General features: G+C 35.1%; 4 protein-coding genes across 6 annotated transcripts; 1 reads left to right on the top strand and 3 right to left on the bottom strand.

The window, feature by feature from the left end:
- The first annotated feature begins 17,172 nt into the window (after window positions 1-17,172).
- On the top strand, window positions 17,173-27,394 carry LOC108193148 (uncharacterized). The gene is made up of 12 exons (XM_017359676.2): window positions 17,173-17,405; window positions 18,265-18,418; window positions 18,650-18,745; window positions 19,330-19,406; window positions 20,942-21,021; window positions 21,868-21,928; window positions 22,233-22,300; window positions 22,422-22,503; window positions 23,253-23,333; window positions 24,410-24,487; window positions 25,004-25,123; window positions 27,059-27,394. The coding sequence occupies exons 1-12, from the start codon at window positions 17,238-17,240 to the stop codon at window positions 27,233-27,235; spliced, it is 1,242 nt and encodes a 413-aa protein (XP_017215165.1). The 5' UTR covers window positions 17,173-17,237; the 3' UTR covers window positions 27,236-27,394.
- Window positions 27,395-29,201: 1,807 nt separating this feature from the next.
- Window positions 29,202-34,761, bottom strand: LOC108193379 (O-fucosyltransferase 1). Of its 3 annotated transcripts, XM_017359997.2 has the most exons (9): window positions 34,403-34,761; window positions 33,702-33,780; window positions 33,512-33,582; window positions 32,543-32,631; window positions 31,891-32,014; window positions 31,526-31,809; window positions 31,025-31,154; window positions 29,811-30,531; window positions 29,202-29,604 (listed from the first exon to the last, which is right to left on the bottom strand). In XM_017359997.2, exons 1-8 carry the CDS (start codon window positions 34,556-34,558, stop codon window positions 29,917-29,919), a joined length of 1,548 nt encoding a protein of 515 aa, XP_017215486.1. In that variant the 5' UTR covers window positions 34,559-34,761; the 3' UTR covers window positions 29,202-29,604; window positions 29,811-29,916. The 3 variants fall into 3 exon arrangements, with proteins under 3 accessions (XP_017215486.1, XP_017215487.1, XP_063937029.1); XM_017359998.2 differs by lacking the exon at window positions 29,202-29,604 and having other exon boundaries at window positions 29,917-30,531; window positions 33,535-33,582; window positions 34,403-34,579; XM_064080959.1 differs by lacking the exon at window positions 29,202-29,604 and having other exon boundaries at window positions 30,448-30,587; window positions 34,403-34,690.
- A 2,801-nt stretch (window positions 34,762-37,562) lies between these two features.
- Window positions 37,563-43,801, bottom strand: LOC108193359 (uncharacterized). The gene is made up of 9 exons (XM_017359968.2): window positions 43,280-43,801; window positions 41,907-41,999; window positions 41,627-41,731; window positions 40,981-41,133; window positions 40,007-40,105; window positions 39,805-39,933; window positions 38,972-39,151; window positions 38,593-38,709; window positions 37,563-37,993 (listed from the first exon to the last, which is right to left on the bottom strand). The coding sequence occupies exons 1-9, from the start codon at window positions 43,565-43,567 to the stop codon at window positions 37,829-37,831; spliced, it is 1,329 nt and encodes a 442-aa protein (XP_017215457.1). The 5' UTR covers window positions 43,568-43,801; the 3' UTR covers window positions 37,563-37,828.
- Window positions 43,802-47,285: 3,484 nt separating this feature from the next.
- Window positions 47,286-50,740, bottom strand: LOC108194685 (pumilio homolog 12). The gene is made up of 5 exons (XM_017361637.1): window positions 49,230-50,740; window positions 48,967-49,129; window positions 48,268-48,431; window positions 47,880-48,138; window positions 47,286-47,393 (listed from the first exon to the last, which is right to left on the bottom strand). Exons 1-5 carry the CDS (start codon window positions 50,738-50,740, stop codon window positions 47,286-47,288), a joined length of 2,205 nt encoding a protein of 734 aa, XP_017217126.1.
- Between the last annotated feature and the right edge of the window lie 21,349 nt (window positions 50,741-72,089).

Here is a 72,089-nt window from a genome sequence, read left to right as displayed (position 1 = left end):
TCTTTGACAGGTTGAATGTTGCTCGAATGGTGGCTGGAGTGACAGCATACTCCGCGCCTTCATATTCAAACACAATGGATGGTGAACCAGCTGCACCACCATTGTCATACTGCCCTGTCTGCCAAAATGTTATTATCTGACTCCCAGATAATCTAGTAGGAGCAGTAAGAGCACGAGCCAAGACACTTTGTGCTAGAAACTGCTGGATTACATGGTAATCCCTTGGAACATCCGTGGTGTCAAGAATGGTTGCGTGGTTGTTTGGAACGAACTCCACACCTGCATAGGTAAACGCTGAAGTGGCCATTAAAGCAGAGTTTATAAGGTGAGTAAGGTGTTTGATAAAATGTGTAAGTGAAAATGCAAAAGTAGCAGAGAGAAGAGTTTGAGAGAGAAGAGTTTGTGTGTATAGAGGAAGTGTATCAGGGAATAATAATCAGTAAAAATTTGAAATGTAAACCCCTTCAGATTTTATTCCGCTGTATATGCTTGGTCTTTGGCACACTAAGCGAGTGAGTGGGACACCTGTCAGATTTTAACTGGAATGAGCGTGTTAGTGGCATGTGGAAGGAGAAAAATCAGTAATCATTAGTGCTGTAAAACTGGTGCAGTAGTAAATGCTGATTACACGTTTTCCCATTAAAATGTTTTGCATGCCTCCCACTAAAAATACAACCGTTTGAAACCCTCTCTTCACATTCTCTGAACAGCTGAATCGACTTAGATGTACAAGATTAAAATAAATTGATATCAAATTCCTCGAATTTTAAACTCTGAGACGTCGAACAGAGAAAATAAATTTCTAAGTACCTCAGAATAAAGACATAATAGTCAAAATATGCATCAAAAATCAGATTTTGTCATAAAATCCATAGCTCAATAATGTGCTTGTGAAATATGTGTGTGCGGACATATTAAATCAGAGACTATAGAATTTCACAATTTCGTAAGTATAAGGTAGACAGAAATAATTTATTCAAACTCTCAAGACATAGACAGGGGACATACTCTGATGAAGAAATATATAATGTTAACTACCCCCCCCCTTTTTTTTTTCAGGACGCTTCTCAATGTAAGTGAGGCACGACCTTTAAATATAATATTGCATCAGTATTGCTCCAGTAATCAGAGATTGTGACTGGTCACCATAGATCATGACATCTAAACACTTGCTTAATACCAGCAAATGTTTGGGTCTTTCCAGTCACTGTAACACGGACATCTAAGATCTCAAAGGAGTACCATGCTTATTTTCAGGGGTGTGTTGGCTTAGTTATAAGGCATCAGAGTTTATAATCACTGTCTAATTTAATGAGAGAAAATGCAAATTAATCAGTCTCACTTATAATTAAGATATGTGAAGTAATAGAGTCTCAATGATATCAACATGCATCTAGTGTAAAACAGTAGCACAAAATTGAGATCAAGATTAAAGAGCTCAATGAGATTTATGATTACTAATTTTAAATCATGCTTTATAGTATCTTCACAGGTGATATGTCTCAAAGAAATAAAACGAGGTCATTTATGAAGATTCAGATCAGAAAATAGCGTCAGAGAATGTAACAAACAGAGTATGTTATCAGAGAATATCATCAGAGAATATTAGCAGAGAATATCAATATCAGCAGAGAATATCATGGCAAATTTATGAGCAGCACACATGGTAATTTGACAATGTTTAATCAGAACCTGATATCATGCCTAGTTCATTTACCAGCCGAGTAAAAGTTGCTTCACTAAGTGGTTTGGTGAATATATCTGCTAGCTGCTGATCAGTAGGAACAAAGTGAAGTTCAATGGTTCCTTCCAGCACATGCTCCCTTATAAAATGATATCTTATGCTAATGTGCTTGGTCAGGGAATGTTGAACTGGATTTCCTGTCATAGCAATAGCACTTTGGTTATCACAATAAATAGGAATTTTAGAAAAGGATAACCCATAGTCCAACAATTGATTCTTCATCCAAAGAATTTGAGCACAACAGCTGCCTGCAGCTATATACTCTGCCTCTGCTGTGGATGTTGATATTGACTTTTGCTTCTTACTGTACCAAGAAACAATTCTTCCACCCAGAAATTGACAGCTCCCACTAGTGTTTTTCCTGTCAATTTTGCAACCTGCAAAATCTGCATCAGAGTATCCAATTAGACTAAAATCTGATTCTCTAGGATACCATAATCCCAATGATGTGGTTCCCTTGAGATATCTGAAAATTCTCTTTACAGCAATCAGATGAGGTTCTCTTGGATCTGCCTAAAATCTTGCACATAGACATGTAGCATACATTATGTCTGGTCTACTTGCAGTCAAATAAAGCAAAGATCCAATCATTCCTCTATAGTTTGTGATATCTACAGATGCACCAGTGTCTTTGTCTAGTTTGGTTGCTGTTGCCATAGGAGTTGTTGCAGCTGAACTGTTTTGCATACCAAATTTCTTCAAGAGATTTCTGGTATATTTGGCTTGATTTATAAAAATCCCATCTTCAGTCTGTTTAACTTGTAAACCCAGAAAATAACTGAGTTCCCCCATCATGCTCATTTGGTATCTAGACTGCATGAGCTTGGCAAATCTTTGACAGAGTTTAGCATTAGTGGAACCAAAGATAATATCATCAACATAGATTTGAACTAAAAGCAGATCATTACCATGATTTAAATAAAACAAGGTTTTGTCTATGGTACCTCTAGTAAATCCACTTTCAAGAAGAAATTGAGCTAGAGTTTCATACCATGCCCTTGGAGCCTGCTTTAGTCCATAAAGTGCTTTGTCCAATCTATAAACATAGTCTGGATGCTTTGGATCCACAAAGCCTGGAGGTTGTTCAACATATACCTCCTCATCCAGTTTCCCATTAAGAAAAGCACTTTTGACATCCATCTGAAATACCTTGAATTTCTTGTGTGCAGCATAGGCCAGAAAGATTCTAATTGCCTCCAATCTTGCAAATGGAGCAAATGTCTCATCATAATCAATACCTTCCTGTTGTGAATACCCTTTTGCCACAAGTCTTGCTTTATTCCTTGTAATGACACCTTCACTATCAGATTTGTTTCTGAAAACCCATTTTGTACCAACTACAGATCTATTTTTTGGTCTTGGTACTAGGGTCCAGACTTCATTTCTTTCAAATTCATTTAGCTCTTCTTGCATTGCTTGAACCCAGTCAGCATCTTGAAGAGCTTCCTCCACCTTTTTAGGTTCTGTTTGTGACAGAAAGCAATGATATAAACACTCATTTGCTATAGCTGCCCTTGTTTGCACACCTGCTTCTGGATTCCCAATTATCAAATCAGGTGTATGAGTTTTTGTCCACTTCCTAGCATGTGGAAGTTGACTTCCTTCATCATTGGATCCTCCCCCTTGATCCATGCTCTCTTGATTCTGTTGAGCTGCTTCTGTATGAACTGTAGCTCCCCCTGAATCTGTGCTATCAGTGTTTGAGTCAGCATTCTCTGATGAGTTTGGATCTTGGGTAGAGTCTGAAGAATTTTGATGCTCCCCCTCGACATATGCTTCATCATTATGAACTTGTGGACTTTTACCAGAGTTTGCTGCATTTTGCTCAAAGTTAGAGTTTGACTGTTCATCAGAGTTTGTTGGATCAGAGTTTGTTGAATCAGAGAATATTTCTTCATTTTCAAAATGCAATTCTTCATGATCATCCATATCTGCTAAACCCTTAATTCTCTTTTCATCAAATGACACATGTATGGATTCCATGATCACCTTGGTTCTTAGATTGTAGACTCTGAAGGCCTTTGTTGACAGAGGATAACCTACAAAAATGCCTTCATCAGCTTTCAAATCAAACTTGGTAAGCTGCTCTGGATGAGTCTTCAATACAAAGCATTTGCACCCAAATACATGAAAGTACTTCAGGTTTGGCTTCTTTTTCTTCACCATCTCATATGGAGTCTTTCCATGTTTGGTGATTAGTGTTGCATTTTGAGTGAAGCAAGCTGTTTGAACAGCTTCTGCCCAGAAATAAGTAGGTAACTTAGCTTCATCAAGCATAGTCATGGCAGCTTCTATTAGAGTCTTGTTCTTCCTTTCAACTACACCATTTTGCTGTGGTGTACCAGGTGCAGAAAATTGTTGCACTACACCTCTTTCTTTGCAGAATTCTTCCATTGTTGAATTTCTGAACTCAGTCCCATTATCACTTCTAATGATCTTCACTTTGTCTTCAGATCCATTATCTAGTTGCTTCACATGATCCATCAAATGCAAAGCTGTTTCATCTTTAGAGTGAAGAAAATACACCCAAGTATATCTAGTATACTCATCAACAATAACAAGAGCATATTTCTTCCTTGCAATGGATGGTACATTGACTGGACCAAATAGGTCAACATGTAGAAGATGATATGGTTTCTTAATTGAGAATTCAGTCTTACTCTTGAAGGATGTCTTCTCTGCTTAGCCTTTTGACATGAGTCACATAGACCATCTGAAGTGAGTAGTGATTCAGGAAGTCCTCTCACAAGCTTTTTCTTTATAAGCTCATTTATGTTGTTGAAATTGAGATGTGAGAGCTTCTTATGCCACTTCCAACTTTCTTCTGCAGAGATTCTTGTAGATAGGCAAATTGCTTTTCCTTCAGATTTTGTAGACAAGTTTATTTCATAAATGTTTCCATGTCTGTGAGCAATCACTGCCACCTTGCCTGTTGACTTGCTTACTATCTCACTGTGTTTGTCATAGAAATCAACATGATATCCTCTGTCACAGATCTGACTGACAGAGAGTAAATTGTGTTTTAGCCCTTGAACTAGAGCTACATTTGAGATGATGACATTTCCTAGATTGATGTTGCCATATCCCAGAGTCCTTCCTATGTTGCCATCTCCATAAGAAACACTTGGGCCAGCTTTCTCCACAAACTCTGACAGCAGGGCCTTATTTCCTGTCATGTGTCCTGAACATCCACTGTCCAGAACTAGGATGTTTTTCCTGTTGCCCTGCAGTCAAATACACAACTAATGATTAGTTTTAAGGACCCAGACTTGCTTGGATCCTTTGGTCTTATTAAGTTTGTTAACACTGGCAGCGGAAGATTTATCAGAGTTTAAATCAGAGTTTGTGTTAACAGACTTTTTCATAAATTTTAAACCAGGAGAATCAATCTTTTTCTTCAAAGAAGGTTTCAATTCATAATAATCATAGTATAAACTATGATATTCCTTACAAGTGTAAATGGAATGCCATAAACTACCACAATGAAAACAAGGATTTTCTGGTCTAAATCTAGTATTCCTATTCTTAACTTCTGATTTGGGAGACATAGTGTTTATGTCCTTATTTTTCCTGCAAAAAGAAGCAAGATGATTAGGATTACCACAATTATGACAAGTTTTCCTAGGAGCATTTGGGATAGGCATATAATTATTGCTTTTATTGATACCTACCTTTCCATTCCTATTTTTCTTGGGTTCCTTGACCTTGTTTTCTTGCTTAACCTTCTTGAGCTTATGCTTAAGCTGTTTCTGAGTCATTAATCCTATGTTAACCTGTTTGGGCTTGTCAGATTTTAATTTGTTGTTAATCTCTGATTCTGGTCTACTCTGTTTTGACTTAGAAGATTCTGCAACAAATTTAACAGGTTTGACCTTAGGTTTTTCAGCTTTAATAAACTCTGTTTTTGATGACTCAGCTTCTGAGTTATCAGTATAACCTAGTCCTTTCTTCCAATTTCCACTACCTAAGATATTCTGAGTAGTTTTACCTGAATTTGTCCATGTCTTAATTATGTCCTTTTCCTTAGCAAGTTCTGATTGAAGAGATGCATACCTCTTTAATAATTCATCTTTGACAATGACAGCATCATCTCTTTCTTTCTGAACTTCTAACATCTGAACTAATTCTTTTCCAAGATAATCATTCCTTTTCTTTACATTTGGAGTTTCAGATTTTAATCTTTCATTCTCTAAAGTCTGATCTCTAAAGCTGATATGCAAAGTTTTGAGGAACAATCTTAACTCAGTTATATCCTCAGTATCAAAGGCAAGAGTAGAATGAGGTACCTTAGTTTTAGCAGTTTCAGAGTTGTTGTCAGTGTTTGCCATCAGAGCATAGTTGACTTCTTCCTCTGAGTCTGATGTATCTGCCCAGTTTCCTTTCTTGGTGATAAAGGCTTGTTCCTTTTCTTTCTTGGCTTTCTTGCATTCAGTTGCAAAATGACCCTTTTCACCACAGTTGAAGCAGGTATATTTGTCAGCTTTTCCAGCTTTTCCTTCCTTGCCCTCATTCTTCCTGAAGTTTCTCTTATCAGAAATTCTTTCAGAGTTTCTGTCTTTCCTTGAGAAACTTTTCCCTTTGTTGAACTTTTTGTAAGCAATCTTTTTGAAGCTTTTAACCATCAATGTTGCTAACTGCATCATTTCATCATCACTGTCCTCAGAGTCTGAGGGAACATTAGAGTTTGAGTCATCATCAGAGTTTGATGACTCAGTATCAGACTTTGTGACATGAGCTTTCCCTTTGTTCTTAGCAGCTTCCTCCTGAACTTTTAGAGCAACAGACTTTGATTTGCCTCCATGACGTTTGCTCCTCTGCTCCATCTCAAGTTCATAAGTCTTTAGTCTTCCAAAAACATCATCAAGAGACATTTCTCCAAGATCAAGATTGTCTCTTATGGTAGTGACTTTTAAATCCCATCTTTCAGGAAGTGCTAGAAGGAATTTAAGATTTGAATCTTCAAGATCATACTCCTTGTCTACCAGAGATAAGTCATTCAGCAGTTTGACAAACCTGTCATACAGATCTGTCAAAGACTCACCAGATTTTGAGTCAAAGTGCTCATATTCCTGTGTAAGAATGGTTTTTCTGTTTTTCTTGATGGCTTGAGTTCCCTGACATCTGGTTTCCAAAGCATCCCAGATTTGTTTTGCAGTTTTGCACCCAATCACCCTATTAGACATAGCATTATCAAGGGCACTGTGCAGAAGGTGTTTTACCTTTGAGTCTTTACTTATTGACAAGATGTCCTCAGGAGTATAATCTTTCTTGTCTTTTGGAATCATCTTCTGAGGCTCATCTCCAACCCCAACAGAGAGCTTGGTGGGCATATGTGGTCCATCATAGATTCTGTCTAAGTATTCTGGATCTACAGAGTCCATAAATATAATCATTCTCTCTTTCCAGACTGGGTATTCAAATGCCTTAAGGACTGGAACTCTGAATGACGAAGCTTGTGATTTTTCAGACATGATTGTGTGATTAAGATCTCACTGTAGGTATATTAACAGAGCTGGGTCTGATACCACTTGTTAGGTCCTATAAACTCACTATATAGATTAATATAGTGAACACAATCAATAACACAGTACGACAATATAAGAGATTAATCGCAATAAACTCTTATTCACAATGCTCAGTAGGTTACAAAAACTCTCTTAGTGATTTATATGTTATCACTAAGAGCTGCAAGGGTTCTATAAACAATATACTCGATAACTCAACTCCTATAGAGTAACCCCAATCTGTGTTTATATATACACAGTTACAAAATCAATCTCTGATTTGATATCCTATAAATCAGCTATGTATTCTATCAATCAAAGATTGCTACTGTTTTCTGTTTGGTTTCCATAGTCAGCAAATCACTCCTCTGCTTCTATCCTTCCTTGAAGTATATCCGCTTCTGAGTTCTTTCCACGTGTAAACTCTGACGAGCCTTGACTATGTAAACTCTGATCAGACTTTAGCAAACCCTGATCAGTTCCCAGCCTAAACTCTGATCACTCCTGTTCTTAAACAAACTTTCAGAACATTAATAATCATCAATTATATCTAACAATTAATTTAATTTCTTTCCTACTATTTAGATAGTAAGGACAAGCTATAAAATAAAAAAAAATATGATTTATTACAATTCAAGTGTTATAATCTTTTTAAGATCATTTTAAACTAGCATTTTAGTTTCATAATATTTTTAATTTAATGGCTATATAAAATTCAAACAAATTTTCGATAATTTCAGAGTTAAATAGTGATATGTATACATTATTGTAACAGTTGAACAGTTGCCCATGATGGAACGTTTGGGTACGATATAAAACTTAAACAGAGTTCCCAACATAGACATTTAAAATTATAAAATACATCCTCCTTCCCATTTTAATTACTTTTGACTATTTTACACGTATTTTAAGATGTTAGATAAATCAAATCTAAACATAATTATTCTTTACAAAATTTATATCAAATAAAAGTTTACAAAATATTGTTTTTTACAACTTAAATGTTGGAATTTTTTTAATTAAAATTTTGATTTTAGTTGTAATTTTAAAATTAGTGCTCATTATATTTAATTTTTATCATAATAAAAGAATATTCAAAAATTTGATAAAATAAAAAAGCGTGAACATCCAAAAATAAAACTATCATAATACAATTTTGTTGTCATGATCAAAGTTTCATTGACTATTGTCAAAAAAAATTCAAATAACAAATAAATTCTTTTATTTTTTAAAAGGAGTAAACAACTATTTTGAATTAAGTTAAATGTGACAGTCTGGCAGATATGCGTGAACATCCAGCTGTGTTTTGAGTCTTTTGACTATCACCAAAACCGAGGTAGCTGTCTTCTTCATCTTCTCTGTTTATCTCCTATAGATATACACACAACGTTTCTTTTCTTCTTGGTTCCTTTCTTCTTCTTTTCATCATTCTGTATCCAATCACATCAAACGAAAAATCAGTATCATATGAATCATAGATCTCTTGATTCTCAACAAGAACCGTGCGTGTTCTTTTGAAACGCTGCTCCCGGCGTCTCCGGTCGCGACCCCCGGCGTTCCTTGTATCCATGGCTGAAACATGTTCTGTTACTGTAATTTTCCCGGCGATGAAGATGACGTGTCAGAAATTCGCATGGCGGATCCGGTACGTATTCCGGGTCGTGTCGGGTCGGGTCGACACGGGTACGGTCGCCAGAAGTGACGAGTCGAAATAACGTAGCTAAGGACACGTGATTTGTGAACTTTAGATCTCGGACACTAGAAAAGGGTGGTAAAGATTAAGAATAAGATGCAGGTCACTAGGGGTGAGTATAAAAATCTGAAATCCAGATTATCCGATTTTCTAGTTAAAAAAATCTGAAAACCCAGATATTTTATCCAAAAAACCGGACCGGATATCCGATTCGGATTTTTTTATAAATCCGGATTCGGATCCAGATCATTACTTTCTATAAAACCGGATATCCGGATCTGGTCTGGTTTTTGATTTCTATTTCAAAAAAATAAATTTTTCATGATTAATAAATATACTTATTAAAGATAAATAGTACAATGCATGTTATAATAAATAAAATAGTAAATAATTATATAAATTATTTTGGCTAATAATACTAATATATATATAAATAAAAGGATCAATTTGTTTGATTAATTATAGTCAATATATAATTCACAAATATCAATTATAAAAACTATTATAAGAATTGAATTATATATTCTACTAAATTTAAATGAAGTATAAGAAAAATAAGTTTATAGATGTTAAAATCTTAAAATTTTGATTTTTAGGTTGCTACTAATAATTTATAATTTATAAACTTAGTTGCAAAAACTTAAAAACATTAATAAATTAAAGAATAATTTATAAATTAAATTTAGTTATATGTAATAAATTCGGATCCGGATAATTCGGTTTTTCGATCCGGTTAAAATGGATATTTGAATTCCGGATATCCGATTAAACCGGAACCAGAGTTAATTTTTGATGATCCGGAAAACCAGATATCCGATTTGACTATTAATAACCGGATCGGATATCCGGTTTTGCTCACCCCTACTGCCACCGGTCACTGGCTAAGTGTGGTTGTAGAGCAAGACTGTGGTATTTATAAGATTTTAATTTCTGTTTCTGTTCTTGTTTTAAATTCTGATTGCTTTTAAAATATAAACTATGGGTTGGAATTGCTTTTACAAGTGGTTTAAAATTATTTTATTTTTTTTGAGAAACAATGTTTTATAAAAACAACCCACTGATTTCGAGATTAACTATGAGTTAATTGTTACTTGCTGAGATGTGTAGCTCATCCGTTTCTCTATATTTCAAGTTCTTATCATGTGGAAGGATTTTGAGAATTAGAATGAGGACTTGTGGATTTTGTGCCACGTGATTATTTGCACTATTGAATAAAGACTTAGTGTTTATTATGAATAAATTGATTAATTTATTTGACTTTGGTTTGGATTTCTAGAGCAGCGTCTCTAACTTTATGACTTTTAATTATTGAGTTTCACCGCTGCTTTGACTTATATATTATTTGGGGATTTCGATTTAAGAAATTGTGTTACTTTTGTTGTGAAATTAGTTTTAATACTCCAAAAATTCGGGATGTAACAGTTGGCATGCAGAGCATGTGTTCGCACAAAATCACGCAAGCGTACGTGGTCACAAGTAGTATAGAATCAAATTCAGTTCGTTCCCACAGAGACTGGTGTATTCAGAAATATGCACTTATGCACCGATGTATGGCTATTATTCAATGCTCGGCTGAATGTCATTGATTTTCGGCTCAGAGAAAGCCTTAAGAGCCTTAGTATCATTCGCCACTAGTGGTTGATCACCCATTGTAGTAATCACTATCGCTTCTGCTTTTGTCAATGCTTCCTTACGAGCCTGAGAACGTGTTCGCATACACGTCACTCAAGTACCTGAAACACACACAAACGAACTAAAGTGAGAAAAGAATCCGAGTCAATGAACTTTAACGACCACTGATGACAAACACATAAACTAAAATATAACACCGAGTCCCCGGCAGCGGCGCCAAAAACTTGTTCGCACAAAATCACGCAAGCGTACGTGGTCACAAGTAGTATGGAATCAAATTCAGTTCGTTCCCACAGAGACTGGTGTATTCAGAAATATGCACTTATGCACTGATGTATGGCTATTATTCAATGCTCGGACAAATAACAATTTGGTTGATTTTATCTAAATTAACTAAATCAAGTCGAATTATAACTAAGAGAATTAAAATCGAATTACTAAGGAGAATAAAACATGGGATTCTAACTTCATTATATACTTCATTCAGAGTTATGCCTTTATCGATATGTGATGGTTGATAACTAATCAGATAACACGAAACTGATACACGCTAACTTTCGTTATACGTGCACCGTACTGTTTCACATCCACAATTAAGATAGAAGGTAAACAGACACCAATTATGCTTAGACCCTATATGTCTATAAGATTTGAAAACATAATGGTGGAAGAGCAAGTTGTCTATCAAGATTACATAGGGCGATGCAAGATGGTTAAAATCACACCACTAATCATGTATATCGAATACATAATCCTATGTTCGCATGGCAAGTTCTAAATCATTAAATCCACTTTTGCTTAATAAAGATTAACAAACAATCTAAGATGTTAGCTACGCATCCAAGACGAATAAGCACAACCAATACGAAGAAATCAAGCATTCATCACACAAATAATTAAGGCAAATCAACTACTGAAATCCATATATAAATCCGCTGGAATCCCACGATAATGATTAGTTCATAATCGAACCACTCATCATCATGGGAATAAGAGTAAACATGGTACTGAACAGTCTAAAAAATATTAAAAGAGTAAAACAAGAGTTTCGAAACGAATCCGAATGAGCATCCAAAGTTACGCCTCCTTCGAAGAATTACAAAAGTAAAAACTATGAAACTCGATCTCGATCTTCTCCGTAGCCGTCACGTGCTCGTTAGAATGTTTCTAGGTTGTATTTTAGGTTCCCCAAGTCATTCTTTAAGTTCCCCAGCAAACGGGCCTTCAAACGGATCAAAAACGAGCGAAACAGGCCTTTTTTCCCGTCCAGAGTGGGGCGGCCGCACCAAAAGTGGGGCGGGCGCGCCACCACACTGATGAAATGGCGCGGGCGCGCCAAGTGGGGCGGGCACCCCAACTCAGCAGCCCGCGCAGCCAATGCTCCTTTATCCATAACTTTTGACTAGCGCATCAGATCGCTTCGCCTTTTTTTTCACTTGAAGCTATGAATCTCCTCTCCATCCTCCTTCCAAGAAACCTACACAACACAACACTAAAACATATCAAAAACATCAAAAGCTTGAGGCCAGATCATCCATTTAAATCAAAACGAAGGCTTCCAAGTGGATATAAAATCCACTTATCAGCATGCTTCCCTTTCGGAGTGTGTTAGGTATGAGATTAGTGCATTCCCTAAGGGGCGACCCGTGGACCGAGGTTTAAGTTTGAGTTGTCAGCGGTTAGTGAGTTTTTAGTTATGTGTCATGATTTTAAGATAGGATTTTGGAGAATTAGGGGACCAAATTCTTTTTAAGGAGGGTAGAGTGTAATATTCCATAATTTTTTAGGATAATATTAATTAATTAGTAATGATAAAGGATTAGAATTGGATTGTTATTAGGATTTAAAATTGAATTAGGATATATATTGGGTTTAAAATATGGATCAGAATTGTATTCGGATAATTGGTAGCTCTGAAATTAGGGTTTTGAGACTCTTTATTTGTTGATTGTGTTCCATCATTCTTTTATATACTTTCGAGAGCCACTCAACCTTTTCTTAGTTTTTATGACAAAATTTTGAGGAATTTCATCCATACAAATTAGTTGTCTTGTAAAATTCGTAGTAAATTCAATTCTTATCGGATTTCGTTTCGAAAAGATCTTTCAATTGTCTATAATTGATGATATTCCTGATTTTGTTTCGAACTGTCCTCAAAATTACAAAACTTATTCATATCCCGTTTTTCTCTTTTAATTCTGGATCAGCACATGTTTTATTTAATTCCTGATTCGTTATAATTCCATTTTTGATGAGCCATACCTTTTCGGAAAGATATTTTCGTCCTCTACAACTTTCATGCTTTAAGTTTTTCCAAAAACATCGGTTAGAGTGTCAAAACAGTCAATTATGGTCTGGGCATATTGTAATCATGGAGGTTTTAGAGTTCTAGATGAGATGATCTTGATTAAGGATTGAATATATGATCTAGGATGATGAGAATTCTTGAACTTTCATCAATAAGGCAAAAAAATTTTGACTTAATTTTATTGTCGAAAATATATTTTGGTTATGTGAATTTCTGATTTTTGTTCTAAGATATAAGAATTTTGTTTCGATATTTATAAGACAAAAGACATGAGAATCTTTGAAGACCCAATCTCTACGTTTCGAACCCGTTCGTAATTTATGCTAAGATCCTTAGTAGGCGCACAAGTGTGCAACATTAGATTCCTGCTAAGGGCGCGTGATTATTGAACTTTAGATCCCGGTCACATGGAAAGTGTGGCAAAAGAATAAAAATAAGATTCCGGTCACTAGCTAAGTGTGGCCGTAGAGCAAGACTGTGGTATTTATAAGATTTCAATTTTTTATTTTTGTTTTAAATTCTGATTGCTTTTAAAATATAAATTATGGGTTGGATTTTCTTTTATAAGTGTTTTAAAAATTGTTATTGTGAGGAACAATGTTTTATAAAAACACCCACTGATTTCGAGATTAACTGTGAGTCAATTGTTACTTACTCGGTTGTGTATCTCATCTGTTTTTTTATATTTCAAGTTCTTACCACATGGAAGGATTCTGAGAATAAGAATGAGGACTTGTGGATTTTGTGCTACATTATTATTTGCATTATTGAATAAAGACTTAGTGTTTATTAAGAATAATTTGATGAGTTTATTAGACATTGGTTTTGGATTTCTGGAGCCGCATCTCTAGGTTTATGACTTTTAATTATTGAGTTTGACCGCTGCTTTGACTTATATATTATTTAGGGATTTTGATTTAAGAAACTTTTTTATTCCTGTTGTGAAATTAGTTTTAATATTCCGAAAATTCAGGATGTTACCCCCTACTTTAGTTCAAGAATGTATTGTATGACATGTATGTAAATAGTACTTTGCTCCATGATTTTCTTTACACGGGACTTACGTTTGTTGTGAATCTTTGGTCATTGAATGGTCTAAGCCCTTCTCTTCAAATTAATGGGTCCTCGGGTAAGACACTCTTGAGCACTTTGTGAAACAAACGTGTCATCTTTTAGCTTAACAAGGACGTTTGCGTATAAAACAACTTTATATTCCTTGTTCTTCAAGTGTTCCTCTTGTTCATCCTACTAGTACTTTAATTAAACAATCTTCAAACTGTTGTCAGTGGTGTAGATCTTGATATTCAGATGTTTTTGGAGGATTCCAGGGGATTAGATCAATTTATGGTTTGTGTGCATGATGATAATGTTTCTGATAATGTTAGTTTAGAGATACTTGAAAATGATAACATGAATAATGATTTCTAGGTTGAATGCTCTAGTGTTGTTGCTAATTCGGAATCCATGGAAATGACATGGGGTTCTGGGAGATATTGGAGATCTTAATGTTGATGTGAAGATATGTAGATGCACCAACGATATGCGGTACTCGCCTTGCATTCCTAATCATGCCTCGTCCAAGGTTGTTTGAGCTGATATACTTCCTGTTCCTGAAGTATGTTACAGAGAGAAACATATCATGTTTTGTAAATTGTATGCTTAAAAGCAACTATGCCTTCCCACCGGTGTTTCAAGAAAAGATGATAGTGGCTTGACGATTGAGCGGATTATCATTTTAGGAATTGTAAGGACTACAAATTCTTGAACACCGGCGAACCAAAAACTAAAACAATTATATGTATCATGAAAATTATTTTTAGTATATTCTTCATATGTTTTCAATGTGCTCTGACCTAATAACTTATCTAATTTTATTTTTTGAAAAGTATAAATTAACTCTTTTATATATTTTTTGTATGTAGGAACCCGCAGCCGCTACCTTTCGGTTGCGCATTGGGTAAACCCATGAACTTACGTAATAGCCTACAAACTACGTGAACCAGGTAAACCGCAATTAAGCGACAGGCTCTGGTCCAGGAGGCATAATCACAAATTCTGCTCCCTTCGGGAGTCGAACCTATGACCAAGAGGATACAAGTCCTCTCTTTTAAACAGCTGAAACTCTTTTATATTTAATACTAATGTAAATCAAAAATTCGCCTTTTTGATAAATATATGAGTTTAGATGTTGTGAATTTTTTTTAACAAACTAATCGTGACAAAAACTGAACAAAACTAATACTCTTGCAAATATGTCAAACTTAAAAATAATAAATTCCTTCTTACCAAAATTTATTGGGAGTTGATGAACCTAAAATTATGTTAAATAATTAACTTATTAACTAACTAAAATTGATACTCCCTCCGTCCCCCTGAGTTGTATACATTGGGGGACGGGGACGCGGCACGGACTTTAATGCTCCTGCAAAGTGTAGTTGTGCAATTTATTTTTAAAATTTTTCTTTTTTGAATTAAAGTTTAGATGTTATATTTTTATACAGAAAAAGAAAATCTCAAAAATAAGTTACGGAACTATATTTTATAAGAGCATTGAAATGCGTGTCGAACAGTTAAAAAGAAACGTATAGAATTAAATGGGACAGAGGGAGTATTATCTTAATACAAAATTCATTTTTTAAACAATAAAATGGATATAATTTAAAAAATTACCATTAAGTCGATCTCATGAACCGATTTAGGGTCTGTTTGGGAGTGTTGTTAAAAATTGTTCTTCTGTCAGAAAAAATACTAGTTAAAAAAGTGCAGTTGTGGGAATCAGATAACCGTTTGGTAATTTTTTTAATATAAGTTCATTTTGAGTTATAATATAAAAAAATAAATTTTTAGTCAGGTTTGATATTGAAATAGCAGTTTTTTCAAAAAGCATGGGAGGATCTGCTTTTTCAAAAAATACCCTTTCAGTTAAAAGCTGTTATTTAGAAAAACGATTTTTAGATTTAACAAATAATTTTTCACATGTTTTTCGGCAAAAAACTGTTGTGCAACAGCACCCTCAAACATTAGCTTACAAATTTTGAAATGGGGCTGCAATTGTACAATTAAACCTCTTTTAAGTAATATCTGATAAAGTAATAACCTCGCTTAAGTAAAAAATTTTGTCGGTCCCAACTTGGGCCAATGTTAATGTAAAGTAATATTTTCCCTAAAAGCATTAGATAATAAATATTTAGAAATTCATCAAAGTCCCAGGTTATATGTAAAGTAATAATTCATGAATTATATATATACATAATGTATATCAATTACAAAATTTAGTTTTTTTAAAATATGAATATATAGTAGCTTGTTTCTTCTTTCCACCAAGGTCATAATTAATCTCATCCTTGACTTTATGTAAAGCATAAATAACTCCGGTATGTTTTGCTCATGTTGTAACAAGTAATTGTTCGAAGTGTTGATTACCTGAAGTGCTTCTTTTGGTGACACGCTTGGAATGACATTGCTATCGTCTAGTGCATGCATGAATTTAATTTATCGATAAAGTAATAAAATATTATTAAAAAAGTAATTTTAAATCAAATACATTGCATGTGACTGATTCTTGTTTTCAAAAATAATGAATTATAATTTGTAAACATATAGAAACTCGGTAAAATAATAAAATATTAATTTATCGATAAAGTAATAAAATATTATTATATCGATAAAATAATAAATTCGGTAAAGTAATATTTTTTCCCGATACGAGGCGTATTACTATAAAGAAGTTTAAGAGGGGTGTATTGGATTGAGATTTTAAAGCATTTTTTTGCATTCATGAAATCCGAGGGTATTCGATTGGGATTGTTTGAAATCCATTAAAATCTTGAGGTATTCAATTGGGATTTCAAATTATGCTACAAAATCTGGTGGTATTTAATTGGGATTTTAAATTATGTTTTAAAATCCGATGATATTCAATTGGGATTGTTTAAAATCCATTAAAATCTGATGGTATTCAAATGCTGATGGATTTTTTTGCATTTCATAAAATGATAGATTTTGTGGCATTCTTCAGTGTATTTTAAGTTTTTTGAAATCCCATCAAAATCAATGGGATTTTGAAGCATTGTGCTTAAATCCTATCAACTCTGCGACATTTTATCAAGAATCCGCATAAAATCAAAATCAGACACAATCATTAAAATCCATAAACTAAAAACAATCCATTAAAATCCCAATCGAATACACCCCTCTAAATTTAGGTATCAGATTTTGGTAAATCATGATTTACTAATTACCGCATGCAGTAATAATTAGCAGCCGAGTGTTTTGACTAATCTCAAAAAACCTTTCGTCTCCCTGTAATATAAAAACACCACGCATCGCCGAGACCATCGAAACGGTGCGGTTACGATGGCGGGCGTATCGCTCCAATGCGGCGACTGCGGCTTGTTATTGAAATCAGTAGAAGAAGCTCAGGAACACGCCGAGCTCACTAATCACTCTAATTTCTCTGAATCCACTGAAGCAGTGCTCAATCTCGTCTGCGCTGCTTGCGGCAAGCCTTGCCGCTCTAAAACTGTAAGTTGTTTTACCCTCCGATCGAAGAATTTATCTTTTTTAATCGAGATGACGTGTTAATTGAATCAGGATCGGAGAATTTTATCGAGATTAGTAGAATATTACTAGCTAATCGGAGAATTTCATCGAGATTATTAGAATATTACTAGCTAATCGGAGAATTTTATCGAGATTATTAAAGTATTTCTAGTTAGTAGCCTCGGGATCGAGGAATTCTGTTGGTTGCCTAGGGTTTGGAGGATTATATTCTGTTATCGAGATTAGCAAGAGTATTCTTTTATCGGAGGTTATATTGTACTTGAATTGTCTTCTGATGAATGAGGATAATGAGTTGTTAATGTACTGTAATATGTTAATCCACTTAATTGCCTTGGCATCGGGGAAGTTTGTTAATTTATCGAGATTATTAGTTTTTAGTTTATGTAGGACCGAGCAGAGTACTGTTTTATGAGTATCAATATATCGGAGGTTATATTGTACTTGAATTATATTCTGATTTGCTTATATGTGTATGGGTGATGGAAGTGAGATTAACAAGTTCTTAAAATTTTGAGATAATATGTTAATTGCCTCAGGATTAGAGAATTATTGTTTAGTTTAGCGAAATTATAAGTTAATTGCTTTGGGATAGGAGAACTTTTATTAATTTAGAGATGCTATGTTAATTGTCGTGGCATTGGAGAATTTTGTTACATTATCGAGATTATAGATTTCAAGCTAATTTGTCGAGATTGTTGTTTCTTCTATTTATTATGTAGAAAATTTTTAATATATCGAATGTTAGTTGATGGAGGATATAGTTTACTTGAACCGGACTTCTGATTTTGGTTATATGTGTATTTGGAATTGATTTGTGAAGGAGAGTGATTTGCATACAAAGAGGACTGGACATGATGAGTTTGTGGATAAGACATTGGAGGCTGCCAAGCCGATAGCTTTAGAGGCTTCAAAGAAGTCGGATGTGGATATGGTGGATGCCGGTGATGCCTCTGCTAGTGGTGAACAAACTGAAGGTGATAATAGTTGTGAAATGATGTAATTTTTGACTTTATTACTTGTTGATATAGATTGATATAATTTTGAATGTAGTTATAAAGTTTACGTTTTTTATTCTTCCTAAAATTGTAGTTATGATTGGTGGGTGTAACTGTCAGTTCAATCTTCAGTTTAAATATGATGTGAAAGTCAGTACTTGTTATCATCTTGTGTTGTGAACTTAAGTGTATTTGATTAATTATTCGCAGAAATGGTTGTTCCGGAAGTCAATCAGGAATTTCTTGAGAATCTTGAGTTGATGGGGTTTCCAAAAGCAAGGGCAACTCGTGCACTTCATTACTCTGGTAAGTATTAGAAAGTGCATTTTAGTAGATACATATAGTACAAAACAAAAAGTTTGGTGAAAATCCTTTTGTTCGTCCTGATATATGTGTGTGTGTGTGTGTGTAATTTGCAACTTTAAATGCATGTTTGTGAGAAGTCTTATGATTCTGAAGTTCTTGCTATCTAAAATTTATCTTAAATAATGGTGATTGAGAAAGATCATCTGCTATGAAATATCTTTGTTATGTCTTAATTACTTTAAATTACTTCCACCTAATATAGTGAATTAGGTTAACAGATTTTCTATCATTTCAATGGTACTTTAATAAATATATTCTCTCTCATTCTCTCTCCCTGTATATCAGGTTTATTGGTCTTCTATTATCTTACAGAGAAACACAGTTTTTGCATTTTGTTCAAGCTTCAGAAGCATATCATGTTACTGTTATCCTGTTTATATTCTTACATCATTTCTTTTATCAGTACACTCTTTGTATAGAATTAAAGTAATTGTTCATACTTCATGCAATGCATCAAACTTCTGATCTGATGTTAATTCAGCATGTGACATGTTCACACTCAAAAGAATTGTAAAATTTTCCAGGCAACACTAGCCTCGAAGCAGCTACTGAGTGGATAGTTGAACATGAGGATGACTCCAACATAGATGAGATGCCATTGGTATAATATCTTTAATTTGATATGTGCTTTTGTATATTTTTCATTTCATTCTAGCTTCCGGTCTTCTAATCCGTTGTGTAAAATACCAAACTGGTGAATTTGTGTGTATAAATGCATTCCAGCATTCCGCAATGGCTTTTAATTGCTAGCTCTTTGAGCTAGAAGGGTATTATTCTGTTCTGGTGGTTTGGAGCATGTAGGATCATAATTTGCTTTTTAGACTTGAAAATGGCTGTATAGTTTTTCTACTTCACAGTAGCTTTCATGCAAATGATGTTCTTCACAAGTTTTTGCTGCTTTAATTTTCTGCTGTGGACCCCTGGTTCAGTCAAAAAGAAACTTTAAAACAGTGCTGTTATATAAATGCACTTAAATGTGTTATTTTAAGTTCAAATTATATGAAGCCGGAACTCTTCAACACCTAAAGAGAACTGATTAAAGGAGTAAGATTTGGCTAAATTTGGCTGGCTTCTTAAGGGGAATTTGTCTCCAGAAGAACGGAGGAAACAAATTAAAGAAAAAGTTTGCTTATTAAGAATCGCCTCTAGGGATGTGAAATTAAATTTCAAACATTCACCATATTATTGCCTCAAGTAATTAAGTAGCTAGCTAGGAGATAGCATAAAGTTACCAGTACAAGATTGAGGGGGTTCTTAGACCCGTCATTTTGCTGAAATTACTTGTAGATCTAATTCTTAGTAATAAATTTCTAGCAAGTTGGCTTTAATATTCAACTATGTGTTGCATACCCTAATATAGGGTTATATATCAAAGTGGTCACTAAAGTGGAGGTCATATACCACTTTGTTCACCAATCTCAACGGGGGATTATTTAAACCATTAAAGTCACAATAAATATCAAACAAGCATGTCTAAATATGAGTTCAAGCATTAAAAATATTATTTCTAGAGTTTTACACATTATTTTCTGAATGTCACAACAACCAAGTAAAAGGTTATGCCTCCTAGTATTCATGATAATATATTTAGATTTTATCAAGTTTATTTTCTATTTATTTTTAATTTAAACAAAGAAAATAACTATATAATAATAAATAAATAGTAAATAAACTTGATAAAATCTAGATATATTATCAGGAATACTAGAAGTCATAACCCTTTTACTTGGTTGTGGTAACATTCAAAAATAATGTGTAAAACTCTATAAATAATATTTTTACTTGAACACATATTTCGAGGTACTTGTTTGATATTTATTGTGACTTTAATGATTCAAATGATATCCTGTTAAGATCGGTGAATGAAGTGATATATGAGCTCCACTAAAGTAACCATTTTGATATTTAACCCCCCTAATATTTGATATTTAACCCCTCTAATATAAGCTGTTAAATCCCCATACAGTTGGAACCACTTCAGTACATAGCTATTATGCTCTGACAGGACATCATAATTATATATAGTGTTTGCTTTTGGATATAAATTTGGCTTCCGAAATCAAATCTCTTATTTCTCTTGTTTGATCTGCATATATTCCCATGTATTAACTATATATTCTTAAAATATTTTTGTAGGTGCCTGTCAGCAGCAAATCTGAAGCTTCTAAGCCTTCTCTGACTCCTGAGGAAATAAGAATAAAAGCGCAAGAACTGAAGTAAGTATATTTTGTTAGTATGGAAAAACCCTTAGTATCTTGACCATAAATGAAGTACATTTTTTGCTGCCATGAGTTTTATTTTCTAAATACCTTATAACCATGATAAAATTAAATTAATGAATTTTGTACTGGTATATCATAGAAATATAATATTTGTTGGAGGGCGGACGTTGCTAGTGTACCTTGCCTAACCTTTCTGCGTAGCCACCAATAAAATTGTCTATGCTAAAAGAATGAACCTTCTTTGCCTATATTGAGTGTTCAACATCCGTTGGTTATTCTTAGTTTTTCCTTCCTAAGAGTATGTGCTGGTATGACATCACAGGCATTATTGCAATTTTATAAAGTGAATCTCTTTCTCTGTATTCTCTTATTATTTAGCCATGAACTTGGTGGGGAGTGTCTTGAAATGTCCACAAACACAGCATGGGATTTTCTATTAGAGATACCAGATGCATACTCGGTTCTAGTTGGGCTAGAGTCTATGGGTAGTCTCTGTTTAAGTGGGCTATAGGAGTTGTTTAGCAAAGCAAGGTATTTTTGCTTTGATGGTACCTTATCTTAGTTGAATTCATTTACATATATGTCCACTACCCTAGCAGGGAAAGCAGTGATTTTAAAGAAAAGAACATAACTAAAAGATTTGGTTTCAAAAGTTAGCCTAGAAGTAAGGTATGAATTTGTTATTATTGCACTATCTTTAGATGTATGGTGACCCTAGTATTCAAGAAATCTTCTTTTATTACCTTTTATATGGGGGTAAAATGGTCTTGTATGATGCAAAATTCTAGCGTATTTGTATTGATCAAGTCCTTATATTTCTTTTCCCATTACTACTTGAAGGGAGAGAGCTCGCAAAAAGAAGGAAGAGGAAGAGAAGAGAATGGAAAGAGAGCGAGAGAAGGTATGAATTGTCTTCCACCATTGAGATGATGGACCAAGTCAAAGAAGATTTGTGTTACAAAAGTCAAATGAGACTTATGGGTTAATGCTTTCCTATACCTGGAAGCAGAAAAGTATATACTTTCTGAGACACCTAATAGCAGAAAAGTAGATACTAACTGAAACAATAACTTTTCAATGCAATTGAAACCCTTAATTTACCTAAATCATAATTCTTGACTTAAGGACAAAAATGAAGCAATCTTCATGCATTTTATTAAGATGCTATCCCTCTTATATATCCTAGTGATGTTGCTTTTTTGCAGGAGAGAATCAGAGTAGGTAAGGAACTCCTTGAAGCAAAGAGAATTGAGGAAGATAATGAAAGAAAACGGTTTGTCTTGGTCTATTACTACATTTTAATTTTCTTTTGCATATATTTTGGATGTGTCCAAATGTCTAATATTATGCCATTTGGATTAAAAAAAGAAAGTAATATGTCTCTGCTATCGCAGCATAATGGCACTGCGGAAAGCAGAGAAAGAAGAAGAGAAAAGGGCTAGAGAAAAGATTCGACAAAAACTAGAGGAAGACAAGGTTAGGATGATCTTCAATGTTATATTTTAGTTTGCATTCTTGCTGAAAACATACCTTTTGCAAGGTAAACTGACCAACTGTGTTTATCTGCATGTCTTCCCTTTCATTTAAAGATTTTATCTTATTGTTTGTGAATTGTCAAGTCCAAAATCTAAATACATTTGAACTTTTTATTGTAACGTCTAAAATTGTTACAGTTGAATTCATGATTAAAGGATGCCCAATTAACATTTGGCTAGTTTAGTGGAGTAATGACGTTACCAGACCTAGGCTCGCGTTGTTGTGATAAGCTACAGAATGTTGAGCGGTCAGTTTTGTAGAAATGAACTCATGCCCGCGGTTGGCTTATGTAGAAATCATAATTTATTGTTCCAGCATATACATAAAACTTTCATTTCATAGGTTTCTGGAGGTAGGACCAAGGACATAATGTAAGTTGGTAAGCCGATAAATTTTTGTCATCTCTGCAGACTGTAATTTTGGCAGATTATTATTATGGAATATGGATATGTTCATCAGATTATATTGTCTACTACTATAAATTCGAAGCTTAGGACTAAGAGATCATAGTGGTACATTGTCTTTTTTGAATAGTGAGGTCAAAAAGATTGAATCACTGGGGTGGAGAGAGTATATAGTATATACATAATACCTACAAGGTCATATCATTATAGTTATCAAAGGCTATTGCACATATTAGCTTGTAGATTATAGGTATCTATATTAAAAAAAATTGTTTGTTAATGCAGGCTGAAAGAAGACGCAAGCTTGGATTACCACCAGAAGATCCTAAACCTTCAAAGCCTGCTGCACCTGTGGAGGAGAAGAAGGTAGCCTATTCCCATAGTGTTATAATTATCTTGCCCTTGAAGTGTCAGTATTGAAGCTAGTTTTTAATAGTATATGTTCTCACTTCTAACCGTCACAACTTTTTTATGAAGCCATTCTGGCTTGTGTATTGCTTCATTAAAATGATTTCGTAAGGTCTCTGTCCACCAGCTGTTTCTGTTATCTATGAAAAATTGAATTCTTATATTTGCATACAAGTACAGAGTTTTCAACTCTTGTATTGATGTTAAATATTCTTGGTTCAGCTTTTAAAATAAATTAGAATACTTATCACATTTTGGTTCATCATATATGCGTTTGAGAGTATTAAATATATCTTGAATGGTTGGGCGTACTTATAATTGGGATTTTAGAAACAAATTGTAGATAGATAGAAGACAATATGAAATGAATAGTCCTGAGAAAGGACACTGCTTATCAAACGATATCCATATCTTGAGCGATGATATTAGTGCTACATTTCTGGCAAGAGTAACTTCCCAAGAGAGTTAATATTTGGTAATGATAGAAAAAACTGTTTTTCTGTGAGATAGTATTGCTCAATAACTAATTAACTATGTATAAAATTGATCATATGTAAATTTATGCACTTTTATGTTTAAGCTGAAATCTACTTGAAGAGCTAACAACATTTAGTTAAAGTTGTAGTACCATAATAGAAAGTAAGACAGTATTCTTGGATTATTTGGTGTTGGTGTCAGACGGTGTGGGAACCTAAAGTTGTGATTTGCCCAAATACATGATTGTTATAAAAATTTTGATTGCTTTCTTGTTCCTCACTTCTTGATTATGTATTTCTATCAGAATTCTGATACCAAACAGAATTAATCGTGAAATATTTTTAGTATGTATGGATTTATTTATTTATTATTATTATCATTATTTATTTATTTATTTATTTGGGGGGAGGGGAGGCAAATTGAGTGTTTTCTGACAGTTTCTTGATCAATTTCGTAATACTTATTTCTTGATTACATTCGAAATTAAAGAGGCTAAATTTTCCTAGTACTTCTTTATTATTATTATTAGCATAATCAATTTTATATTTGTATTGCAGACCATGTTGCCCATTAGGCCTGCTACGAAGGCAGAACAAATGAGAGAGTGCTTAAGATCTCTCAAACAGGCCCACAAGGTAACTAGTTAGATGATGCCATCATGTGATTATCTCATATTATTTTGTGCACATTGTTATACACAAAATATTTTCTTAATAATTGTGGGTTCTGGAATAATATGTATATGTTTGATATTGTTGTGTACACTGGATAAGTTGTTTGAGCGCAATTCTAGTCAACTTAGGTATAGTTTTACCAATCTAAAATCTAGAAACTGTAAATTCACCTTTTTAATTTCATAATAGCATCAATCAGCCATCTTGATTCATACATAATATATCATTGCTTCCTGAATTTGCTACCCACAACAGCCTCTTTCTGGTCTTGAGATTGTGGGTGCTCTTAAACAAGTGTACACTTGGGATTATGTAGGGTTCTTTGTGTAAATAGGGAGCTGAACCCTGAATGATATTCGTAATGATATAATTTGTTATTTAGCATTGAATATGTGTAATATTTTGCACTTACATCTACATCCACCTAAGCAGACTACATCATTCATGTTTGACTTTTATTTCATTTATATGGTGCAGGATAACGATGCACAAGTAAAGACTGCATTCAATACTCTTTTGACTTATGTTAAAAATGTTGCTACAAAGCCTGATGAGGAGAAATTTCGAAAAATCAGGCTGAGTAATGCAACCTTCCAGGTAATCCTTTTTTTTTTTTCCACATGTGCTCATGTTATCGTTAACTGCTCATTTTTATACTTCGTCGAACCTATTAGGACTTTCAGTCCCCAACACGTTTCGGGCACTGATCATGTTGCCTTTTTCAAACCAGGTGGTTACGTATACCTTGTGAGAAGTATTGTTGTGTAGTAGTAGCCATTTCTTCTGATTTTAAACATGTCAGATTGGGACTGGATACCTTTCATAGTCTTTCTGGCAATTAAATTGATGGTGAACAAAATAAAGAATTGATGTACATCTTATTATTTAGTTTATATATGTTAGTGTAGAGATAAATAAAATGTTTATCTGTATGTTTTGTATCTGATGCTACTAGTTTATGAATAATGGGTTTATAATAATATGCTCCAATGATAACAGGCCATAGAACAATAGGCCATTTGATTATGGTTTTCATTCCGCATAGTAATCCCCACATGTAAAATTAGAATTGATTATTGGAATAAAATTGAATTATTCAATTAGGTCTATTTCATGGGTGCGATCCATAAATCTACTCTCCTGCAGTTAAAACCCTTGGGGTAGTGGTTCTGTGGTTCATCCACCCAAGTTCTATATTCCTTATTGTTCTTATTTCATAATAGCTCTTTTTAGATATATTTAAAGTTAATAGAAGAGCTTATTGCAATTCGCACCCCTAGACTTCGGCCCAAAAACACTTTAGTATGCAAACTTTAGATAATTGCACTTCGCCACCCACAGGTATTTTGTGCGCGGCAATTCCCACCCTTTCCGTCAACCTCCGTTAAATATTGTGTTTGCCGTTAATTAAGGCGTGGGTAAAATGGGAAAAACGTATTTTAAAGTCTTCTTCATTTTAATGTATACAAACCCTAATTTCATGTTCATTAGCCCTAATTATTGACACAACTCATTTCCATTCCAAGAAAGCGATACCAAGGGCCTGTTTTCCTCTATATTTACACGTCAGAAACCGAATTATTTTTCTATATTTAATTTTTGAATTAATATAATTATCTATCAAGATGATAGTTCACAAGAACTAAAATTATTTTTATCTAAAAATTATAAAATCTTCCCCATAGAAGCCATCCACCCATCAGTCATCACTGTGGCCACTACGTACTGTGACCACCGCGGATTACTACCCAGAAATCGCGGTTTCTGCATCAACACATGATGGCCTTGAGTTCTGGAAATTTATGGTAGCTGGCTCAGTTGCTGGCTCTATTGAACACATGGCTATGTTTCCTGTTGACACCCTTAAAACAAGAATGCAAGCTATTGGTTCATCATCCTCAGCTTCTTTTTCAGCTCCAGTGATCAATCTCCGACAATCACTCAGCTCCAATGAACATGAATTAGGGTTTGTATACATTAAAATGGGGAAGAAGACCTTAAAATACGTTTTTCCCATTTTACCCACGCCTTAATTAACGGTAAACACAATATTTAACGGAGGTTGACGGAAAGGGTGGGAATTGCTGCGCACAAAATACCTATGGGTGGCGAAGTGCAATTATCTAAAGTTTGCATACTAAAGTGTTTTTGGGCCGAAGTGTAGGGGTGCGAATTGCAATAAGCTCTTAATAGAATGACTAATGTATAAATTTCCCGCCATACTCTTTTCTGCCCCCACTATACACCTGAGATTGAGATGCCTTAAAAATAGATTACCTCAAGAATTGAATATTATGTCTTATATTTGCAGTCATATTATCGTTTTTAAATATGAAACTATATCTGGTTTAAGGCACTTTGAGGCTTCAATGTCCTGAATACTAATTTCATGATATAATCTATGTTAGGCGATGATGTGCCTTATTTATTGTCATCTAAAATAAATGTTTGAATATACTGAACATGTTTAATTTGAAATGATTATTAATCCTCTGATTAAGTTACTTGTGTCATCTTAAATCTTATTAACAGGAAAGAGTTGGCAAATTGGTGGGAGGCATCAATTTTCTTGAGCTATGCGGGTTTGAGAAGATTGATAATGGTGAGTTTTTGTTCCTACCTCGGGACAAAATTGACATTCCAGTGCTCCATACAGCTGGAAATGAGTTAAACAGTGCAATAGTCAATCCCTTCTTTGGAGTCCTCTGAATTATTTAGCCTACAGTTTTATAATTTAAAAGGATTTTCATTATAATCTCTTAAAGTACTAACAGAGTGACAGTTTTCTATCTTTTTCGTTTGTATTGTGAGATAACTCAGTATAACGCATCAAATTTTTTCCAACATTCATGCAGTGTGTTAAGTTCAGTGTTCCATGTCTTTGCTCTATTCTTTACTTTTGTTTTTTGGGTGAAAAAAGGGTCGCAAGTTGAAAAAGCAGATATCAATCCATTGTCAATGTATATTTTTCAGACATTTTTCACAGCAAGAGTATTAGTGTTTTTGGTTGGTAGATAACAGCTGTATGATAAAATATAGAATTCTATTGATTTGAGATCATTATTTTGTATGTCCAGAGAGGAAGATGGATATTTTATTCCAAAATTTTAAATAGGGAATGTCTAATAATTAATTATTTTGGGGAACAGGCTAGTGATTTTATAGATTAGGATAATGGCCGTTTGGGTAAGCTTAAAATAAGTGCTTCTTGATTAAAGTAAAGAAGTGAAGAAGTCAGAAGCATGTTAAGAATTATAAGTGATTAAAGTGTTTAGGAAAAAAGCAGAAACTCTGAGAGAGAAGCTAGCATTTATAACTTTTAAAAAGTGCTTATGCTTTTTTACACAAACGGGTCAAGAGAAGCAGAAGCTAACTTCTTTGGAAAAGAAGCACTTCTTGTACATTGCCAAACAGCCACAATTTATTGGAGCGTTTTTTTGCCTTTCTTCATACTGAAATTAGAAGTTCGTTTGAAGAAACCTGAACTGCTACCGTTGGTCTTTCAACGAGCACATTTTCCCAACAAGGAGACCCTCATTTGGCTGGGGAAAAACAGGAGATCTGTTCTTGGCCTAAACGAGTTTTTGACATTTATGGGTACCTGAACAGATTTGGACAATTTCGGGCACCCTAAATGTATATATGGGCGAAGATAACTCTGGACCTCTGGTATAGTGGAAGAAAATAAAGCAGGTTATCGTCCTAGAGAGGAGCGACAACAATTTTTGGAAATATTTCATGACTACTGGCATATAACGCTAAAACTCATGATTCATAATAAAACAGTAGTGCCTGGGCGAAGACAGCCTGCAACTACACAAAATAAAAACGCTATCCAGACGTGATGATCGATTTGCAGTACAAATCAAGCTTCAATACAACCAGCAACGGTGAAATTAATGATTATGAGTATGACCAATAAGTGACCATGACTAAACAGGTTAAATCCACATAAATTGGCACCGACTACCTAGAAGAGTTTACCTTAAGCTATGAAAAAGTTTGAAGAAAGGTGTTACATCCTGCTTTCTTCAAGATCCACACCAACTAGTTCTAGAATCGGGAAACTATGATACATGATAGTTTTATAGTACCGACTATACCCAATAATCATAACTTATCTCCTGACACTTGACATATTCTTTTATTAGTACCACCTATTCTTGATCCCGATAACTTATAGTAACTTTGACATCTCTCACATCCGGGGCATAGATTTGGTATCACTAACACAAAAATCATTTAAAACCTAAATTATTTTGAAAAAAGGAAAAATCAAATAATTCAAACCCTAGATATTTTCAAATGGATTTAAGATAAATCAATTTGACCCTTAAAAACAGGATAACATACAGTTTACAGCACTGAAAGCAGAAACCAAACTACCATTTATTATTATGACATAATCTACGTTACCACATAAAGTTCAATAGAAGAGTAGCCATTTATACTGAGAATTCGTGATTTTGGATTGATAATGATCACTCCAGCCAAAAGAATTGAGCACCACAACTGTATAAACATTACAAATTAAAAATTTGCAGTTCCAAACTAGCAATAATCACTGAGGCCTGAAAGATATTCCATTCTTTAAAGGCACAAATAACAGATAAGAGGGACATGTAAAAAGTATTTTATTGATTAGTGCTGCCAAAATTAGATGGTCATAATACCATTAATCATGAACATTCACCGTCTTTTATATATATAAAATAAAATGCATAAAAGCATAGAGGTCACTACAAAACCAGACACTGATAACAATTAGGCATTGAACACTTTTGTATTACTCATTGTACATCAGCACTTGAAACATATGGAATGCCCGCCAAAATGGAGAAAAGTTAACTAGCTTAGCTAAGGTTCCTCGGGAAAAAATGGACGTCATCATCAACAAACTAATTAAACAAAAAACCAGCGATATCTAGTGTAATCAATAAACCTCATACCCCAAAATCTTCGACTTTTTTGAGATACCTAGTACATATAATTTATAACTCCTTCAGGAATATCTACCAAGTTACCTTCCTCCCTTAACTGCTTGTACATTCCTCGGAAGCCTCCTTAAAAAAAGGTATCTGAAAATAAAAACTAAAATGTAATCAGATCTGTATACCGAAGTATGTAGTAGTCTATATCATAAATTGGTATATAGTGTTAAACTGTTAACAGAAATTAGTGATCCAAAAACAGTTGGCTAAATCCAAAAAGTACGTTTCACATTGATTAAACAAAAAAAGAAACTATTGACTGCCTTACAGAGAAATGAGTAATGGTATAGTACCTGCATCTGGAACTGCTGATTAAAACCTTTAAGCCCACTTGTCTGGTAACATATTATCACTTACAAAGGTATCCAGCTGATTGACATAAATGTGTTGTAAATATTCCTATCTTTCTACCACAGCCGTCATGTTAGATTGGGTGGTATCTGAGTTGATTGTTGTATCGCTGTCCATTTGACTTTCTACTATCTGCACTGTATCACTTGGTGGACATCTATCGGCAAGATTTTGTGGGTCTGTTTGGCAAAAGCATTCAGGCCAAGAATTTGTAAAGAAAGACTCCGGAGGGACTCGTTTATGAGGACCTCCGAAATTTGTCTTGAGCATTGTACGCCGGACAGCTTCTTCAAAACCAGCTGTTCTCCCCTTTTCTCGATCAATGAAGATTGGAGCAAGGGCTTTCCTATCAGGATGAAGTGTGGTGCGAAAACCATGATATTGACGATGGCCCATTAAATTATTGGCAAAATTGCTAGGTCCATCGTATGTTGGCATAAATATGTCAGACAGAAGACAAACCATGTAATCCACAGCAGAGCCTAATAAGCCCCGAGTGCTCTCAGCTAGCTCACCAGAGGTATCAACCGTTTTGTGGTTCTCAAGGTGTGGGAACATGGATTCAAAAGGCTGCATAAACCGCTCACCGCCAAATAAATCACCAGCTGCAATGTAAATCCTTGTGGAATTTTCAAATCCCATCGAACTCAAGATTAGACCAACCTGAATACAAAAGGGCCAGAATATGTTACTCACAGAATTAGACTTTAATATTTAACCTGCAAAGAAAGGAAAATTACTAAATTAATTTTCAACCTGAAAATTAGACTTTAATGTGAACCCTGACAATTACAAAGATTTAAACCTATTTGGGTTCATATTAAGTGGTACGAATGAATTGGAGGAAAGGAACTAAAACCTGTAATATTTTTACTCAATACACGTATTCCAATGCAAACATGGATTATATTGTCTAAATGAATCATCAAGATCGAATTACCCTTTATCTGCAAAATTTCATATCAACTTATAGCATTGACCATTTACATGCAGGAAGTCATTGAGCATCAGAGGCAAAATCTGAGAAATTAGGGAACAATATATTTGTTGAAAGGCAACGATTTGGTTGTTTATTTATCAACTTATAACATTGACCTCAATGAATGACATATAAGGAATGCAATGAGCACCAGGAACAAAATCTAAGAAATTGTACCTCTTCTGGTGTCAGCGGACATTTTCCAATAGCCCTTCTTTCACTGTATTTAAGATCCTTCTCTTTAAAATTTTCCTTCCGATATTTCTTTAATATCCTTTGCTCCTCAGGATTAAATATATCATAGCACCTGCAAGATTCAAATCAAAAGCCTATAGAGCTCCAATCTTTTTAAATTTTAATATTATATAATTCACTTACCAACTAAATAAACCAAATCTTTCATAAGCAAGAATCAAGTTTGTTTAGACTACTAGCTATATGTGCATGAAAGAATGACAAGTTCTTTTAGACGGACTCCTTGTAGACTCTCTGAGACATTCATAAAATAAAGACCTTTTATAGTTTCTCCTTAATGGATGAATAATATATATGCATGTGGGGTTTATCACAACCTTCAAAGTTTCAACAATTTCTTTATTGGTGAGAAGTGAAACATCTGATAGTTTTGAGCATAAACAAAAACTTATGTACTGATCCTTAACTCATCATACAACTTACCCAGCAAATGCTAACATATCCATCTCAAACCGAAGATGAATTGCCATGAAGTGGCCTTCTGTACGAAGATTGCTGACTATCGAGTTACTTAACTTCATAATATGTGGCTTGAATCTGAGAGCATGGTAGTTAACTCTGCATCTCAATCGCTGGTATTCCGGTATGTCAATCTCTTCAGCAAGACGATGGGAAAAAGGAGTGAGATAGATAGCACCATGTTCTTTCATCTTCTCCAAAGCATCTTTTGTATACCAACTGACAGGAGCATCTCTAGGAGGTCGAATCTAATCCAAAATGACATCACTATTGTTGAGGGCCTAAGGAGTCTGCAAGCAATAAGCTGGAGGTTCGAAGTTAAAATTTACCTGGAACGCCTTTAACTTCTTTGTTTTTCCATTTTTTTGAATTTCAGGAATGCTCATTACAATACGTACATCATCCTTGAGTGAATTGACAAAATGATCGACATCATATATACCCTGAAAACCACTGGGAAAACATAGAAATGGTGCTGGTGATTTTTTAAAATTGCTCTAGTAGCAGCAAATAATTTAAAACTATAGCATAAACCATTTGATGTGCAAATTTTTATCAGAAGAATATATGACTTTTACATTCTAAAGTTGGATCCTCACTGCAACGACTGAGATTCAGGCATCCAGAATTGAGATTACTTGATTTGGCAATGGAGCAAAGCAGTCTGCATTATTTTTTTCACTTACGATATTTAAAAAGTCATCATCTAAGTTGCGAACTCCTGCCATGTAATTTTTGTCAGACTGATACATTGGTTTCGACAACTGAAGAAATTCCTTCACTAACATAACCTATCAGTATAATATGAGGCTTCCAAGTTCTACTTTTGGGTAGATATACTTGCACCTGTTGTAATACTTTGAGTCTAAGCATTTTATCATAGTTAACTTAAGATCTGCATTCCTGTTAACTGTCCAGTGTAGAATTTGACTTGTACATTTTAGACCAATGGTAATATAAGTTAAAAATTGTTTAATATACCTGTCATCATGCCAAAAGGAGTTTGCGTCCAACTCAGGAAGCACAAGTGTAGCATTCATGATTCTTGCAGCAAGAACTGCATTGCATATCTACAAGAAAGGTAAGTAACTAATGAGTAAACTTATTGGCATTGCTGAAAATAACACTCAGTAGGAAGCTTATTGACTAAGGTACATATGTCACAAAATTATAGACTCGTTAATTGGGATATCATCTTTAAACATTTTATTGTAATAATAAATAACCCCATACAATATATCTAACAATGAAGAGAAACAAATGTGAATCAACTCATACAGATCAAACTTGTCATGGCAAGCCTGAGTAACATATTAGATAGCAAAAACAGGTGCTTTGCATGTAAAATCAGGGCCAAATAAAAAGCAAAGGATAATAGGAATATAGAATCCACAATAAATTACTTCTTTTACTCAAAGCCATGTTATTAGTTAGCAAATCCAGGTGCTTTACATGTAAAATCAGGGCCAAATAAAAAGCAAAGGCTAATAGGAATATAGAATCCACAATAAATTACTTCTTTTACTCAAAGCCATGTTATTAGTTAGCAAACCATGTGCTTTACATGTAAAATCAGGGCCAAATAAAAAGCAAAGGATAATAGGAATATAGAATCCACAGTAAATTACTTCTTTTACTCAAAGCCATGTTGTCATGCCCCCCCCCCCCCCCCCCCCCACCCACCCACACACCCGCCCACACCCAAAAATGGACCACACAAACACAAAACAAAGAACTGGTTTATCCAAATATCTATATGAGTGCATTCATTCAAGTTCTCAATAAACACACCACTAAACCTTGTTGATGTACGAATGAACCAATTATGAGTTGCACCAAAAAAACAATACTAATAAGTAGAATCTCAGAATTTTAATCACATGATGAGACAAAGAATACATTCTTCAGGAAATAATATGCCATCTCAACACATATTAAGGAGATACAAACCGCAGTACGCTGTTGATTCAGACCTCCATTACAACGAACACGCAGATAGCCATTGCTTTCATTTGGAGGAGCTGCCACATTTAATGAAAATGAAAAGTGATCATAAGATATACATCTGAAGCAGATTTTTGAACATAATAGAGAATGCAGTCACACTGGCATATGAATTTAAAAAAGTTTATCTACTTACGGGGCCAATCAGATCGTGGAGCAGATGAAGGTCTCCAACCTTCCGACGTAGCAGTACCCCATAGGTTCTCCACACTAACCTGCTTACACAGCAAAAGAGACAATTAAGCATCAATAAACACCCATATATTTATATATTTCATATGTATTTCTAATAATTCAAATAATTTAATTGCTAATTTATACTACAACAAAAACGATAATTGGGCGGCTTGAAACTTGAATATCACAGCAAAAGATGGAAACTATTAGAGCCTACCAGACCCTCAATAATTACTAAATGTTAAGGCTAGGATCCTACCAGATATAAGATTTTATTTTCAAACGAGTTTCTAAACTCTGTGCCAATACGACCATTTCTTACTTAAAAAATCTTCCTAAGCCTGTAGACTCCAGGAAAAAGCGACCACATCTAAAAATATCTATAAACACAATTGATAACAACATAGTTTTACAGTCTTCTCGTCAATTAGCTTATTCACACTTCTCCTTGCGACGGACTACATTTTTCACTGATACAGCACACACATCATCAAATTAAAACCTATAGTTACACAGAGCATATCTTTATTAAATTAATAGTAACACAATCTCAAATATGGACAAACACGATTATCCATGATTCGATTATAAGCTAAATCTTGCTCAACTAAAAGATCGGAAATAGACTCAATTACAGCTCACAGTAACGAATTCAGGTACCTTGGAAGGAGCTGGAGGTGCAGCATTGTAGTAAGTTTTAGTGGAAGCAAACAAGGAGCCAGTGCAGATCACAATTACGATAACCACAATCGATAACTTTCCGAAAAGCCTCTTCTTAATTGCGTTACTACGGTTATGCACTCCTCTCTTCCACATCGCATCTGCAATTCTGTAGCAGCTAACAGATCACCGGAGAGAGAGAGAGAGAGAGAGGGGGGGGGGGGGGAGAGGAGAGAGGAGAGAGCGGTATGAGAGAGAGAGAGAGAGAGAGAGAGCTAGCGTGGCATTTATGGATCCAGATTTGAAAGAGGATGTGTTGGTTTTAGGCTTGTGTGGGGGAAATCAGGAGGGAAGCACTTGGGGTTTAGTATTTGTGTTTCACATCTATCTTATTACGAGGCACTTTCAATTTTTGGTTTTTTTTTTTTTTTTATAGTAAAGTAAATACTTATTAAAATTAGATCTACAAAAGTTTGAGTTTCTTTTTATATTGATATTAAAACTTGATATAATTTAGTATAACATAACACATATTAGCAAAAGTTGTCTCGAAATTGAATTTCTCATTACAAAACTTGACATAGTTTAGTACTCCCTCAGTCCCGTGGGATTGTTAACGTACACTGTTTGCACGCATTTTGAGGCTCTTATAAAATATAGCAATATAATATTTTTTAAATTTATTTTTTTTCTGAATAAAAGTTTAGACATCAAACTTTTATTCAGAATTTTTTTTATAAAAAAAAACATCATGGAACTATATTTTATTGAGGCCTTAAAAAGCGTGCCAAAAAGTGATGTTAACAATCCAATGGGACGGAGGGAGTATAACATAACACATATTAGCAAAAGTTGTCTCGAAATTGAATTTCTCATTGCAAGTCACTTGGCCACGAGCATCATCTAAACTCCCATATACGTAGGTAGTGATTCATAATTGAAGAAGTAGAATAATCATATTGACATAGTTTAGTATAACAGAACACATGTTAGCAAAAGTAGTCTCGAAATTGAATTTCTCATTGCAAGTTACTTGGCCACGAGCATCATCCAAAACTCCCATATACGTGAGAAGTGATTCATAATTGAAGAAGTAGAATATCCTTCCAAGAAATAGCATTCGCAGAATATAGTTTTGCTTTACATACAACAAGACTTGGAATATGGTGGCCCCGACTTTAAAAACTAGTAGTCCTCAAATAGGATCAAAATGAAACCCTAAATCAAGTCCATAACAAGATTAAATGCGGACCAGGAAGTATCTTAAAATGCTTGGTGGATGGATTCCAGAGATATACTGTGTTATGTCTAAATATCAACTTCATTATCATCTCATCTCAGAAAATTTTAATAAGGAAATATATATCTGAAAATCCGGGTGAACCTCGCCTCAGTATGATCATCGCCCGATGTCATCTGGTCAGATGGTTTAGTATGCCAACTTGTCCCTGTTCATCTGCGTTGCATGTTGATGAACCTCGCCTGACGACGTTCGAGAAGGATAGCCAATTGGAGCGTAAGCTAGAACTAAATCTCATCTGTGATGGTCATCGCCCTTTGACCAAGAAGGCATGTTGAGCTCATTTCACGAGTTTTATAATGAATATTATCCTGGACTCAGTCCCACCTTCAGCCTTGTCCCCAATGAGGACAAAGAGCTAGCTCATACAGCTGACTTAAAGGAGATCCACATGGTCTGGATCAGGTGTCAATACCGGGATGTCGAATTAGCACATTTAATTTTGTACTCCCTAGAGGAGAGTGGGCCTCAGCGACCCATATTTGTCTAATCTAAGACGGTGGCCCGTTATTGGAACCAAGAAATGAGAAACCTATTTTGATTAGATTACTTGTTATCCATGAACTACGTCAGACTTGATCCTGGTAGATAGGTAAATTGTTTAGGGATAAGACATAAACCTTACAAGTACGCATGCTCCTTCGATCTTGTGAGACAATCCTAATTCCCAAACGATCTCAACCAAATCTAAAATCACAAACCCTACTCTGTCACACGCCGTCATCAACCACCAATAATTCCAACAACCCTCCCTGAATCTTATTATCACCAGATTCCTTCATTAATAATTGGCTCTAAAATGAGAGGACTTGACATCTTTTCGGGGAAGGATGTCGCAACATACTAAGAACAACGTTGTTGATAGTAACTAGATGAAAGAAACTAAGAATACAGAGGCTCCAACCGCTAATCTGGCCCCATCTCCACCTCCCTCGGTAATCCCGTTTGTAAATAGACATACACCTATATAGATGACCAACATGGAGATTCTGAACACCCTTACCTCTTTTAATGACACTATGCAAGCTATTACATCATGAGTGGACTCGGTGGAGGTAGTAAGGACGTCTCATCTCAGCTACCTGCGAATATGTAGTGAAAGGTTGTACGAAGAAAGCTAAGGAGAAGGTTGAAATCGGGAACGAACGAATACTCCAGTTTTACTAGAAAACCCTGATTCTCAAAGAATATCAGCCAAACCCCAAGTTCACAAACCCTATTCCATCATACGCCATCATCAACCGCCACTAATTTTAATCACCCATATCGAATTTGTTATCATCATATCGAATTTGTTATCATCATATTCCTCCATAGTATATAGCTTGCTTGAACATCTTCATTGACCAGATTACATATTATCTCTGTAAATTACAGTGGCCAGGTGACTTGTAAGAATTACAAATTCATATTACATTATGTGTATATTTATACTATATCATAAATATATTTATTTTAAATTGACAGATTTTGAGTTAGTCTGATTCATTTTATATTAATGATAAATTTATTTATCAGTTATGAATTTACAAAAAAAATAGAAAATCATATACAAAAAATATTTAAACTGTAATAATACTATATATTATTTGATAAAAAATGATAAAGCATGTTTGGCATGAAAACATTGAGATTGAGAACAATGTTATCCTCATACTCAACAACATAAACCTGTCAAGGAGTTTTTTTTTATGAAGAAACCTGCAAAAAAGTTGAGCAATTAAAAAGGCTTTCCAATTACAACTTTAGTCAACTTCAGGAAACAACTCAAATTCGTCCTCATTATTAATACTTTAATACATTTCAAATTCACATTTCTGAGTTTCTGTTACCGGCAGAACTATTAAACATACAAGTCTGTTAACAATAAGTGGGACACAACAAACAATCATTTCAAATTTCCTGCAAATTTGGAGTGCAGCAGAGTGAATAAACCATCTCGACAGAAAAATAATATAGTATTACAACCAGAAATATAACTCGCTGCCAGTCTATTATACTGCTATACCCAACCAATAATAAGAGAAAATTTTCCTGACATTTACAACCAACTGACTACAAGAACACCTAACACAAATATCACGTACACTACAAGAATGCTCTGAGAAATAACGACATTTTAACACCTATCCGACTGGATGAGAACGCAACTTGTTGGCAACATACAGTAAGTGGCTAATGTTTGTTGATGGATAATTCTGCAGCAACTTGAGATTAGAGGTGAAGTCGCCAGCAAGGAGACGCCTCCGCACAAGAATGAGCATTGCACAGCAAACACGAAGTAATGTCTCCTACAATTCCAGGGGCATATCATATATTAATATACAGTTTGCTAGTAGCCCTTTTGCCATCAAAAGAGAAGTATAAGGGCTACAAAAAGGCCAATGTTTGAATTTAATTGTTTCCGTCAGTTTATTTTTATATATTTCAAACTTTCCGCAATTACTTAAATTTTCTTTCAGTTCTATACTTCTATCACCATTCACCTCAGAACTTTTAAGCTTGCATTTGAGATTCAATTACACCAACCTCTTTCAGACTAAAGCAGCTGTTACAAATTTTCAATGAAACACGGGTTGACAGGATGATTCAGTGGATTTGCTATCAAGGTGCTCTACAGTATAAATTCTGCTATCAAGGTGCCCCTACAGTATAAGTTCTGCTATTAAATATATGTATTACATCATCTGACAGTTTCCACTGCAATGAGCTACCTAGCATTCTCGACAGTTTACAGTTACAAAGACAAAAAATAATAGTTTTATCCCAACTAAATAAAGATTATGGATCTTGTAACCCATTTTTTAAGAACCAGAAAGAACAAGAGATATACTCAATAATGATCACAGAGAACTTATTAAGCAGTAAGGAGAAATGAAAAGTTACTTACTTGAGGACCTTCAGGGTCACTTAAGAGTGTATCCCAAATGTGAAGACTGTCCGCAAAAGTAAATTCTTGAGTCAACAGGAGAGTAATCCATCTGAATGCATAGAACTGGGGATTTACCTGTCATATTAATAAAATCAGAATCAGGCAAGACAACGATGTTATACCACTCACACTACATAATCTTTTCAGGATCCAGAGGATCAAGCAAGAGATATTTTGGTCATAGATCTACTTTAATTGTTCTCATGCTATAGCAGCTATTGTAACGGGAAAAAAATGGTATTGAGGCAATTAAAGTGGTCCGAACTCAGAAATACAGTGCACCTCTTACTTCAGAATGCAGTATTTGAGCTAAGAGAGACTTTAAAGTGTTTCTTACTTTAGTTGTGACTTCAAGATGACGCCACAATTCTTCATCATGCTCTTTCAAAAGCTGAGATAACTTTGTAATCGTCGAACGTATCCCCACCACACTATTGTCAAGCTGCTGACAGAAATTGTCGCGGAATCCACTTATCAGTTCCACAAAACAAAAAAATGTGTCTGCTTCTGCGTTGGACTGCACAAGTTGGAAGGAAACTGGTAAATAATATGAATTAAGAAAACGTCCAAACTAGAAAGATAAAAGATACTAAAGCAGTTCATCAAAAAAAATTCTATGACTCAATGACCAACCCAGACCAAACACCGATGGTCAAAGGGGTATTCTTGCAAATTCTTATCCAAACATTTACATCAGAATTTAACGAGCCCTGTTGTGATGGCTCCACTATAACTCTAAAACTGCCCTTAATTATCAGAATACAATCCAATTATCCTCCTACCCTTTGAGCTACAAATGATATTATACACGTTTACATGATATAAAATCCTGTGACAAAAGTGCGAAAACTTGCTAAGTCCAAAATACAGAAGCTGCAGAATAACTTCAACCATGTAATAGATATGGCAATAGAGATACTGATAAAACTTTAAGAAGCATAAGTAACATATGAGCATGCATTAAATGCACCTTGATCAAAAAGAAAAAATTGACGGCAAACAGCTATTCAGATTTAATTTCAACAAATTCAAAAACAGGGTACAGAAATTGTTGCATGCTATAATACAAAGATTTGAGGCGAGAAACTCGCCAAGTCAATATATAAATGCTATTTACAATAGGATTTATGTATCAGAGTAGAACGTAAAGCATCAGCATATGACACTTACTGCATTCTCCTCAATAGGGTCGTTTCTGAACACATAAAACAAGGGTGCCAATACTTCATTCATTCCTTGCACATATCTTATACCAGGATTCAACTTGGCAAATATAATCAATATACTTCGCAGCGCCTCCTGAAAGTAAGGAGAGTATTAGAACAGATTGTTCACTTGAGCACCAGTTTACAATAAACATAACTAAGCTTGCCTGATTAGATTTTGCAAACGGTGTGTCTCCAGAGAAAAAATGAAGGTCGGGATGAGTACGCATCACATCCCGGTCAATCTGTTCAATGATCTCAGTGTCCTACAAAGAAAAGGTTTTAGGTTCAGTTGACATAGCTCTAGTTGCCTACGAATATCTGACAATAGTACACGCTACTGATATGCATCTTAATAGGTATGATCTATTTTCAAATTTGCAATGCTGCACGGCTTGGACAGGAAGTAGTTGGCATACTACACCAATCATATTAAATAGTAAACAGCTGAAGCATTGACTGTACCAACGAACTGATGATTGATAAAAATTTGATGATGTTGAAAGGAAGACCTAAATAGGAGATCCTCACAATCTCCTGAGTTCTGAGCATCATCAACTTCTCGGACGCCACTGGTAGTGACTGTAATGAGCCACTGAGATTGAGGTGGTGAAATACTTGATTAATACTTAAATATATTTCTTATAATATTTGAATTATGAGGTTTTTGGTCCTTTTCTTGTCAATTTTCCAGGGGAAATAGAGTATGTAGCGCAAATTATATATCATAAGTAGCAGGTAACCAAAATAGAGGAGTGGACACCTAGTATTTATATGTACTCGATCTCACTCATTGTACCCAGATAGAATTATCTTTACCTCATTTAGATAAATTGGAAAATAGAATCGTCAGTGCGATTTTTCCCGGACTACTGAAACGATATTTTTATTTCTTGAAGCTGCTGTTTTTTGTTTTTCATATCCCGTATATCTTGAATCTGATGTTACTTGCTTACAAAAAACTTAATATCCTTTTCAAAAGATCCCACACTATATGGACGCAACTTCGACCAGTGTAAGAGTCCAAAATTCCAGATCTCATTGGAATATATTCGCACTGATAAAAATCAATAAAATGTCTGTTCCTAATTTTATAATCATGTACCACAATAATAGAGGCTACATGCTGGGTAGATGATACCTGGAAGAACTTGTTCCAGGCACTTGTCGTCCCAAGGCTCAGAGGGTGCTCGTCTTGAGTGATTTTTGATCTCGAGAGTAAGCCTTTGCTCTCAGTCCTTGGTTCATCGTGGTCTACACTGATAGAGTTATCCTTCTTCCTTGCAATTTCTGACTGACTAGCCATGAAACATTTAGATACCAACAAATAACAAAGTAATGCATCATTCAATTACATAGCCTGAATTTAGTCTCAAGTGTCAATCCGGAAAAGATATTAAGCAAGTGGCCATATAGCATATTACAGATGAAAATGCACCCAGGAAAGGTAAAAACTAAGTTCGTCATATACAGTAGAACCCATCATAGTATATTGATGGCAGGTCCAACTGGTAAATAATTTTATTACATGACTAGTAAATAGACATCCAATTCGATAGCAAGCCCAAGCAGTGTAAATTGAGCATTTAAAGATGACAATTGAAAACACATAACAGTTTCAAAGGGTAATCATAGATGGGGAACTGCAGTTTTATTGGTTACTGGTAAACAAAAAGATAAGTTTGAAATCCAGTTCCACAGTAGTAAAATATACATTCATACTGTGTTACAAAACTGTAGATCATGACCAACTAAACAGATGTTTTAATTAATTAGCTGAGACTTACAGGATTCATCAAAAGTTCATCTTTGAAATTTTTGTACTGAGACCTCTTCTTGGCTAATTCGGAAGGCCACAGCCCTCGATCATTAGGGAGATACCCCAATAATAACTGAAAGAAGTTGCACGCTAGTAAGTCACAAACAATGAAACCCATACTCGAAGTTAGAATGCAGCAATTCAGTGTAGACGTACATTTTTCGATTTCCAGAAAAAGAAAAAAAATGTATTTGATCTATGCTTCAATATAACTATACTGACTCACTAACACAGAAAAGACAGAATACCTTCCAAACAGTACTTCGAACGCCAGCGCCATCAGGTATACCCTGTGATGCAAGTCTCCGCAACTCACTCATACTGATAAGCTTGTTTGATATCTAAAGTCAGCACAAAAATATTATTAATGATCAGATAAAACAAACATAAAAAGGACAACAGAATTATTGCACTAAAAAAAACCCTTATTGTTTGCAGCTTCTTAGAAATATAATGCGACATTTAGTCATCAATTACTTCTTTAATCTGACTGATTATACAAGTTACTGGACTCCAAATTTGATTAAATAGTTGAATTGTATTTGTCAACAGAATCAGATCAAATTCAAACACCGTACTCTTTCTTTTCTAGTAAGCTTTTTTGTAATATAATTTTAAATAAAAATAAGTTTGACATAAATCAAGAAAAAATTTATGAAAGTGACTTTTAAGTACCTATTTCCCACCCAAAGTGCAAACATTGCTTCTTTGACTTGGCGAAAGAATTTTTATTACTATTTCATCACACGGGATAAATTATAGGCCCATCTTCAATCAGTAGTGAGTATTCATTACATAACAACATATAACATTTTTTAGTAATAAACTAAGAGATCAATCAGTGACCGCTTTTACCCTAAATAGAATTTACAAATTACAAGTCTACCTCTTCAATCAAGTACAAACTTCATATTTGCAAACTAGCATGGAAAGTAGAACTCAAGCTACTGGACTTTAAGTTTGATTAAATAGTTGCAATGCAGTTTGTCCATAGAATCAAATCAAACACAAACACTGTACTCTTTAGTATCTTCATTTTTAATTTGCTTTTCTAGTATCAGAATATGCAAAAAAGGTTATTAAAAAAAGAAAAACTTGACTTTTAAGTACCTATCTTCGCCCAAAGTACAAATGTTACTTGCTCGACTCTGTGAAAGAGTATAAATTATAATAACAACGTCATTATACAGAATTAATTATAGCCTTGTTTTTACAAACTCGAACAGAAAGTAGAGTTGTAACTGTCCGACAACATCTATAAACTTGAAACTGCTATAATTATACAGAATTCTACAGAATTAGTAACACGTTCATCGTTCATATTTACAAACTAGCATGGAAAGTAGGGGTTCTAACTTCTAACGGTCAGACAAAGTGTATAAACTCGAAACTGCTATAAATAGTAAACTATAACCAACCGTAAACTTCAATTCACTAGTCTTTACCCTAAATATTCACTTACTACAAACAAATACTGTATCTCGTATTAAATCCACAAAAGAAGCTAACAAACAATCACTCTACTGTAAACATTAATTCACAATTACGCAACATTTCAACAAATAAATCAAAATTACGCAACAAAAACATCAAAATACACGCAGAGAATGCAGCAACAAACCTCCTGCAAAAGCAGAGCCTGTTTCGAAACATCTTCCAGCGTAGAAGAACTCGACGGAGAAGGCGCGCCACTATAATCATGATCACTCCCACTACTACTGACACCATCACGCAGCGGATCTCTCGCCTCGACCTTCACAGGTTCCGGCGGTTTTATCGGCGCCGGGACAACAGGCTTCCGGACGACGGAGGAAGACGGCGGCGGAGAGGGCTGACGTGGCGGCGGCGGAGGAGGATTGGAGGACCACAGCGAACTGTTGAGCCAATCGGGGACTTGCTTTTTCACCATTGTTGATGATTAGTTCAACAAGATCTGAGAAGAATTGATTAATTGCTTGTGAAGAAGAGGCTTTGATTTTACTTTGTAATTATAAAATAAATTAAATTGGGAGAAATTAATCAGTAATTAAATAATATATCGGGATTTGTGTGGGGTTTTTTTAGTATGTGAAAGTGTGGGGATTCATTTCTTTCCAGCAAATCGTGGAGGTTTCTTCTCGACCTTGTCGATCATTTTTTATACAAATACAAAATGACAAGGTTTCGGGTATATACAGAGAGTCCAGTTCCACAGAAACCGCGTGTTAGATAAGGGTAATCTAACACAGTGTACGAGGCCGTTGGATTTATATTTAAAGAGCTCAGATCCCATTTTGGGTTTTTATTGTATCCGCGGTTATTTTCAGCGGAAAGGAAAACTCCCTATCCGCGGTTATTTACCGCGGAAGGGAGTTTTCCCTATCCGCGGTTTTTTATAGCGGATACATTAAAATCTCAGATTGGATCTGGACCTTTGAAATATAGATCTAACGGCCCCCGTACAGTGTGTTAGATAACCCTTATCTAACACGCGGTTGTCAAAGAACATGACCCATGTATACATTTGAATTTCAATAAATATTCAAAATTAAGGTGATGTATGTTATGACAAAAAAAAAAGAAGGAAGAAGTGATGTGTGTTAAAAAAACAAAAAAGGCATAAGAATTCAGTTCGTTATAGCTTTTTAAAATTTTATATACATCTTGCTATTGTTTGAAAAAACGAAATAAAAAGAGAAATTGAGAAATAATATTCTTTTGAGGCTTTTTGTCTAACTCCAATTTCAAATCTTAAATGAGGTTCTATAAGATCTATATATATATATATACATATAAACATATACATATATATATATATATATTTATATTAAAATATTTTGTAGAATCTAAAAAGATTATAATTTCTTGTAAAATTATCTCATAATTTTCTTATATCAAATATTTTAAAGGTTTCTCGCATTTAGCAACAACCGATTGAATAAGTAGTTCGTTTTAATTAGTAAATAGTATTTACCGTTTCATACATGGAATACTTTATGATAAATAAGTGTTGAATTATTTTTTTATATTTTAAGTAATTATTTATGATAAATTTTTTATTGGAAAGTAATTTGAAATAAATTTTCAAATCTCTGATAAAATTATTGTCACGCTTTGTTATCAAATATAAATATTTATATTCAAAATATAAATATAAATACTAATTCAAACATATTGTTATTTCAATAATAAAATATAATTATAAGGCATATTGTTAAAATTCATACATCAAAATATCATTATAAATTACTTGAATATTAATTTTTAATATATTTATAAGGTACTTGTTAGGATATTGTTACACTTGCTCTAAGTAATTTTTACTCGAACTTGCATGTTTTTAAACCTCGACGTCTTTTTCTATTTCGATTTTCTATTAACGTAGATACTTATTATGAACATCTTAATTAAAGATCTCAAAGTATTTTTAAGTCTATTAAAAGAGTACACAAGTAGCATACCCATTGTCCACTATCCGGAAGAAAAAAAGATTATAACTTTTTAGAGAAGAAGGAATATAAATTATTAATAATGCTTGTATATGTAACAGCCAATGCTAATGACTATCTACGATTATACTTAATTTACTCTTATTTAATATTTTAATATAGTATCAAACTTCATAAATATATATATATGGCACACCAATGATATTTATAGTAAATGATTCACTTGGGAGTACCTACAAAAATGAAAAGCTGACATCATCTGACCTTAGCTTAGTTGATAGAGTATAGGATTATAGTTGTTTGACAATAGTAATCTTTGGTCATTGGTTTGAATCCAGCGGGTTGTAATCTTTTTGAATGTGTAACTTTGCTTTCTATCCTTCTGTCTTTTAAACAAAATCAAAATGACCTCATATGCATCGGAAAACTACCTATAACTAGGTTGAGAGTTCTTACCATCAGCTTTAATACTCCAACAATTTTTTTCGTTCTTTTAGCGTTGTGATCATCATGTATAATTATTATTAATCTTACACTACATAGCTTTGTTAGCTTGTTGCAGAGTTTTTGCTTTGTATCATTTTGTCTTCCAAAAAAAAAATCAAGAGGTTTAATTGATATGACTGAGTAGTGTAGTCAGACTAGGTGAAAATTCACAAAATTCTCGATATTTTTTCAATTTTAAAATTACTTTCAAAATTAGTATACGAGTGCTTGCATAAAAATTTGAAGCAATTATAATATATTTAGTCCTTTTCCTTGAGTGAATATTTGTTTCTTATAGTTATAATCCCCTAATATTAAATTTTATATAATGGAATTTCATTTTATATAAATTTCAACCTTAAGTTATCTCATGAAATTCATTTCTATTATCTTTTGAGCTTTTGTGACTTGAAGAGGATTTATCAACTTCTAAATCATAGAAATAGGATTAATAAAAAGACCTCATGTCTACCCCGACATTCATTATGCAGCGAAAAACTACCTATAATTAGGTTAAGAGTTCTTACCATCAACTTTCATACTCCAACAATCTTTTTTGTTCTTTTAGCATCGTGATTATCATGTATAATTATGATTTATCATGAATTGCATAGCTTTTTTAGCTTGTTGCAAATTTCCCATGTCAAGAACTTGAAAGACATTAAAATCGAGGCATACACTAAAGATGGTAAGTCAACATCTACACTGAAGTACTAATCTGGTACTTAGACAGAACTGTGAAGTATTATAACAAACATCAGTAAAATTAATGAATACTGAAGTTATTGTAAATTAAATGAATAAGAATCAAGAAACTAACATTCTCTACTTATCCAAAAAATGCATCATATTCCAAGAATTTATGTAGCAACTTGTATTGTGCATCTCATGAAATAAGTAGTTCATCACCGTTTTCAGAGTAACAATGGAAGGGGGAAAAAGAAGCAACTTTTGAATGAAAGCTAGTAGGTTTGGGAGGGTGATCTTTAACCTGCTTGGTCATTCTCATCTGTCAGGATGTGCCCATACAGACTTATTAAGATGTCTTTTTATAAAGCTCATGCTGCTTTTGGAGGTTTACAGATTGATCATATATAATTTCATACATGTTATCAGTTATACATTATCAAGATGTCTTACTACTAAGATTAAAGTAGCTTTTACAGGTTCAAATCTGGCATGCCAAATGTTTTTATTTATTTTAATTTATCAGATTTGTGAACAATCAAATCAGAGCATGATTTTATAGTGATTTTATCATTTATGTATTGGTCAAGTATTCTAATTCACAGATTGCACATATTCATACCATCAAAGACATGTATGTCGCGCACAACTTAAACAATGATCTACAAAATTATTCATACATAAAAATCCGGTCAAATGAGTACAAATTACACACAGATTAGTGTTCACAATTAAACACAACAAGATCAGGGAATTATAACAGCGTACAAACATCATAAATTGTAGACATTATTTGGCCTAGACTGTCAATAACAAACACAACTTCACATTATTTCACAAACACCAGAACATTATTTCACAAACACCAGAATGAAAATTGGTACTCCCTTTGTTTGCCGTTCGATGTAATTTGGACCAAGGCAGTCCCGTAAACAAAGCAAGTTACTGTCATGAAATGCAAGAAATGTTACTGCACAAGCTTAAATTGAAAAGAGGAATTTGGAGTGGAGTAAAAGTACCTGCAATTCATTTTTTTAGTCCATTGCTCGAAAGAACTTTCTTTCCGTATGGGCTACTTCGGAGCACATGAACATTTGTTCTTATAGCCTCCACCAATGCAACATGAAGAGCTCCCTAATCAACAACGAAAGGTGAGCGAGCATTTTACACACAACCTATTATTCTATAATATTCAAAATGAATAATAGTTCATGGCTTATTGGGAAAAAAATTAAAAAAAGACTAGAAGTAGAAAATAATTTAAGCAAATATTAAATTGTACCAGATTTTTGTAACAATTTTTTTCCCGTCTAAGCTACGACACAACATATGATATTTAATTTTATATATATATATATATATATATATATATATATATTTTCTCGTCATCTGCTGTATAAATTTATTTCTCTCATGATCTGCAGTATGACATACATGCAGATTATGAAAATTAGATCAAAATCTGTGTTTAGATGCAAATTTTATTATGACTGCATTTGGAACACTATGGGGGACAACAATACTGACCCAATTTCATAGTTGTCTGGCATGAATATGTTCATGTTATTTATTAAATCAATCTTAAAAAAGATGGTATTTTTAGTATAGAATGGCACTAACCTTGGAAAGATTTAGTGCTGCTTGGACAACATAATTTCCATATGGATCTTGCATGATTCGATCTATACAAGTACTGTCTATAAGCTCTTGAATAATTGAAAGTCGACCTTCTTCGCCTGCATATTTAAGGCATTTCTCAACTACATTACTACTATACTTCTGAATTGACAAGTCAGCATAGTTTCCTTCAAGTTGGTCAAGAATTTCAGCAGCTGCCCACGGAACATGAATCTCAAAGACATATTGCACTACATAATTTCTGCAAGGGCGAACACCTTAAAATTAATTCTAAGAATTTAAAGTGAAACAAAATATTTAGAAAAAAAATGCAACCAAACAAGGAAAATGTGAGCCACGAGTGTGCACAAATATCTGAGAGAGGGATTACCCAAATGGATCTTGAGAGAGAATAAGGGCATTTGATGTGATCTTCTGGACCAAACGATGTCTTTGTGCATCATTAGAATGGTTTAAGCATTTTTGTAGCACACAACACCCATGACGATCTGTTGCTAGTTCAACACAATTAGCTGTCGCTGCATCAAAGAGGAACTGCATATACAATAATAGATATTAAAATATACCATGATAAGGTTTACAATAGTGAAGTTAATGACTTTAATAAATATATAAGAGCATTTATCAAAAGGTAAATTTATTGTTGCTTCAATATCACAAGCTAAGTCACATCCTAGAAACTCTATTGTTACTGGTGATTAACTTAGTAAAATATGCATACTTTTAGCAATACATTTACATGTAAGATCTAATATGAGCGTTAGGCATCTTATATATGCCACACCAATGTTACATTATCAGGGGTGTTAAAGAGAGACACTAGTAATCTTAAGTGACTGATGTCATTTTCCACTCAAAGTCCATAAAAAGCTTAAGGTGCCCGATTATGTAAAGAGCAACGTGTTTTCACTAAATCAAGTCTAAAATGAGAAGAGTGAAATATATAAATCATTGTTGACAAAATAAATATTATGCAGATATACCAAATGAGGCAATAACATAAAGACAGAGGTGGAACTAGAGAGTCAAGTGATACGATTGCAAAATTTATAGTGCATGTACTCTTTACCTCACTATGTTCAGTCGTTAAGTACTGCAGACATCGTTGGGCAACATGATTGCCGTTCATATTTTTTATTATAGTAACTATTCCTGGCTTCAGTGCGGAAACAATAGTTGAAAATTGTTCTTGTGTCTTGAGTGTTTCAATAATTTTCTGAACAGCTCTAGTCCTGTTGAATAAACAAGTAACGGTTAGCGAAAGGGTTTATAGTGATACACAATGAAGGTTAATAAAGAGGTATTTGGAAGTTGAGACTTGAGACTGCGTACCCGTGCATGTCGCATGAAATTCTAACAAGATCTCCGGGTTTTCTTGTGATGGAATGGAGTATCTGCATCTGTTGATTCTCATCACATACTTCCAGAAGCTTCTGGACAAGGTAATTTCCAAAAGGATCGGTCATAAGCTCAACAATGTGTACAATTGTTTCACGGAATATTTTCTCTACATCTTCTTGATTTCCCTCGGTAAATATTCTCTGTAAGAACCTGCACCCATGTTGATCTTTTGCCATAAGATGTATTCTACCCGCGAATTCCTCCAAGGAGTTGTATTTATGAAGTGGCGGCTTTGTGCTATTCAATTTGAAGTCATAAGTGCCAGTTGAGAAACCACATGAGCTTGTGTTTTCCATTTGGAGTTCAAAATTCTGGGCCGATATACTGTGATTGATATATTCTTTTGGCAAAACCCTTCCATTATGGTTCACATTTAAAATAGGCTCGTCACCTCCAAAGGAACCAAACTTGACAGACCTAAGAGAATTTAAACCATTTGCCCTAGTAAGAATCTTTTCTGGGAACTTATGTTTACCCACTTGTTCAGAAACTCTGCCTGAGTGAACATTAGCTGAGGGAATAGTGGAACGAATATGATCCGTGCTCTTATGATACATAGTCTTGCTAAACAATGGCTCTTGCTTACATTCCTCTAGGTGATAAGAGACTGGCTTCTCCTGACATAGGTGTCGTGCATTCCTGTTCATAAGCTGTACAATGTTTCCACATTCTTGAATGGGATGCTGAGCTTCCAACTGTTGATTACGAAGTTGCTGCAGATACATGAAATGTTGATGCATTCTGAAATATTGTTCCTCTTCTATGCGTCTCCATGTTACTTGAGGTTGATTGAGTTGTGGATGTAAATAAGATAATCCAGATAGACCATCTGCATAGAGTTGCTGCCGATTTTGAATGACTGGAAACTCTATGCTAGGAATAGGAACATTTGGTGATGGGTGAAATCCGTGCATATCATGACCTAATGGCACAGCATGAGTGAAATTGTCAGTTGGCTGCTTCTTCATTGGTTGGACATTCACATTAAACCCATCAAAAGCAATAGGGGAAATACTTGCTGCTCTAGGTGGACTAATTAAAAAATGAGGGTCCATATTTGACGCAAAACTCGTGAAGCCATTTGTGTATTGTCCATTCAGTCCAAAAACTGCATTGTTGATAAGAGGACTTGCAGAGCCTGCAATTTCCCTGTCACTGAAACCAAATTCTGCAAACACAGAGGTTAAGGACTGATCATCAGGGAGATTTGGTTCTTCTTGTTGTATTATATTGATATCAGATTTCTGAGTTCTATCCAAAGATGCATTTCCTACATCTAAATTCCCATGACCGTTAACCAGCTTTCCATTAGTTGTTGTTCTTTGGTTAGCAATTCCAGATTCTTCTGAGATTAGGTTGGGGTTCCTGGAAGTTGCACTCGGAATCTCGCCCAGAAGTTTTTCAAATTCATCAAACTCAAGTTCATTTAATTGTTTTCCCATTTTCCAAAATCTTCCAAGCCTTCTTCACTAGATTCAGTATTCATAAAAATGAAATTAGTAAAAGTTCCTTCACCCAATAAAATCCTAAACTGTAAAATCGCTATATCATCATGAAAACCCACAGATCACATTACAAGCTTTAGAAACACACATATGCAACAATACAATCAATTTCATTTCAAGCCATACTTCAACAAGCCATTAAATAATTTTAAAAACACTGTCACTTCAAAAAAAAGAGAACTTTATCATATCAGGATATCACACTCAGAAGTAGAGACATTATCTTTACACCCGGGATGATCCACACATAAAAACTTAAACAACCAACATATCACACTCAAAAATAAGGATGTTTCCTTTACACCTATGATGACGCACATAACCCAACCTCATGTTTTAAATTTATTTCAAATGAAACGATCAAGTACTTTATTTTACACTATAAATTAGTGAGAGTCATATGAGTCATTAACAAAACATATACACTACAGACAGAAGTCACCAAATGCAACAACTTTACATCACACATCGGCATAACATTTATGTTCAATTTTTACAAAAATTAATAAATAAACTATGAATCACACAAAGGAACCACCACTAAAAGTCACACTACATTTGATCATGTATTTATAACATCCGAGCTGACGGTACAAAATTCACCAATTTCAAACAAATATAAGCAACAAAACCAAACACACTACAGATTTTAATATGTACATACCAGTGGCATTAGAAGATGATAAAGATGACGATGATCTTACTAATCAACGATCAACAAATGAAAACATAGTAATCAACGAAGAAAGAAGTTAGAGGTGGTGCTGGTGTGCGATTATGTTATGTGGAGGGAGGTGGCGTGGAGATGAAGAGGTTTTGATGCACAATGAAGAGATTAATTATACTGAACATCATTATAGGGGAATGATAGAGGGAGTCAAAGAGAGAGAGAGAGAGAGAGAGAGAGGGGTTAACAAACAAAGCGCTATCACACACTACTGCAACCCATCTGCCGCATGCATGTTTTGTAGTTCTTCTTTTTTCTTTGTTTGGTACGTTTTTTGTTATCACTACTTTTACTATACTAAATTTTCATTATTTTTGGTATAAGGTGTTTTGAAAAGTGAAAATCATAATTAATCAGTGAAGTGATCATTAAGAAATTAATCAGGTATTTGGAGATTAATCGGAATGACTAACACAAGTATTAATCGAATATATTAAAATAATATAATATTTTATTTTTTTATACCTATTATATCGTTTTTAAATTATGCTATGATTAATAGGATTTAAAAAATCAAATCGACAAAGCATCTTGTAACGATTAATCAGATTAATCAGTCAAATCGTCACTTGGTATAATATATACTTTACATGTTAGAAATCTCAAACATTAGACATTTTAATTCTAATTTTTTTACAGGAAATTGAAGATGTGACAAATCCTATATTTTGAAAATTATTTTAGAAAATATTTTTCAAAATAATCTGAAAGGCATATGTTCAGCCTATTTGTATTTAAAGAGGTACAACTCAACTCAGATAAGAAAGCTCAGTAAATAGCAAGTCATCGGAATCCGTACGAAGAACGTCAAATGATTTATGGGAATTATATGTCAGATAAGTTCCAGGATGCTGCTGCACACCACTGAAAGAAGTTCATTAATATGTTCAAGCCTCAGTGCACAAATAATCTTTTGTGGCACGTCCAGGAGTTCAGAAGATATAAAGTTTCTATACTTTATTTTTTCAGAAGATTCCATTTAATGAAGAAGTACTCAGCAAGACAATCCTGGATTGTCTGCCCGAGTATGCTTTGCCAAGACAATTAGATTGTCTGACCGACTGGATACTTGCAAGACAATCTAAATTGTCTGGCCGAATGCATTCTGCCAAGACAATCAAAGATTGTCTGACCGAATGAAGATCAGCAAGACAATCCTTGATTGTCTGACCGAGTGTAAATTGTCTGACCGAGCTCTGAATTGTCTTGCGAGCCTTGAAATTGTCTTTCTGCAGTGTCTTGTGCTTGCAAGGCAATCTAAAATTGTCTTGCCCTTGCTACTTTGTCTTTGCAACTTTCAATTGTCTTGTCTTTCAATTGTCTTACAAGTACAAATGCTTTGCCTATAAATATGGCATTGCATCCTTCATTTTCAAGTGTTCATTCACTTTGTAATCAAAGCATTTGTAAAGCTTTCAAGTTGTTCGTAACTTGCTTGATCGTTATATCCACAGTTTTCTGTGCTTTGATAACCCGGTTGTTTTAATCACTAAATCTAGAATATACCCTGTCGAATTTATTCTACGAACTTTAGTGGACATTAAAACTGAACCATCTTAATTATATAACGACGTCAAACATTGTTATATTAATTAATTATAATCTGATTAACAAATCATATTCAATCAGATTAACTTCCGCGAAGATTTGGTACTGATTGTATTCAACCCCCCCCCTTCTACAATCATATCTGGACCTAACAATTGGTATCAGAGCGGTTGATACCATTTTTCCGTATCAGATCCTATACACACTCTGTAACGTCCAAATATTTTTTATTCGAATTAATTTTATTCCAAAAATTAATTTTGATTTAAAATATTTTTCTTTCAAAAATCCAAATCTCATCCAAACACTATTCACTTCAAATCCTTAAACATGAGTACACAAAAGATCAGTAGCATCAAAATCCCACCGTTCAGCCAGGAACACTTTGGCCTATGGAAGAGGCACATGTTCCTATTCCTCCGCACTGCGAACAGAAAATACATTGGGATTTTAGACAAAGGTGTTACTACTCCGATGAAGGTCATATTAGCACACGAAGAGGATGGTGTGTTGATACCTCATCAGGTCATTCCGAAAGAACTTTCTGAGTACACAGACGAAGAGAGTGATCAGATGAACTTAGATGATGCTCTTCAACTAATCTTGGTTGAATCTCTAAATCCAGTAATGTACAATGCTGTTGTAAATTGTACGAACGCCAAGCAAATCTGGGATACATTAGAGATTATCAATGAAGGCTCAGAGGAAGTTAGGGAAAACAAGAAAGAGATACTGATGGCTCAGTATGAACAGTTTGGTTCTCATCCCGGTGAAGGGATTTCAGAAGTATTTATCAGACTTAATAATTTGATAAATAATTTAAATCTGAATGGGAAATTCTATGACAAGAAAGAGGTCAACATGAAGTTTCTCTTAACCCTTCCTGAACATCTGGAACACAGAATCACTGCCATCAGGGAAAGCAGAGACCTGAATGAGATTTCTCTGGAAAGACTCTACGGAGTTTTGAAAACTTATGAACTGGAGCAAGTTCAGAGTAAACAGAGATATGGCTGGGGTAAAACACAGAACCATTCGAGAGCTCTAGTTGTTGAGTCACCTGTACTGGAAGAAAAGAAGAAGGATGTTGTTGTTCCTTCTGAGACTACTCAGGAATTTGTTGTACCTGAGATGGGTCAGACTGCTTCTACCAGTGGTGACGAAGAGTTCTATACAATGGAAGAGCTGGAACAGTTAGAAGATCAATCTCTATCACTGTTTGCCAAGAAGTTTGGAAACATGAGATTCCGGAAGAACCCCTCCTATAAATACAAACCTACTGTTAGTAAGTTTCAGAAGGGAGGCTATTCATCTTCTACAAGCAAAGGAGGATACAAGACTGGGATGGTGGATAGAAGCAAGTTTAAATGCTTCAATTGTGGTGAACCTGGACACTTTGCAACTGAATGCAAACAGCCCAAGGTTCAAGGAAAAAGAAAAGATTCGTATGATGAGCTGAAGCAGAAGTATGATGCACTGGTTAGAAAGCATCATGGTACTTCTGGAAGTCAAGGTTTCAAAAGCAAGTCTTATCTGGCAGAAGGCAAAAGCTGGGATGATACAGATAGTGATGAAGAGGAGCAGCTAGGGAATGTTGCGTTCATGGCTACTACTGGATCATCTTCACCTCCTCCTGCTGGAAGCTTTCAGGTAGATCCTACATGCCCTAAACTGTTTATGCAATTAGGACTTGAAAGAGATGATGCTATTAAAAGGATGAAAGCTGCTAATCTTAAAATTGATACTTTAGTCTTAGAAATTCATGCTTATAAAATGAATGAGATGAAAGTATTAAAACCTAAAATAGAACAATTGACTATGGACTTAGGATTACAATGTGCTAAAGTCAAAGTTCTAGAGAAAGGTGAGATTGCTTTAAGACTTCAGCTAGACGAAGAGAAAGTGAAATGTAAAGCCTTTAAGGATGCCTCCTTGATAGTCAAAGAACTTAATGATAAACAAGAGATCAAGAGAACTGTTGGAATAGGCTTCGACTATAACAAATCTGTAGGTAAGGCTAGTAACATTACTCCTTTTAAGAAGAGTGCTGAAGAGAGAGGGATTCCTTTTGTTTTGAAAGATTCCCTTAAACCTTTGTTTAAAACCTCAGAAGCTGAACCTCTTTTAGAGACTCCTGTTGTCATTAGATATGAACTAAAACAGGAAGACCTTAAAATGAAAGAGAGTAATGAGATGAGAGATGAGATTCTGACAAACCTGAAACCAATTAAAGTGAAAGGCAATGTTAGGTTGCCTAAAGCTGGTTTAGGTGTCAACTCTGAAAGAACTAAATTCAACAAGCCCAATAATTTTGTTAATAGTAAGAACAAGAACAATAGATGTCATTCTACTGAGAACTTTAAATCTGATAATAAGGTTAGAGTAGAATCTATTGATGTTCCTACTACTATGACTGATACTTCTGTTGCTCCTGCTTTTGATGCATGTCATAAATCTTGTAGTGTTGATAATTGTATGACTTGTGCTTTCAATTTGATGTCTGCTTATTTTAAAAATTTTCATGCTAAAAATGAAAACACATCACCTAGACAACACACAAACAACAAGCATGCTAGATCAAAGACTGCTAGTCCTTCTCACAAGAGAAAGGAGACTTATGTTCCAAAGCCTAAAACCAAGGTTTATAAGGCTGTTGTTAAGGAAGTAAGTTCAGTCAAATCTGAACCAAGTATCAGTCCAAGAGGCTCTGTTGTGTTACCTAATAGAAATCAGTTCTTTAAGACTGCCGGACCCAATCAAGTGTGGGTCCCAAAGACTGTCTAATCAAGTTGTCTTTTGCAGGGTGCCAGTGGAGTTGTTCGTGTTACCTGGGTGCTTGACAGTGGAGCGTCAATGCACATGACTGGCAATAAATCCCTGCTGGAGGACATAAGAGAAGGAGCTGGCCCTACAGTCAGTTTTGCTGATAATAGCAAAGGTCGTACTGTGGGATATGGCAAGTACAAAATTGGAAGGATCATCATAGAAGATATTGCAATAGTTGAAGGACTTCAACATAATCTCCTGAGTGTCAGTCAATTCTGTGACAAAGGTTATTATGTTCATTTTGAAAAAGAGATATGTATCATTAAACATATCAAGGATAAGCGTCCTTCACTATGTGGCATAAGGAAAGGCAATATATTCGTAGCTGATTTGTCTTCAGGACCAGGAAACGAAGTTCACTGTTTCTACGCCAAAGCGTCTGCTGAAGATAGTTGGTTATGGCATAAGAAGCTCTCACACCTCAACTTCAAAACTATGAACTCTCTAGTCAAGAGAGATCTAGTGAGAGGTTTGCCTTCCCTGGAATTCTCAACTGATGATCTTTGTGAAGCTTGTCAGAAAGGAAAAGCGAAGAGAGCATCTCACAAAGGCAAAACCATCAATACCATTACAGATCCACTTCATTTGTTGCATATGGATCTGTTTGGCCCCGTGAATGTTGCATCTATTGATGGAGGAAGATATGCCTTAGTCATTGTGGATGACTTCTCTAAATTTACTTGGGTTTACTTCCTGGCTTCTAAGGATGAAACTCCCCTGACAGTAATTGATCATATCAAGTTGGTTGAGTTGGAAAAAGGTGTTCCTGTAAAAGCTGTAAGATCAGACAATGGAACTGAGTTCAAAAATCAAACTCTAATCAATTTTTACTCTGAAAAGGGAATTAGAAGGCAGTATTCAGCACCAAGGACTCCTCAGCAGAATGGAGTCGTCGAAAGAAAGAATCGTACACTGATCGAAGCTGCAAGGACTATGATTGCTGAAGCAAAGCTTCCTCTGTACTTTTGGGCTGAAGCTGTGTCTACTGCCTGCTATACCCAAAATAGAACTTTGATCAACAAGGATCATATGAAAACTCCATTTCATCTGTATAACAACAAGAAACCTTATGTCAAACATCTTCATGTCTTTGGAGCCAAGTGTTATGTTCTCAAGGATGGTGAAGAGAACTTGAACAAGTTTGAGCCAAAGGCTTCTGAAGCAATTTTTGTTGGTTATACAAATAATGCTTATAGAGTTTTTATAATTGATACTCTGTCAGTGAAAGTTAGTGTCAATGTTACATTTGATGACACTAAACTTCCAAGTATACAATCTGCTGATCCATCTGAATCTCTGAAGTTTGACAACTATCCAGATTCTGATTCAGATGATGATGTTCCACCTGAGGTTGCAACAGGAGATGACAACAATGATGATGATCCAGGCAATGGTGGAGGAAATGGCAATAATGCTGGAGATTCCACTGATGCCAGTGGTGGATCATCAAGTCAACCTGGCAACAACTCAGGGGGAGCTGATGGATCAACTAGTCACACATTTCAGCTTAATGATAATACTGCTGAATCATCAAGGACACAACTTCCAAGGGAAAGGATTTGGAGCAGAGATCATCCCTTTGATTTGATTATTGGTGATCCTGATGTTGGTGTAAGGACTAGAAGTGCTACGACAAATGAATGTCTATTCTCTGGGTTTCTATCTCAACTAGAACCAAAGAAAATAGAAGAAGCACTTGCTGATCCTGATTGGGTTCTTGCCATGCAAGAAGAACTCAATCAATTTGAGAGACAAGAAGTCTGGGCCCTGGTTCCAAGACCAAAAGGAAAATCTACCATTGGAGCTAGATGGGTCTTCCGTAACAAGTTAGATGGTGATGGCATTGTTGTAAGAAACAAAGCCAGACTGGTTGCAAAAGGTTATTCTCAGGAAGAAGGAATTGATTACGATGAAACCTATGCTCCAGTTGCTCATCTTGAAGCCATCAGAATATTTCTTGCATTTGCTGCACACTCCAACTTCAAAGTATATCAAATGGATGTGAAAAGTGCATTTCTGAATGGAAAGCTAGAAGAAGAAGTATATCTGGAACAGCCCCCTGGCTTTGAAAATCCAGAGTTTGCTGATTTTGTATACTTCCTATTCAAAGCTGTCTATGGACTCAAGCAGTCACCAAGAACATGGTATGACACTCTCTCTGAGTTTTTAATAGAAAACAACTTTACTAGAGGTGTCATAGACAAAACTCTCTTTTACAAATTGCATGATAAGGATATGATATTTGTACAAATATATGTTGATGATATTATATTTGGTTCTACTAACGATAACTTGTGCAAGAGATTTGCTAAGTTAATGCAGAGTAATTATGAGATGAGTATGATGGGTGAACTGTCCTACTTCCTTGGTCTTCAAGTAAGCCAAAAGGAAGATGGAATATTCATTTGCCAATCCAAGTATGTCAGAGATCTTCTTCGAAAGTTCAATCTAGAAGACTCTTCACCGGCAAAGACACCCATGGCCACTGCCACAAAGCTTGACCAGGATAAATCTGGTAAGAAAGTTGATATCACAAGCTATCGAGGTATGATTGGCTCTCTACTTTATCTTACTGCAAGTAGACCAGATATCATGTTTGCAACATGTTTGTGTGCTAGGTTCCAAGCTGATCCTAAGGAATCACATCTTATAGCCGTCAAAAGAATCTTTAGATATCTTAAGGGTACACCTGGCTTAGGTATTTGGTACCCTAAGAATACTGGTTTTGATTTAACCGGCTATACAGATTCTGATTATGCAGGATGCAGGATTGATAGGAAAAGTACGTCTGGAAGCTGTCAATTTCTAGGACGTCGGTTGGTTTCCTGGTATAGCAAGAAGCAGCACTCAGTGTCTACCTCTACTGCTGAGGCTGAGTATATAGCTGCTGGTAGCTGCTGTGCTCAGATCTTGTGGATCAAGAACCAACTGAATGATTATGGTGTTGTAGTAAACAAAATTCCCATATTTTGTGATAATACAAGTGCCATAGCCATTTCCAACAATCCGGTTCAACATTCAAGAACCAAGCACATTGATATCAGGTATCATTTCATAAGAGAACATGTCATGAATGGTACAGTGGTGTTACATTTTGTACCTACGACTGAGCAAATTGCTGACATCTTCACTAAGCCACTGGATGAATCCACTTTCTCTAAGCTGGTTTGTGAGTTAGGGATGTTAAATATGACATAGTTCTTTTGTATATATTGTTCATATGCATTATATGTTTTTATAAATTTTATATGATTTTCTGTATGTTATCTGATAATATTCTTAGTAGTTATGCATGTTTGTATATTAGTCTGTAATTTTCTAAGTGCTCATACACTCCCCTGTAATATTCCCCAAGCATTTAGATAATTATTTGTAATTATTTTGTATTTTTCAAAATTAATTAAGCATAAATATTTGATTCTAAGTTAATTCATCTTTTTGAATTAAAGTTAAAGTCATAAGTATTTATATTTAATTAAAGTTGAAATTTACAAAATATTTGTGTAATTTATAGTATTGTTTTTATTATAGTGTTTTGATTTTAATTGCAAAATGTTTTATCTCTTATATTAATCAAAATCATATTATTTTTATTATTATTATTTGTTTTTCAGATTAGACAATTACATTGTCTACTGATTGGCTCGGCAAGACAATTAAATTGTCTTGCTGAACTGGTTTTTCCGTATTAGTTTCAAACCACTCGGCAAGACAATTAGATTGTCTTACCGAGTATGCTTTGTAACCTCCTCTTGTTTCTGTAAGACAATTGACTTTGTCTTACTGACATCTGGTTTGTCTGCCTGGTATCAAATCTCGGCAAGACAATTCAAAATTGTCTTACCGAGACTTTAATACTCTTGCAAGACAATTCCCGATTGTCTTTTCTTTTAAACCCACTTCAAACCCCCAAGACAATCTCAGTTTGTCTTGCCTCTGCACTTCATCTTCTTCACTGCATATATACATACACGATCGCAAATATAACTCTTGGTTGCTCTGGTTTTTCAAGTTTTGTCTTTAAAAACTTGCTTTGATCTCGTTTTCAAGCTTCGTGCTTGCTCTGGTTACTCGTTTTCACTCAAATACAAGTGAAACTCTGCACGATTTTCTTTATAATCGTGCCTTTGAACTCGTGTTTTTGCTGGATTTCACGACGGCTTTGAATCACCAGTTCGACCATCTCCGATTTGTGTGGATTAATTGGATTTCTGGGTTCCTGAATCAATTAGGGTTCTTGCTTGGAGATGGGGTTTTAAAGTTAAGGCCGCGTTTGGGTATTTTGAATTGTTTGGGACTTAAGGCCGTGTTTGGAATTCTAGTTTGTGGAGATTAATTGATTAAGTGCCATTTAAGTTAATTAACTTTTAATTCGATATTATTTTAATATTTCGAATTATTAATTAATTAATTAAGCATTAATTAATAGTTGAAATTTGCGAGACATTTGAGAATTCACATTTAATTTGAAAAATTCTCGCTTAATTCAATTTTTAATTATTAAAAATGGCCGGAGAGTTCGTTGTTGCTGAAACTAACTACTGTGCCAGCCTCAACCCTGATGACTGTTCTGATAGATTCCGGACTTGGGTCAGATTCCTTTCAAGACAGAGTTTGGTCAGTACAGCAATGACTGCAGATATTCCGATTAAGCTGCAACCTCTTTTTGACTTCTACTCAAATGCTGTTAACTCTACAACTCTGGAGAATTACAAGTTAATAGGGGATTTACCTAACCGGAAGAGGATTGTAATCACTGTCGATGATGTGAACCGGATCTTAGGTCTTCCAAGGGACAATTTTGAGCCAGATCCCTCAGAGGATGAATTGAGACAGTTCTTTCAAGATATTCACTATCAGGGTCAGATCTTTCTCCCGAAGATGTCAAAGGGAAATCTGAAAGCTGAATGGGATGTGTTCTTTGACACCCTTGCCAAGGTGTTTGCTCCCACCAATCGAAAGAACTTTGGCAATATATCTTCAATGCTGCAGATCTTTGGATTCAGCATAGCTTACAACCGTCGAATCAATTTTGGGAAGATATTGCTGAGGGAGATCATAAGGAAGATGGGGTCTGTTTCACAGAGATCTATTCAGAAGAATGACAAAGTTGAATGCTTCTACCCCAGATTCCTGATGTTGTTTATGAATGATAAGATGAATGCTGATGATAGGCACATGTACAACGATTCTCCTGTTGTTCCTATTCAGAGGACATGTGCCAAGATCCAAACTAGGCTGGTCAACAAGAAAAAGCATGATAATGTGCCACTGGTGGTGACTCCATTCATGCTCGAACAATTCAGTGTTCCTTTTCAGCCTGTACAAGTTCCAGAACCACTACAACAACAACAGTATCAACCACAACAACAACAATCACAACAACAACCACAACAACAATCACCTCCACGTATCAATCAACCACTTCAACTCCTCCAAGACTACCAATCATCCAGCCAATCCTCACATTACTCTCCCTACAACCCTCCTTACAATTCACCACAACAATCACCTCATCAATCTGTTTACAACTCTCCTCACCAATCTCAACACCAATCCCCTCCACAATACAACTTCTTCCCAGACCAACAAGCCTCCATTCTTCCCTCTCAATCTGAACCAACACCTTCACCTACACATACACATACCATTCCTCAACCTCAATCAACCTCTCAGCCACTTCCTGCTGATTCTGCTATCAATCCTGCCCTACAGGACTTCAGGGCTGATTTACAGGTAGCTCAGGTACTTTCTAATCTCACTGATACCTTTAATATTGATATTGCAGATTTTGATTGTGATATTGGATTTGATTTCCAGACTCCCAGCATTGAACCTGTAAACACCCAGGTTCATATCCAAGCTGATGTTTCCAATTCAACAACTGAGTCTTCGTCAAACACATCAACCGACACTACTCATACACCTGTTGTTCGAAAGGTAGCCCGGAAACGGAGTGGGAGTGCTATTCTGAGAGAACCCGCAGCTCTGTCTCATAAGAAGCAAAGGGTGGCAGAACCGGAGACAACTGCAGCCACATCCATTTCCTCCCAAAAGGATTTGGACACTGACATGGTAAATATACAGTCTCTAGATTCATTCTCTCCACAGAATGCATTTATTGAAATTGGCCGTCCGACCGCGGTATCCTGTAAAGAGTCAAGCACACAACTAGCACTCACGCTAGTAAACACTGAACCTGTGTCTTTTAATTCTTCACTTAGAGAGAGCACAGAATTTCAAAACATGTTATATGAAAATCTTTCTGATCACTCTTTCTTTTTGGATCAGGATCTACTTGGCAACCTGCAAGTACATCCGCCTTCACAGGCATTCGGAGAACAATTTGTTTCTTCACCTCCTACAGTTCCATCTCAGGGAACTATGGTTGTATATACAGGTACTGGTGACGGTGTGAAAACTACGAGTGAAATCAGGCAAACACCGAGCGAAACACATGCACGAGAGGATAGTGAAAAATCTTTGAGTGTTCGTGAGGTGAGTGCACACACCAACACAGATCTGTTACAGGAACAAATGGCTGCTCTGAGGGCTGAAATTGATAGGTTGAATGCTGAGAACGCAAAATTCAGAAGTGGAGAGTTGGTGACTCTACAAGAAAAGGCTGTTGATCCTTCATTCTCTTCCCTCAAACAGGAATTTGATGCTCATGTCAAGGGTATTCACTCTAGGATGGACAAATTTGATACAACTCAGGAGCTCTGTCTGACGAAGCTTGACAACTTGGAGCAAACTTTGGCTCAAGTTGTTCAACACTTAAAGATCAATCCGTCAACAACTCAGTCTACTCCAGAGGATCCCTCAACTAAGGGGGAGAAGGATAAGGATGACAAAGATAAGGATGACAGCAATGCTACTGGTGGTGGCAATGGTGGTGACAAGGGTGGAGATACTGATAGGAGTGACAAGGGTGGAGAAGGAGCAAGTGAAAAGGACTCTTCTGAAGCTAGCAAGTCTAAAGGCAAAATGCCTGAAACTGAAAACATCTTCACTAATCAGGATTATGATAACATTCCTGAAGATGTTGATGATGATGATGCATTTGATTCTGCTTACTTTGAAGCTGAAGAAGAAGGTCGTTTCGAGGAAGGCTTTCTTTTCAATGAAGATCAGTCTGTAGATCCTGAGCACATGGAAAAGGTCAAGATGTTTAAAGCTCAACATGAAGCTAGCAAAGCAAAGCTTCAGGAACTGCAGAAACTGGTAGATGAAAAGAGGACAACTGATGAGTTGGTCAAGCTGGAGAAACAGAAACTATGGGATGCTAAGTGCAAGGAAAAGAGAGAGGATATCTCCAGGAAAGTTGGTGAAAGCTGGGATATTGCAAGGCAAATCCTCTCTGGACCTCAAAGGGAACCTTTCAATGATGGTAAATTCAAATCCTTCATTTATGACCTGAGAGAGGCTAACCCTAATGAAGATATGTTTATGCGTGCTCTTGCTCTCGAGTTAGAATATATAACTATTGGTGTCAAGAATCTTCTCAATGAATGGGAGATCATTATTTCTACTCAGAGAAACGGAACATTCAGGGTTTCAATTGATCTATTCAAGTTTCTATCTCTAACTGAAATCTGGGTGATTCGTAACAAGATTAGACGCAGCTCGAATTTGAATGAACTCCTACGTGACAGACTTATGGATTGTGCTATTCATAACAGTCCACAAGTTGTCAGAAAGCCTTACTGTGTCAAGTTCATTCACGAGAGAAAATTTGGAACCTTCTACCTGGACCACCAACATCTTATTAAGTATGATGTAAGTCAATTGGTTCTTGTATCTACTATTCTACGTACCAAGGGCTTCGCTACTAAGGCCAAATCTGATGCTGATACTGAGATTGTGAACTACTGCACAAGAAGAAATATTCAGCAATACTTCAGGAAGATGAAGTATATCAACCAATCTCAGCCAGCAGATTTCATCGAAGACCCTGTGGATATTGAGGTTCAATATTATCTCTCTTTGGCTCGTGAAAGGAAGAAGCGTGGAGAATCCACTGCAGCTGAAGAGCCTACTCAGAATGAGCCTTCTACTCCAATTATTCACTGTTCAGATGCTGAAGAAGGAGAAGTCACTCGTTCTGAGTGAATAGATTGATTAGGATATTTTGTTAGATATGTTCAAGGAACATCCTTTTGTAATCTATTATGAATATGGTTTAATGTTCAATGCAAGCCATAAACTTTTGCTATTTACATTCCATTGTTTAAATCTTTGTCTTATCTGTTAGTTGAGTTATCCTCTAGGAAATTTGCATGTTATGTTAACAAACAAATAGGGGGAGATTGAAAGGCATATGTTCAGCCTATTTGTATTTAAAGAGGTACAACTCAACTCAGATAAGAAAGCTCAGTAAATAGCAAGTCATCGGAATCCGTACGAAGAACGTCAAATGATTTATGGGAATTATATGTCAGATAAGTTCCAGGATGCTGCTGCACACCACTGAAAGAAGTTCATTAATATGTTCAAGCCTCAGTGCACAAATAATCTTTTGTGGCACGTCCAGGAGTTCAGAAGATATAAAGTTTCTATACTTTATTTTTTCAGAAGATTCCATTTAATGAAGAAGTACTCAGCAAGACAATCCTGGATTGTCTGCCCGAGTATGCTTTGCCAAGACAATTAGATTGTCTGACCGACTGGATACTTGCAAGACAATCTAAATTGTCTGGCCGAATGCATTCTGCCAAGACAATCAAAGATTGTCTGACCGAATGAAGATCAGCAAGACAATCCTTGATTGTCTGACCGAGTGTAAATTGTCTGACCGAGCTCTGAATTGTCTTGCGAGCCTTGAAATTGTCTTTCTGCAGTGTCTTGTGCTTGCAAGGCAATCTAAAATTGTCTTGCCCTTGCTACTTTGTCTTTGCAACTTTCAATTGTCTTGTCTTTCAATTGTCTTACAAGTACAAATGCTTTGCCTATAAATATGGCATTGCATCCTTCATTTTCAAGTGTTCATTCACTTTGTAATCAAAGCATTTGTAAAGCTTTCAAGTTGTTCGTAACTTGCTTGATCGTTATATCCACAGTTTTCTGTGCTTTGATAACCCGGTTGTTTTAATCACTAAATCTAGAATATACCCTGTCGAATTTATTCTACGAACTTTAGTGGACATTAAAACTGAACCATCTTAATTATATAACGACGTCAAACATTGTTATATTAATTAATTATAATCTGATTAACAAATCATATTCAATCAGATTAACTTCCGCGAAGATTTGGTACTGATTGTATTCAACCCCCCCCCCTTCTACAATCATATCTGGACCTAACAATAATCAATTCTTGTGAAAAATTAAAGTAATTACTATTTTTAAAGGGAAGACTTTCTCATACTATTATTAAATATCATAATATAGGTTTTGGATTTTAGCCAAAAATAGTAAAGTTGTAACAAAAATATCAATGTCACTATTATATTTTGACAATTAGTCCAGATTCATCGATTATTGACAATAATAATTTTAAGCATTGTTGCTCCACTCATTCAATCAAAAGTCTAATTTTCATGCCCATCAGTGGAAAAATCAATAATAAATAGTTGTGGTAATTGTTTCTCAAGATAATAACTCTTATATTTTTATGTATAATAAGTTTTTGGTCTATTTCTACCATCACAATTGGATAACTTTTAAAATTGAGTCAACACATCTTACAGTGTTATAATATTGTAATATGAAGAGCATAACTAGTGCGATATAATATTTTAGTTGTATAATTTTCTTAAATTTCATATTGTCCATAAATGTCACGTTTTTTAAAAGTCACTTTGCTAATCATGTTATATTATATCACAGTATCGCTTTTTTTTTTAATAATAAAAAATAGATTTATTTTTAGAATTTCAAATGTAAAAAGATTATCTTATCACTTTTTAATGTTATCAAACCACTCACAATCATATTCACATCCCTATGCAATGCATAGAGATTGAAGTTGATCGATAGAGTTTTTCACAAGCACAACTATGCATTTATGTATCTATATGATTTTATGCATGTATGTTATTTATTATAGAACTATAAGCTACTCTATAGAGGTTTATTTGTAAGTTGTTTTGTATATGTTTGTTTATGAGAAATTTTGTTAGATATAATTGATGATTACTAATGTTCTTAAAGTTTGTTTTAGAACAGGAGTGATCAGAGTTTAGGCTGGAAGCTGATCAGAGTTTAGTAAAGTCTGACCAGAGTTTGATAAAGTCTGATCAGAGTTTACATAGTCAAGACTCGTCAGAGTTTACACGTGGAAAGAGCTCAGAAGCGGATATACTTCAAGGAAGGATAGAAGCGGAGGAGTGATTTGCTGACTATGGAAACTAAACAGAAAACTGTAGCAATCTTTGATTGATAGAATACATAGCTGATTTATAGGATATCAAATCAGAGATTGATTTTGTAACTGTGTCTATATAAACACAGAATAGGGTTACTCTATATGAGTTGAGTTATCGAGTACATTGTTAAGAACCCTAGCAGCTCTTAGTGATAAAATATAAATCACTGAGAGAGTTTTTGTAACCATTCAAGCTTTGTGAATAAGAGTTTATTGTTTTCAATCTCTTATATTGTCATACTGTGTTACATATTGTGATCACTATATCATCTTATATAGTGAGTTTATAGGACCTAACAAGTGGTATCAGAGCCAGCTCTGTTAAGATTACTACAGTGAGATCTTAATCACAATCATGTCTGAAAAATCACAAGCTTCATCCTTTAGAGTTCCAATCCTTAAGGCATCTGAATATCCAGTCTGGAAAGAGAGAATGATCATATTCTTAGACTCTGTTGATCCAGAATACCTTGACAGGATCTATGATGGACCACATATGCCCACCAAGCTCTCTGTTGGGCTTGCTGATGAACCTCAGAAGATGGTTCCAAAAGAAAAGAAAGATTATACCCCTGAGGACATCTTGTCAATTGGTAAAGACTCTAAGGTGAAACACCTTCTGCACAGTGCCCTTGATAATGCAATGTCTAATAGGGTGATTGGGTGCAAAGCTGCTAAACAAATCTGGGATGCTCTGGAAACCAGATGTCAGGGAACTCAGGCCATAAAGAAAAACAGAAAAACAATCCTTACACAGGAGTATGAGCACTTTGACTCAAAATCTGGTGAGTCCTTGACAGATCTGTATGACAGATTTGTCAAACTGCTGAATGACTTATCTCTTGTGAACAAAGAATATGATCTTGAAGACTCAAACCTCAAATTCCTTCTGGCTCTTCCTGAAAAATGGGATTTGAAAGTCACTACAATAAGAGACAATCTTGATCTTGGAGAAATGTCTCTTGATGATGTTTATGGAAGACTGAAGACTCATGAACTTGAGATGGAGCAGAGAAACAAACGTCATGGAGGAAAATCAAAGTCTGTTGCTCTAAAAGTTCAAGAGGAGGTTGCTAAAAGCAAGGGAAAAGCTCATGTCATAAAGTCTGACATTGAGTCATCAAACACTGATGACTCAAACTCTGATGTTCCCTCAGACTCTGAAGAAAGTGATGATGAGATGATGCAGTTAGCAGCATTGATGGTGAAAAGCTTCAAGAAGTTGGCCTACAAAAAGTTCAACAAAGGCAAAAGTTTTTCAAGGAAAGACAGAAACTCTGACAGAGTTTATGATAAGAAGAACTTCAAGAAGAATGAGGGCAAGGAAGGGAAAGCTGGAAAAGCTGACAAGTATACCTGTTTCAACTGTGGTGAAAAGGGTCACTTTGCATCTGAATGCAAGAAAGCCAAGAAGGAAAAAGAAAAAGCCTTTATCACCAAGAAAGGAAACTGGACAGATACATCCGATTCAGAAGAAGAAGTCAATTATGCTCTGATGGCAAACACTGACAACAACTATGAATCTACTGCAAAGGTACCTCATTCTACTCTTGCCTTTGATACTGAAGATATAACTGAGTTAAGATTGTTTCTTAAAACTTTGCATATCAGCTTTAGAGATCAGACTTTAGAAAATGAAAGATTAAAATCTGAAACTCTAAGTGTAAAGAAAAGGAATGATTATCTAGAAAAAGAATTAGTTCAGATGTTGGAAGTTCAGAAAGAAAGAGATGATGTTGTCATTGTCAAAGATGAATTATTAAAGAGGTATGCATCTCTTCAATCAGAACTTGCTAAGGAAAGGGAGATCATTAAAACATGGACTAATTCAGGCAAAACTACTCAGGATATCTTAGGTAGTGGAAACTGGAAGAAGGGACTAGGTTACACTGATAACTCAGAAGCTGAGTCATCAAAAACAGAGTTTGTTAAAACTCAAAAACCTAAGGTTAAACCTGTTAAATTTGTTGCTGAATCCTTTAAGTCTAAACAGAGTAGACCAGAATCAGAGATTAACAACAATTTAAAAACTGTTAAGCCCAAACAGGTTAACATAGGACTGATGACTCAGAAACAGCTTAAGCATAAGCTTAAAGAGGTAAAGTCTGATAGCAAAGACAAAGAGCCTAGGAAAAATAGAAATGGCAAGGTTGGAATAGACAAGAGTAATAACTACATGCCTGTTCCAAATGCACCTAGGAAGACATGCCATAACTGTGGAAATACTAATCATCTTGCTAATTTTTGCAGGAAGAACAAAGACATTAACTCCTTACCTACAAAGTCTGGAGTTAGAAAAAGTAGTATTAGATATAAACCACAAGATCCATGTTTTCATTGTGGTAGTTTATGTAATTCTATTTATACTTGCAAAGAATATCATAGTTTGTATTATGATTATTATCAATTGAAACCTTCTTTGAAGAAGATTAATAAAAGCTCTGCAAGTACAAAATCTGTTTCAAGTACAAACTCTGATCCAAAGTCTGTTAGCTCAAACTCTGATAAAAATAATTCCGCTGCAAAAGCTAACAAACTTAATAAGGCCAAAGGATCCAAGCAAGTCTGGGTCCTTAAAACTAACAATTAGTGGTCTTTGTGATTGCAGGGCAACAGGAAGAATATTCTAGTCTTGGACAGTGGATGTTCAGGACACATGACTGGAAATAAGGCCCTGTTGTCAGAGTTTGTGGAGAAAGCTGGCCCAAGTGTTTCTTATGGAGATGGCAACATAGGAAGGACTCTGGGATATGGCAACATCAATCTTGGAAATGTCATCATATCAAATGTAGCTCTTGTTCAAGGGCTAAAGCACAATTTACTCTCTGTCAGTCAGATCTGTGACAGAGGATATCATGTTGATTTCTATGAAGAGCACAGTGAGATAGTAAGCAAGTCAACAGGCAAGGTGGCAGTGATTGCTCACAGACATGGAAATATTTATGAAATCCACCTGCCTACAAACTCTGAAGGAAAAGCAATTTGCTTATCTACAAGAATCTCTGCAGAAGAAAGTTGGAAGTGGCATAAGAAGCTCTCACATCTAAATTTCAACTCTATAAATGAGCTTATAAAGAAAAAGCTTGTGAGAGGACTCCCTGAATCACTACTCACATCTGATGGATTATGTGATTCATGTCAAAAGGCCAAGCAGAGAAAGACATCCTTCAAGAGTAAGACTGAATTCTCAATAAAGAAACCATATCATCTTCTACATGTTGATCTATTTGGACCAGTTAATGTACCATCCATTGCAAGGAAGAAATATGCTCTTGTCATTGTTGATGAGTATACCAGATACACTTGGGTATATTTTCTTCACTCTAAAGATGAAACAGCCTTGCATCTGATGGATCATGTGAAGCAACTGGATCATGGATCTGAAGACAAAGTGAAGATCATTAGAAGTGATAATGGAACTGAGTTCAGAAATTCAACAATGGAAGAGTTCTGCAAAGAAAGAGGTGTAGTGCAACAATTTTCTGCACCTGGTACACCACAGCAAAATGGTGTAGTTGAGAGGAAAAACAGGACTCTTGTAGAAGCTGCCAGAACTATGCTTGATGAGGCTAAATTGCCTACTTATTTCTGGGCAGAAGCTGTTCAAACAGCTTGTTTCACTCAAAATGCAACACTGATTAATAAGCATGGCAAGACCCCATATGAGATGGTGAAGAAAAAGAAGCCAAATCTGAAGTACTTTCATATATTTGGGTGCAAATGCTTTGTATTGAAGACTCATCCAGAACAGCTTACCAAGTTTGATTTAAAAGCTGATGAAGGCATTTTTGTAGGTTATCCTCTGACAACAAAGGCCTTCAGAGTCTACAATCTAAGAACCAAGGTGATCATGGAATCCATACATGTGTCATTTGATGACAAAAGAATTATGGGTTTAGCAGATATGGATGATCATGAAAAACTGCATTTTGAAAATGAAGAAATATTCTCTGATTCAACAAACTCTGATGAACAGTCAAACTCTGACTGTGAGCAAAATACAGCAAACTCTGGTGAAAACTTACAGGTTCATGATGATGAAGCAAATGTTGAGGGGGAGCATCAGAATGTTTCAGACTCTAGCTCATCAGAGAATGCTGACTCAAACTCATCAGAGAATATTGATTCAAACTCTGATAGCACAAATTTAGGGGGAGCTACAGAGAATGATCAACAGAATCAAGAGAGCATGGATCAAGGGGGAGGATCCAATAATGAAAATGGTCAACTTCCACATGCTAGGAAGTGGACAAAATCACACACACCTGATTTAATAATTGGAAATCCAGAAGCAGGTGTGCAAACAAGGACAGCTACAGCAAATGAGTGTTTACATCATTGCTTTCTGTCACAAACAGAACCTAAGAAAGTGGAGGAAGCTCTTCAAGATGCTGACTGGATTCAAGCAATGCAAGAGGAGCTAAATGAGTTTGAGAGAAACAAAGTGTGGACCCTAGTACCAAGACCTAAAGATAGATCCATAGTTGGCACAAAATGGGTTTTCAGAAACAAAACTGACAGTGAGGGTGTCATAACAAGGAATAAAGCAAGGCTTGTGGCAAAAGGATATTCACAACAGGAAGGTATTGATTATGATGAGACATTTGCTCCAGTTGCAAGATTGGAGGCAATTAGAATCTTTCTGGCCTATGCTGCTCACAAGAAATTCAAGGTATTTCAGATGGATGTCAAAAGTGCTTTTCTAAATGGGAAACTGGATGAGGAGGTATATGTTGAACAACCTCCAGGCTTTGTGGATCCAAAGCATCCAGACTATGTCTATAGATTGGACAAGGCACTTTATGGACTAAAGCAGGCTCCAAGGGCATGGTATGAAACTCTGGCTCAATTTCTTCTTGAAAGTGGATTTACTAGAGGTACCATAGATAAAACCCTGTTCTATTTGAATCATGGTAATGATCTGCTTTTAGTTCAAATCTATGTTGATGACATTATTTTTGGCTCCACTAATGCTAAACTCTGTCAAAGATTTGCCAAGCTCATGCAGTCTAGGTACCAAATGAGCATGATGGGGGAACTCAGTTATTTTCTGGGGTTACAAGTTAAACAGACTGAAGATGGGATTTTTATAAATCAAGCCAAGTATACCAGAAATCTTTTGAAGAAATTTGGTATGCAAGACAGTTCAGCTGCAACTACTCCCATGGCAACAGCAACCAAACTAGACAAAGATACTGGTGCATCAGTGGATATCACAAACTATAGAGGAATGATTGGATCTTTGCTTTATCTGACTGCAAGTAGACCAGACATCATGTATGCCACATGTCTATGTGCAAGATTTCAGGCAGATCCAAGAGAGCCTCATCTGATTGCAGTAAAGAGGATATTCAGATATCTCAAGGGAACCACATCATTGGGATTATGGTATCCTAGAGAATCAGATTTTAGTCTAATTGGATACTCTGATGCAGATTTTGCAGGTTGCAAAATTGACAGGAAAAGCACAAGTGGGAGTTGTCAATTTCTGGGTGGAAGACTTGTTTCTTGGTACAGCAAGAAGCAAAAGTCAATTTCAACATCAACAGCAGAGTCAGAGTATATAGCTGCAGGCAGCTGCTGTGCTCAAATTCTTTGGATGAAGAATCAATTGTTGGACTATGGGTTATTCTTTTCTAAAATTCCTATTTATTGTGATAACCAAAGTGCTATTGCTATGACAGGAAACCCAGTTCAACATTCTCTGACAAAGCACATCAGTATAAGATATCATTTTATAAGGGAGCATGTACTGGAAGGAACCATTGAACTTCACTTTGTTCCCACAGAACAGCAGCTAGCAGACATATTCACCA

Source organism: Daucus carota, chromosome 7, assembly GCF_001625215.2.
Source record: "Daucus carota subsp. sativus chromosome 7, DH1 v3.0, whole genome shotgun sequence".
Classification (NCBI taxonomy): Eukaryota; Viridiplantae; Streptophyta; class Magnoliopsida; order Apiales; family Apiaceae; genus Daucus; species Daucus carota.
Note: the sequence above shows the minus strand (reverse complement) of the source record. Positions and strands in the feature narration are given on the sequence as shown.

Excerpts from the sequence above, each read along its gene's own strand:
- LOC108193379 (XM_017359997.2), bottom strand. The coding sequence starts at position 34,558 with ATGTGGAAGAGAGGAGTGCATAACCGTAGTAACGCAATTAAGAAGAGG. Across the intron at positions 33,583-33,701 it reads TCCACGATCTGATTGGCCCC|CTCCTCCAAATGAAAGCAAT; the intron begins GTAAGTAGATAA and ends TAAATGTGGCAG. Across the intron at positions 32,632-33,511 it reads TGAATCAACAGCGTACTGCG|ATATGCAATGCAGTTCTTGC; the intron begins GTTTGTATCTCC and ends CCTTTCTTGTAG.
- LOC108193148 (XM_017359676.2), top strand. The coding sequence starts at position 17,238 with ATGGCGGGCGTATCGCTCCAATGCGGCGACTGCGGCTTGTTATTGAAA. Across the intron at positions 19,407-20,941 it reads ACATAGATGAGATGCCATTG|GTGCCTGTCAGCAGCAAATC; the intron begins GTATAATATCTT and ends ATATTTTTGTAG. Across the intron at positions 23,334-24,409 it reads CACCTGTGGAGGAGAAGAAG|ACCATGTTGCCCATTAGGCC; the intron begins GTAGCCTATTCC and ends TTTGTATTGCAG.
- LOC108194685 (XM_017361637.1), bottom strand. The coding sequence starts at position 50,740 with ATGGGAAAACAATTAAATGAACTTGAGTTTGATGAATTTGAAAAACTT. Across the intron at positions 49,130-49,229 it reads ATTTCATGCGACATGCACGG|GACTAGAGCTGTTCAGAAAA; the intron begins GTACGCAGTCTC and ends TTTATTCAACAG. Across the intron at positions 48,139-48,267 it reads CTCTCTCAAGATCCATTTGG|AAATTATGTAGTGCAATATG; the intron begins GTAATCCCTCTC and ends TCGCCCTTGCAG.
- LOC108193359 (XM_017359968.2), bottom strand. The coding sequence starts at position 43,567 with ATGGTGAAAAAGCAAGTCCCCGATTGGCTCAACAGTTCGCTGTGGTCC. Across the intron at positions 39,152-39,804 it reads ACCCTATTGAGGAGAATGCA|TCCAACGCAGAAGCAGACAC; the intron begins GTAAGTGTCATA and ends CAACTTGTGCAG. Across the intron at positions 37,994-38,592 it reads GTGACCCTGAAGGTCCTCAA|GAGACATTACTTCGTGTTTG; the intron begins GTAAGTAACTTT and ends CTGGAATTGTAG.